The 68,097-nt window shown below is 33.5% G+C and overlaps 11 protein-coding genes, 3 non-coding genes and 1 pseudogene across 18 annotated transcripts; 8 read left to right on the top strand and 7 right to left on the bottom strand.

The window, feature by feature from the left end:
• Positions 1–8,202: 8,202 nt before the first annotated feature.
• LOC105434444 (BTB/POZ domain-containing protein At3g22104) lies at positions 8,203–11,285 on the bottom strand. 4 transcript variants are annotated; one of them, XM_011660416.2, is made up of 4 exons: positions 10,858–11,285; positions 10,165–10,246; positions 9,142–10,053; positions 8,203–8,960 (listed from the first exon to the last, which is right to left on the bottom strand). In XM_011660416.2, exons 3-4 carry the CDS (start codon positions 10,039–10,041, stop codon positions 8,499–8,501), a joined length of 1,362 nt encoding a protein of 453 aa, XP_011658718.1. In that variant the 5' UTR covers positions 10,042–10,053; positions 10,165–10,246; positions 10,858–11,285; the 3' UTR covers positions 8,203–8,498. The 4 variants fall into 4 exon arrangements, with proteins under 4 accessions (XP_011658718.1, XP_031745157.1, XP_011658719.1 ...); XM_031889297.1 differs by lacking the exon at positions 10,858–11,285 and adding an exon at positions 10,693–10,813; XM_011660417.2 differs by lacking the exon at positions 10,858–11,285 and adding an exon at positions 10,353–10,796.
• Positions 11,286–12,251: 966 nt separating this feature from the next.
• On the top strand, positions 12,252–12,333 carry TRNAS-CGA. Its single transcript has one exon. It is a non-coding gene; the product is annotated as a tRNA-Ser (tRNA).
• Positions 12,334–14,415: 2,082 nt separating this feature from the next.
• LOC101221071 (scarecrow-like protein 32) lies at positions 14,416–16,766 on the bottom strand. Its single transcript, XM_004144528.3, has 2 exons — positions 16,280–16,766; positions 14,416–15,541 (listed from the first exon to the last, which is right to left on the bottom strand). The coding sequence occupies exons 1-2, from the start codon at positions 16,675–16,677 to the stop codon at positions 14,638–14,640; spliced, it is 1,302 nt and encodes a 433-aa protein (XP_004144576.1). The 5' UTR covers positions 16,678–16,766; the 3' UTR covers positions 14,416–14,637.
• Positions 16,767–22,877: 6,111 nt separating this feature from the next.
• LOC116405215 lies at positions 22,878–24,119 on the top strand. The gene is made up of 2 exons (XM_031889141.1): positions 22,878–23,198; positions 23,688–24,119. The coding sequence occupies exons 1-2, from the start codon at positions 22,903–22,905 to the stop codon at positions 23,743–23,745; spliced, it is 354 nt and encodes a 117-aa protein (XP_031745001.1). The 5' UTR covers positions 22,878–22,902; the 3' UTR covers positions 23,746–24,119.
• An 887-nt stretch (positions 24,120–25,006) lies between these two features.
• On the top strand, positions 25,007–38,933 carry LOC101221310 (histone-lysine N-methyltransferase ATXR3). The gene is made up of 20 exons (XM_011660415.2): positions 25,007–25,294; positions 25,593–27,921; positions 28,027–28,083; positions 29,367–30,491; positions 30,849–31,219; positions 31,302–31,856; positions 31,944–32,044; positions 32,425–33,475; positions 33,592–33,663; positions 34,071–34,181; positions 34,303–34,403; positions 35,739–35,838; positions 35,918–36,013; positions 36,231–36,398; positions 36,475–36,600; positions 36,827–36,880; positions 37,212–37,459; positions 37,552–37,660; positions 37,749–38,051; positions 38,366–38,933. The coding sequence occupies exons 2-20, from the start codon at positions 25,707–25,709 to the stop codon at positions 38,540–38,542; spliced, it is 7,140 nt and encodes a 2,379-aa protein (XP_011658717.1). The 5' UTR covers positions 25,007–25,294; positions 25,593–25,706; the 3' UTR covers positions 38,543–38,933.
• A 2,323-nt stretch (positions 38,934–41,256) lies between these two features.
• On the top strand, positions 41,257–42,813 carry LOC105436078 (transcription factor bHLH117). The gene has a single exon (XM_011660414.2). It carries the CDS (start codon positions 41,461–41,463, stop codon positions 42,397–42,399), a length of 939 nt encoding a protein of 312 aa, XP_011658716.1. The 5' UTR covers positions 41,257–41,460; the 3' UTR covers positions 42,400–42,813.
• A 759-nt stretch (positions 42,814–43,572) lies between these two features.
• Positions 43,573–45,118, bottom strand: LOC101221546 (STOREKEEPER protein). Its single transcript, XM_011660413.2, has one exon. It carries the CDS (start codon positions 45,054–45,056, stop codon positions 43,824–43,826), a length of 1,233 nt encoding a protein of 410 aa, XP_011658715.1. The 5' UTR covers positions 45,057–45,118; the 3' UTR covers positions 43,573–43,823.
• A 186-nt stretch (positions 45,119–45,304) lies between these two features.
• Positions 45,305–45,377, top strand: TRNAA-AGC. Its single transcript has one exon. It is a non-coding gene; the product is annotated as a tRNA-Ala (tRNA).
• Positions 45,378–45,468: 91 nt separating this feature from the next.
• TRNAA-AGC lies at positions 45,469–45,541 on the top strand. The gene has a single exon. It is a non-coding gene; the product is annotated as a tRNA-Ala (tRNA).
• Positions 45,542–46,949: 1,408 nt separating this feature from the next.
• Positions 46,950–48,900, top strand: LOC101221774 (annotated as a pseudogene).
• A 29-nt stretch (positions 48,901–48,929) lies between these two features.
• On the bottom strand, positions 48,930–52,410 carry LOC101222005 (beta-amylase). 2 transcript variants are annotated; one of them, XM_011660410.2, is made up of 8 exons: positions 51,668–52,410; positions 51,284–51,358; positions 50,798–51,196; positions 50,372–50,536; positions 50,037–50,300; positions 49,704–49,913; positions 49,360–49,599; positions 48,930–49,255 (listed from the first exon to the last, which is right to left on the bottom strand). In XM_011660410.2, the coding sequence occupies exons 1-8, from the start codon at positions 51,869–51,871 to the stop codon at positions 49,061–49,063; spliced, it is 1,752 nt and encodes a 583-aa protein (XP_011658712.1). In that variant the 5' UTR covers positions 51,872–52,410; the 3' UTR covers positions 48,930–49,060. The 2 variants fall into 2 exon arrangements, with proteins under 2 accessions (XP_011658712.1, XP_011658713.1); XM_011660411.2 differs by having other exon boundaries at positions 51,284–51,386; positions 51,668–51,810.
• A 621-nt stretch (positions 52,411–53,031) lies between these two features.
• On the top strand, positions 53,032–53,613 carry LOC105436230 (proline-rich receptor-like protein kinase PERK9). The gene has a single exon (XM_011661403.1). The coding sequence runs from the start codon at positions 53,032–53,034 to the stop codon at positions 53,611–53,613; it is 582 nt and encodes a 193-aa protein (XP_011659705.1).
• Positions 53,614–55,703: 2,090 nt separating this feature from the next.
• Positions 55,704–56,652, bottom strand: LOC101222246 (cysteine-rich repeat secretory protein 38). Its single transcript, XM_004144532.3, has one exon. It carries the CDS (start codon positions 56,595–56,597, stop codon positions 55,845–55,847), a length of 753 nt encoding a protein of 250 aa, XP_004144580.2. The 5' UTR covers positions 56,598–56,652; the 3' UTR covers positions 55,704–55,844.
• Positions 56,653–59,060: 2,408 nt separating this feature from the next.
• LOC101222483 (cysteine-rich repeat secretory protein 38) lies at positions 59,061–60,174 on the bottom strand. Its single transcript, XM_004144533.3, has one exon. It carries the CDS (start codon positions 59,989–59,991, stop codon positions 59,221–59,223), a length of 771 nt encoding a protein of 256 aa, XP_004144581.1. The 5' UTR covers positions 59,992–60,174; the 3' UTR covers positions 59,061–59,220.
• Positions 60,175–63,173: 2,999 nt separating this feature from the next.
• On the bottom strand, positions 63,174–64,207 carry LOC101218470 (cysteine-rich repeat secretory protein 38). Its single transcript, XM_004144436.3, has one exon. It carries the CDS (start codon positions 64,121–64,123, stop codon positions 63,356–63,358), a length of 768 nt encoding a protein of 255 aa, XP_004144484.1. The 5' UTR covers positions 64,124–64,207; the 3' UTR covers positions 63,174–63,355.
• Between the last annotated feature and the right edge of the window lie 3,890 nt (positions 64,208–68,097).

Below are 68,097 nucleotides of genomic sequence, written 5' to 3'. Positions count from 1 at the left end.
AACCTAAGAAATTGTTTGGGAGATGAAAATTGTAAAGTAAAAGGAGAAAATTGGATAGAAAAACTGAGAAGATATTATATATATTAGTGTAGTTGGGTACAGCTGGGAGAGGAAAGAAAGGGAGGGAGTTCCCAAAAGCATAAACATAAAGATGGGGGGAGGGGAGGTTACCGAAAATGAGGAGGTGGGGAGATGGTGTCTTCTTGTATATTTGTCTTTTGTTTTTACGTAGATGCATTAGTCTATGGGGGTATGTGCTACTGCCACCTAAACTATCTTAGCTGGAAATGGAATGGTACTATCTTCTTGTACCTTCCCTTCCCTTACCTTATCTCCACTCTCTTTTTTTTAATCAAATAACATCTTTCACATTTATACCCTAAATTAAACTGCAATGTTATTCCCAATTCTGTAAATGCATGAGACGAAAAAGAAAATTTGCATTTTAAATGCATAGTTGTAAAATAGAGGTTGTTGGATTCATTTTTTTTTTCGATAAGTGCAATAATAAACCGTGAAAAAAGTATTGAAAAAGACTCAACCTACACTACTTCAGAACACATCTTGTACACTTATGGAATCTACAAAAAATACTCTATTTTGTAATTAGATTTATTATATCAAATAATTTAACGTAAACCCGAGAACCTTTTAAGAATAAAATAACAATTAATTTATGAATATAATAGTTGTAATAGGTAAGATATAGAGATTTGAGTAGGAATAATGTTGAAAATTCAGTCATCCTCATGTTGTTGATCTCAAACAAGGGAAAATTAAAATATTAGTATTTTAGATTTGTATAGGCGAATATGAAACAAAATAAAAGTAAGGAATATGAAGGAGAGGGTTGAGTATGGGGGTATGAATCTTATCATATGGTATTTAGAAGAAGAAAAAAGGAAGAAAAGAAAAGAAAAGTTTGAAGATTTATATTTAATATAATGTACACAATATTTGAAGGAATCATTTTTAGAAGAGTGACTTTACAACTGTTGCTGACCCCAACATAATGTGAAATAACTTTAATCATGCAAGCTGTAGATGCAAAAAATAAAAAGAAAAAAGAAAAGAAAAAAGAAAAGAGAAAAATCACTATTCATTCCATGACCCACAAAAAGAAGACACAATGCTCCACCTACAACATCTCTCATGGTGACAGACAAATGGGAGGTTGGCACGTGGAATAGGAACCCTTGTTTTGGCCTTGGGGGTTTAGAGTATAGGGTACAGCCCTAAAGTTTTAGGTAATCGTAGGGAGTAACCAATCGAAATTCAAATTTTATGGTGAGAGAGCCAACGACTAGTGAGTAGAGAGTGAGTGAGTGAGTGAGTGAGGAGTAACCTTTGCCTTTATTTGGACAGCCTGGCATTTTGATTGCACTGACGTGTCATGGACTACGAAATACATTTATTGCATTGTACGATTCTTTTGGAAATAAAAGTAATAACATCCATGAAATTACACACAAAATATCTTTCTCATCATAAGTTTTAGATCTACTTCATTTTTAATGTGTTACAATTTAACCACCTTTCTTATCATATTTATAAATTATTGTACATTACAATGATTTGATGTAAATATTTTAGCTTTTAAAAAAATGGCAAACATCATAATAAAATAATATATATATAAATATGAATCTAAAATAATGAAAATGTAGAGCTTTTGCAACAATAACAAAAAAATTATATGATAATAGATCATATGTTACAACATTTTCTAAATTTGTAAAAGTAACAAATTTAAAAATGATAACTATTCGATAGCGCTTTGATAACTTATTATTACCATATGATATCACTGATTTTGCTATATTTGCACTATGCAAAAAATTGGTATCATGAGCTGTTTTTATTTTCTAAATATTTTGCTCATTTGATACAATTTCTCTAGTAAATATTGAAAGAAATTTAAGATTTGAAATAGGGTTTAGGGTAATCAATCAAAAGTATAAACCTAGCAATAAATGATTGTTATAGTTTCGTCCCAAACGAGCCCTTTGATGTTTTAGTTTAATTTAAGTTGGGATTTCTTTTTCTTTTTACATTTATTTAGTTTTGTTTGCATTTGATCTATAGTTGAAGATTTTTACGTTTAGATAGTTTTTTTCTACTATTAAATACTCATTCTAAGTTCATATTGTTGATTTTATATAAACTAATTTATAATAGTTAAATTTATTATTTTACTAATTTTTTTATTAATATAACATAAGATCCCTAATAGTTATCTTTTAAGCTAACTTTTTTTAAATGAATATAGTTCAATTACCATGAAATATGTAATATAAATTCATATCTCAAATTTTCCACCCACTACATCGAATTAATATATTTTTAATCTGACAACATAAAATTAAATTTGAGGTAATTACTAAAATATTCATCACACTTTTATTATTTAAAAAGTTTAGGTTTTGAACTAAATTGAATTGGATAGGAAAAAAACATTAATTTTGTGAATTCTTTTAGTTCAATAAAATGTGAAATTGAAGTTGTAAATGTAACATTTTTATATATTGTGAATTTGTTATTAAATTAATATATAATATGAGGGTTAATGTCAATTTATTGACCTCTAATAATATCATATAAATCATTCATAAATTTTAAAAGAAACCTTTAGTAAATTTCGTCAAACTCTTTCTATGTAAATAGTTTCAATTTAAAAATGGACGAAATTATTAAATTTAAATTTTATGTATAATAAATTCATAATTTTTAAAATAAAAACAAATTTATAATCTTAAATATTTAAATATCAAATAAATACAAATCTCAAACTTTATAATATTAGTTGAGAATTGGTTCAAAGCGTGGAAAATTGGGAGGCATGACTCTTTATTTGAGCCTCTTTTTTCTTTATTCCATCAATTCTTGATTTGTTTTTTCACGTCAAGCATTAAGTGAATTTTTAAATGATGCATAAAGCATAGAACGTAAATTATCCAGCATCTAACATCTAACATCGATCAAGATCGATTGAATATATTGCATAAAGTATATCTAATATTTAGTATAGACGGTAGGAGTATGACATGAAACGAAAAGTTGGAAAATATCTGAAGGTTAAGCTAAGAGGAGAATAGAAAAAAAGGACAATGTGACAGAAAAGTTGGTAAAGCTAATAAGGTATAAGTAAAAACAGGCTTTTAGGTTCTGAGCATTTCCCCCTTTGCTTAATAAATCATAAATGTCAATAAACAATTACGCATCACTTTTTTTCTTATAATTTTAATTTATTATTCTTTTTTTCCAAACATGATTTGAATTATTTGTCTTTGTCGTCCTTTCTTGCTTTTAGGTACCCTTTACATTATTTATTATTGTTTTTCTTTAACATATCTATCATTATATTATTCATTACTTATGTTATCTAAACTCTACATTATTGGATTATGTGCAGTTCTTTTTTATAATCGAATGAATGAATGTCTTCAAATTTTAGCAATCTCAAGCTTCCCAAAAATCTAATCAGATTTCGAATTTTGAGGTCATTTTAAACATATTTCTTTAGGCTTTTGTGCTTTTTTTGAGATTGTGAAATTAGTGCTTCTAACCTTACACTCCTACGCTTCAAGCTTGATCAATAAAAATATATTATAGAAGATAGGACATTGAGTTGGCGTGTGTGGACTGCTTTAAAATATAGGCCATGAATGTTTATCTATGATAAATGATAGTTGTTCGTTACTGTTTAACGTTATAGATAAATATTTCAACAATATTGTCATTGAAATAATTACTTATAGGTGTATTCAAATTTTGGATATAATTTTAGATTTGTTTTTTTCCTTCTCTTTGAATGACCTTAGTTTCAGTAGAAAGGAAAGACATAAAATCGAGAAAATAGGTTTAAACTCTGATGCGAATTATGTATGATACTGAGGCAAGTGAGAAAAGAAAAAGGTAAAGAAAACTTGGGAGGAAGAACGGTAAATTAACTAAATGGTAGAAGAATTGAATTTTTAACCATGTTTATTTTTGTGGATTAAAAAATTTAGATTAAAGATAGCATTTTAATCTTTAGTTATAGGTTGGTTCAAACCACCCATCAAAGTCATCGATCGTCATTAGCGGTAAGATATTCTCAAAGTCAAATATTTATATATATGGGAAGTCATGGTAATAGGTTGTGATATGGTAATACACACATTGTTCACTATTCATTAAATGTAACTCTAATTATTTCTTTTACTTCGGTGTCTCAAATATTTGGATTCGGAGTAAGGATACTATTAATAAGGTGATTTCTTCTCCATTTTTAAGCTTGTAGTCCAGCAATAGCTTCATCTATCTTGTTCGAGAAGATCATTTAATTCTTTGGAATTGATTAATTTCAACTATCTAATTTTTTCGGTTCGAAAAACGTATTGTTCGTACATCTTAAAATGCCCGATTTTAGTTATGGTAGTTTCAATAAATTTTAAAATTAAACTTTTAATAAAATTGGCTAAATACTTATCATAGATTTAATGAAAAAAAAATACAATAAGCATATATATATATATATATATATATATATATATATATATGTTCAAACAAAATTTAGTAAATTTTTTTTTTGTTGAGAAAATACAATAGATTTGAATAACTGCCAAAATAAAATTAATTAGTCGAGGTAGTATAAATGAACAAAAAAAAAAAGTGAAAAAGAGAGAGCAGTGTGAGGTGAAAGAGGACAGAATGGGGAGGGGGATGGTGGCGTAAAGCAGGAGCGAGTAAGTACAGGCATGGGCACGGAGAAGGGATGATGACTTACAATGGTTAATGATGATGGCACCTCTCAAAGTCAGTGGACATCTCTTTCAGGAGCTTATCCGCTCGCCTCACCTCTGCCTATTTATTGTTTATTGCCCTGACTTCAGACCAAATTAACGCCCATTAATGGATATTATGTTCCCTTCCCATAGACACTCTTCTGGATTTCTCTGCACTGCATCAAAACACAATTCCAAAGTTTTTTCACGTGAAATATTGTCTTACATTTATCTACCAACTGCAGCTTAGGAAGAAAGAATCTCTACATACACAGCACCACAGTATCTAAATCCTTTTCTTTACCCTTTAAATTTCAAAAGCTTTGATTCTGTCATTGGATATATAATAAAGATCTACCATCAATTACCTGCTATAGCTCTACTGTGGTTTTAGAAATTGGTTGTTACAGTTATTGAGAGTCAAATAAGTTCAAGGCTCCACATCAAAATACTTTTCTTTCTCTCACTAAAGATTTGGAGATGTAATTATTAAAATACTTTTTCCCTAAGTGGTATTAATATTAATATGAAATGGATTCATATGAATTGATAATATGAGATTGATTGATGTGAACCGATAAAGGACTTCGTACTAAGATCCATATTTTTAGTCAATGGTTTTTATTGTCTCTATTTTTACTCTTTTACACATGGTTGGGTAAGGGCACTTTAGCCCAAAGGAAGATTTCAAAGACCACACAAGTCTTCCCGTTTTCATTTTTTTATTGTAAAGGAACTTTATGTTCAACTGCTACATATAAAATGACTCGTTCTATATTAAGCTACACCAAGTATCCCTGTGATATTGCCAGGCTTAATAGAAGTATTGTCATTCACTAAATTTAAAATAAAACAGACATTTACATAGAAAAACAAAGTTGGTGTTCAAATCAATGTACTCCTTAAAATCCCTCCATGACATGCATCGTCTAATCTTTGAAAGAATTATAATTTAATTCAATCGATAGCTTTGGATGATACTATTTTTTTGCTCAAGAAAATTCTGTTCACAACGTCAACTGGTAAAGCATAAGCTGGATCAATGGCTTTCGGTCCTGGATATTCAAGAAGTGAAAGGCCTGCATCAATAAAAGTAAACATCAGGAGCACGAATCATATGTCTTTAGTTAAGATATTAAGTTATTAACGTAAGTTAGTTGTATATGACGGTAATAACCAGCTATTCCAAAGCATGTGTGATAGACATCAACAGCGTCATCCCGTCTGCCTGAAATACCACCATTTTCTGTGTCCTGAAACTGTCAATAGTTATGTTATGTCATGGAAGTTACCTTCGTTAAAAGCAATATAATTAACCCCTTATACATAAATCCAATCTAGATAAAGAAGATTTGGCTTGACAACCTGAGAATCTAAGATGAATTTAATGAGTCTTTCCTTATTAATCCAGTGACCTCTGTCAATCATGATCAAGCTCGAAAGAACCCACCGTGAGTGGCAAAACGGAAGCAACATAATGAAGTCGGTGAGTGGGAGAGTATGCATAACTTCCAAGCAAAGAATTGGTTAGATATGTAATAGAAGTTCAAACCCACATTCAGGAAGTTTCTCGGGTCGACTGCTAGGACCTCCACATTTGACTTGCCGCTCACATAACCACTAGCCAAGGAGATCCTTGTCAATATGGTGTAGAGAACCCATTATAGCAAGGGCACCAACACAACAGAAAACTGAAGTCACAGCAGAACTTAAAATCAATTTTTAAGGTAATGTACACAATATTTGAAGGTATGTCGAAAATACTTTGTCCAGAACGAGATCCTCCGGCAGGAGTGCATCCAAATCCACCATCCATATTTTTTGCAGCTAACATGTAGTTGACAGCCTTTTCTACATTAATTTTCTCCAGTTGATGTAATAATGATAGACGAGATATTGCAATATAAGAAAACCTGCGAGATAAACATTTTCAGCTTCTAAATTTTTTTCAGGCCTGTAGGATCGATCACATGAAGCATGAAAATCCAAAATAATAATAGAAACAAACAAACAAATGAGTAGACTACCTTGAATCTACTTCACCCCAAACGTCTCTTGAGAAGGAACCGTCTTCATTTTGCAAACCAACAATATCTACCACAAGATTAAGTCTGACATAAATTTTATATATAGTTAACACTCGACTTAATTACCAACTTTCACTAGCAGGTGCATATGAAATCTCTAAAAGTAGACGACATATAGAGGATGTCTGAAATATTTAGAAATAAGTAGTTGGGTAGAGGTAATCAATTGTTCATTTTATGGAATCGGTGTATATGTTCAGTGTTGTGCAATTAGTCTTGCACATCATACACATCAAACTGTTCGATCTTCTGGTTTATTTTTTCGTTCATGCAAAGCTGTTACAGAGTCAAGTTATTAAAATTTCCTTTTTATGCATGTTTGAGGATATAATGTGAACGGTGGATCGTTTATAACAAAAGCAGAGAAGTGACCTGATATATGCAGGTGATTTTTCTGGCAACATTGATCATGGTCCACACATACTTTACAGTTTACATCCAGTAGATGAAAGTGAACTCGATAAACAGAATGATCACAAAAACGTTACTATAATTTAATTGAATATTTCTGTATTTCTCATCTTTGCATGAATGTTACAAGTATAATTATACACAAAGAGAATAACTAACCAAGGCCAATATATCCTAAATTAAAACATGATTCTAAGCCCCAAAATTCCATACCAACATACATAAATTACGGTAACAGTTACAAACAATCAAGTACCTGGAAACTAAATGCAATTAATCCACAAAAAGGAACTTAAAATCAAATGTTCTCACCTAAGGAAACATTTAATCCACAAAAGGAATCTAAAAAACTAGAAATTAAAACATGGAAGACAAAAGAACACATATAAAGAAATCGAATAACTGGAAACAACTGAAATTCCAGAATCGAACCTGGCTTGATTGTGAGCTCCAGCCGAGAGGGACAAGATTGGCTTGAAAATGGGAGAATGAGCTAGAAGAAGAAGATCCAGAAATCAAAGGGAAATTTAGGTAAGAGAAGAGAATTGAAGAAGCATGGAAAGTCAGACATAATTTGTAATATTGATCTCGTTCATGCTGATCACCATAAGCAAGCAAGGGAGCTGGAATATCCAAATCCCTTCTCTTAATTTAGCAGACAACGTTTAGTGCTATCCATTTCAATAGTTCCATAGTTTACAAAAATTTACGTTTTAATTTATCAGGTAAAAAAGGAGAATGAGATTAAGTGTAACCTAATTTGCACCTACTCATTACTCATAACTATCGTTAAAACATTGAATGATGTGTTCTTAAAATTAACATATAATAATATACGTAGAGTTGGTTTTTTGCGATATTCGAATATGACAGGTGACATCTCATCAAAGGAAGAGATGGAAAAAGTAAATAAATTGCAAAGGTCCAAGATTCAAGAATGAAGCAAAGAGGTGAATATTATTTTCATGCATTGTATTGTAGCTTTTGTCAAGTTGCAACTTTCAACGTAAAGTAGCCTCTGAATGAGAATGACTTCGAAAAAGACTCAACCTTCAACTTTCAATCTCTTTCACACCATAACTTTCCAGCAATAATTCACAAGAATAATTTAGTTTTTTGGTTAAAGGCTTCTTCATCATGATCACGATCATCATCTTCTTCCTTTTTCTAACTCTACAACCAGCAAGAAGAAGAGAAAATGGATTTTTACTATATACATTGATACAAAATCTCCTTATGAACATAGCTTAGGCAAAGATTTCACTTGACAATAACTTGAAGCCACTCTAGACTTCAAAATCTTTCTCATTTGGTTCTGCATTTTTCTACATAGTTTCTCCAATTCCAACACTCTCCATTGCATCCCTTCCAAATGAACTTTGAATTTCTCATTATCAGCAGGGAGATTGAATTTTCCATGATACAGCACAATTTGTTCTGAGGACTTGTCTTCTTTTTCATCTGAGTTTATGCCTTCTGTAAGATTGTGAGGCCAACTTATCAGAGATTTTGAGTAGTTTATGTTTTGAAGTAAGTTTTCGGCTTCAGGTTGCTGACTTTCTGGGCTCGGCGGAGTAGATTTCGCTGGGAATTTTGGGTTCTTAGATAAATGAATGCGAACTTCATAGGAGAGCTTTTTGTGGTTCAGTGCACAACATAATTTCTCCTTTTCCTCTTCTGACGTTCCTACATGCATCTACAAAAAACCAAATTTAACAACTTAACAACTGTAGTTCTAGGATTGTTGGTGTTAATCATACTAAAAACACAGACAAACATGAGCTAAAGAACATTAAACAGCGCATGTATTGCCAAACAGATGAAAAGATAAAAAAGTCAATTAAAATGGGAACTTTTTGAAGGGATCAAGTAACTACCTCAAAGTACAGGTCTATGGCATAGTACATTTCATCATAGGACTTCCTGGCTGAGTCTGGAATGACTTTTGCAAGTGCGAGGAACTTTGATGACTTAAGACACGGATCTGGTGCTACCTCTGCCATGTATGAATCCATCAAGTTAGCAGCTTTAGCTAATTGTGATGGAGATGCTTGATTGATTCCTCCTGATAAAAATGCCTTGAAGAGTCTGAGAACAAGGTTCACATCATACAAGTAGTTTGCTCCATATGGAGAAGGCACAAGCAAATTGTCTAGTGTAGCATGACCCAACTTTGAACCAATCATGGCCTCCAGCCTATTCTTGCTGCCTTTATTTATGTTCAAGCCTAAGGAAACCCGTAGAATGTCAAACAAAGCCTTCAGAGATACCACGTTTTCGTCGAGAGTGTCAAGCATATCAATGACAGATTCTATTACTTTCATCTTTACATCTGAAGTTGCATTGTAAAACTTAGATTTCTGGAAATGAATGAGGAATTTGCTTAAAAGAACTTGGTCGAACTCGTGCGAGACCATGGATTGTACAAACATTTCAAGACATTCAGTGCTAAAGAACAATAGATCCTCAAACCACCAAGTCGTGGAAGCATAATTTGTCTTTAAGCTTTCAGTGCTTTTGCTGTCACAAGATGACCGAAATCTGGAACTATTAACTGATGAAGCAGATGAACTCGCTCCATCAGCTAAACTGATCTTTTGGCTAAGCAAATCTATGCATTTCTTGAGCATAATTGATGAGTTTTTTAATGAAGGTGATTCTTGACATTGCTTCAAAGCAATCAACATCTCTGACCACGTCCAATACTTGATATCCTCAAAAGATTTTTTGGTCTGTACAAGATCAACGAATCGAGAAGCCAAGTCGGTTTTTTCCATAATTTCTGCAACCTGATGCAAGAAATACAAGCTTGATCGAATCAATTACTTCAAAGTTGTGACTATAGAAAAAACTTTAGATGAGCTGAATTCTTCTCCTCTGAGAAAATCATGGCAGATTACCTTTCAACAGCCTGTTTCACCTCTTAAACTGGCAATGGTATCCAAACTAGCTCAATCAGCCTGGATATGAAGCATTAATTGCCTACAAGCCATGTAACAAACAAGTTCAGAACCGATCAATGAAAAAGAAAGAAAGTACACTGTCTTTAAGTTATCTAAAGAACAGCTAAAGCATATAAGCAAACAACCATTACACTGTTCTTCCACGGAAGATATGGAAATCATAAGAGAACCAACTTTCATAAGTAAGATATCCAAAAAAAAAACCCCACCCAAAAGGGCAAAAAGTTCTTCTCTAATGTAATTTTATTACAAACATAGAATGAAATAAATAAACAAGGCATTAAACAATGAACACAATAAATTGAGACAAACAAAAAAGTGGAGTTAGAATTGTGAAATATCCAGCAAAGCAGAAAGAGAAGTGTGAAGAGTCGTTGTAAGCAATAAATTGCAAGCAAATAGCAATATCAAATTACCAAAAAAACATGTCCCCTAATCATTTAAGTAAAGAAAGACAGTGAATACCCTATAATATTCATCAGAAGGCAATGACTAGTATGAACTAAAACAAAAGAACAGTGCTTAGTTAATTCAATTCCAAAACTAAAAAATTAAAAAAAAAAAAAAAAAATTAAATAAAAGAAATAATAGTTAGTAAACAAGAGAAAATAAATGGTCACGAGAAGTAACCTGAAGTAGAAGAACAAAGAAAAGTGGGCATGACCCACATCAATACTGACCAAAAGGGGGAAGTAAAAAAGTCAATAGGGGAAGAAGAGCAAAAATAAAGAGAAACCCAGATGGGGTTTGTAAAAATTGGATCAAGAAAAGTGGGAATAGCGAGGATTTTGATTTGGGAGTGAAGGGGCAAAAGGGTTTGAAGAGGGAATGAAATTGATTGATGATGATAAGGGCAAAAATGTTGTCTTTGATAGCCATTAGCCACAGACAAATTGGCAGTGGCAGGCAAAGCAACAAGAACAAGAAGAATATTTTTGTTTTGTTAGAGAGACAGAAGAACAGGGTACGATCAAAAGGAGTCTCGATGAGCGATGGCAAAGGCGAAAGAGGGGACAGAAAGGAGGGATTAGAACCATCGTTTTGCTAGATGACACGAACCTCAATCTGACATTCCTGCAAAAGTTAAAAAATTATTCTTCATCATGTTTGTATTATTACAATTTAAACATTTGTTTTCCTCTTCCACTCATTCTGTAGTTCGCAACAATTATTCTTGATGGAGGTTGTGTTAATTACTGTTAAAATCAGTATAACAAAAATGTACTCATCAACAAAAATTAGTTCAAATCTTTGTTGCCGAAATATGAGCAAATGAGATGCTTCGTTGGTGAATTCCTTTCTAGAGCAACAACCTACTGCTCATTGTTTGGCATGTCATCCTACAAAAACTATTAACCCTTAATGATTTAATTAAACTAATTTTTGAAGCATTCCTATTTTTATTTAAACCAATTTGTATTCGTATTTTCAAAAACCAAGTCAATATTTTAAAATAAGAAGAAAAAAAACTAGGTTTTGTTTTTAGAATTCAACTAGAAAATTTTTGATAGAGAGCTTGAGAAGGAAATGAACACATATTTCATATTTTCAATTTTTAGGAATTGATATGTTATTAAGTGTGTTACTTATTTTCATCTATATTCGATGACTACATGCAACTCATTTGTCACGTAACAAAAAAATGCAAGTTTTATTTAGCTATTACTTGAGTATCCATGTACTAATCATGTTTTTGAATTTCCCTCTTCTTCCTTCCATGGTGGGAGACGGAATTTGTATACAATTCTTTCTTCTTCTTCGAACGAGCTTAACCCAACAAAATTGTTACTAAACAAAGTTTAAAATGCTTGGATTGAAGTGCACCTGTCAACTGTCACAAGTGATTGACTAAACTATTTGTTTGGGAATTTAATCTTTAAATCATCAAAAAAAAATCTTACACTAAGCTATTTGTTTGAATTAAAATTTGTATGAGTAGAAGTACTTTGTTAAATTTTAAGAAAGAAATTACATAAAATGTTGTATATGTTTTATAATTTGTGTCATTAATTTGCTTTCAAAGGGTCGATATGTCCGAGTGGTTAAGGAGACAGACTCGAAATCTGTTGGGCTTTGCCTGCGCAGGTTCGAATCCTGCTGTCGACGCTTTTTCCATTTATTTTTTCTTCTCTTTTTTATTTTGTAGGTCCAATGACATTTTTAATATGAAAACATGGTGTTGTTAAAAGTAAATGAAGAATGTGACAGTAGGAGTTGAAGATACATGTTACAAGATTGACTTAAGTTGGTTTGCTATATTTATATAAGAATTTTGGAGTGAGGAGAGGGTGAGGCACTGTGGCCGTATACAAAAGTTGGGCTGCATTGCCGGTCATAATTTTGTATTGTCCCCATCAGATTTTCTTTTTATAGGTTAGATTTATTCATAATCACCCCTAAACAATAGTACAACAAATATAGAAAGAAAAAGCAAAGTGAAGGGGAAGGGAGAATCTAGGAGGTCCACTAGGAATAAAACAGTATATAGTCAGTAGTAAATATACCTTAGCTTGTTTTATTGGATCTCATCATCCCTGACATTCCTTTTTTCTGAATCCTAGAAAACGTCGCCACCCCACGACGGCAACTTTTCATATCCTCCGTCGGCGTCGCCCACACAAAATCCCAGACCACACTTGCTTCTTTCCCAATTTTGAATTTTAAATTCCACTACTACGTATATAAGAGATATTCTGATTTCTGTTTTTCTTTTGTTTCAATATCAGTTCTTGTCTTTTTTAGACTTACTGCTGCCAATTTTACTGAGTTTCTATTTGGTGTTGTGGGATTTCCAGTTTTCATTTAATTTCTCTATTTACATGTTTTCTGTTTTCTTTTTTAAATATTTAATTAAATTCTATAAATAATAACAAGTTAAACTTTTAAATTTTGAATTGGTGTGATGAAAGTAGTGTTTACAAACTTGATTTTAAATAGTTTGATTAGTACTTTTTCCTAATGAGTTAATACTTGTTTTGTTATATAAATATACAAAGGGTGGGACTCTAACTTTAACACTAATTGGCTGTGCATTGGCTAGGATTGATAATCTATATTTAATAACCCTCTTGTAGGGAAAAAAAACCTATTAGTTTTTGGGGTTTTGTTTAAAGAATAATAAAATAAACAAAATATTTCTACATCGTGGCAAAAAATAGCTAAAGAAAATAATTTGTCAATCACTATGCTGTTTTTTATAATTCCTTTTAGTTTTTTAGCTTAAAAGAATTCAAGACTCAACATTATGCCAATGTTTTCAAAAACAAGTCATGGGTTTGAAAATCTCAAAAAATAATTTTTGTTTTTAGACCTTCACTGCAAATTCAAAAAAAAAAAGAACTGTTTAAAAAAGTTCGTAGAAGCATATTCATGAATGACCCAATAAAAAGATCATAATTATGTATTTTAGCCTTAATTTTACATCATAAAAAAAAAAGGAGTATTCAAAACTTAGAAAGTATATATATGAATCCTTCAAGCTTATTTTATAAGTTTGAGGTTATTTATTGCGTGTGGTCAAAAGGCAAAAAACGAAAATCTAGAAAGATATGGTAATATGGCCTTTTTATATGAATCATAGCAATCATAGCAACCTCGAGGGTAGGCAATGGATCAGTACGTAGTGTTGATCAAACATTACAAGTTATCTGCCTAGATGGGAAAAGCTAATCCCAAACCAAGTTACATAATTAACATCACTTGTTAAAATATTACATTGAAGTTTAATTTTCTTATCCTCCAAAGCTGATCTATGTGCAACAAATGAAATAAAATGTATGTACTAGTGCATTTTGCCTATGTCAAATATCAAGAACGGTCTTCTATATATATATATATTGCAAATGTTAAAGTGACAGTCATGGATTCACCCCTCTTAAATCACCAACTCATCCACTAATGATTTATTAGGAAAAGTTAGCAGAACATAAGGGTTTAGGGAGGGAATATTTGAAACCAGACAGAAAACATGGTATGGTGTGCTTTTAAGGCTACAAAGCAGCTGCTGATTAGGGTTTAAAGTCAAAATAAAAACTTGTGGATTCAACCTGAAGCTAAGAAATACAAAAAAAACAAATATATTGTCATGTGACATTAAATGTAATTAGAATAACATAAATAGTAAGTGCAACCCTACATGCTACGCCAAAGTTAAATATTTAGTTTAAATCGAAAATATGAAAAGAATTATTAAGAGAAATTAACTGCTACAATGTGATTAATTAACGATATTAAACTATTGAACTTGTTAATTCGCATTTGTTTGAATGGATATCCAAACTAGGAACCTGTACTAAAAAGTTGTAGTAGTTGTTTTAAGACAGAAAACACACTGTGCTCCTAAAGATTGCCTCTAAAAGATTAATGGACGACCACTAGAACCAAAATCCAACTGTCAACATAAAAATAAATTCAAGCTACAACAATTTCATCATCAGTACTAACCCAAGCTGTAACAAATACTGAACTATGGCCTTTCCACGTCAGCACCAATGCATCTTCTTCTCTCTTCATCCCCCATCCGCTAGCCTGCTCTGCCAGCAAGGCTTTCACCTCATCTCCCACGTCATCACAAAACGGTTGGTTTAAGTACCCACTATATCTCATTCTCTCCGAAACCTTCACACAGCTTTCCAATCTCTCCACCCTTTGCTTCCCTTCAAACCCAATGATATTCTCAATCCGTTGCCCGACGTCTGCCTCGTACTCGAGCCTTTGCGTGCTATCTTTCGACAAGAAAGTTTCGAGCGCGTCGAACGGTATCCAAAAGTAATTAAAACATGTTGTAATTCTCGAGGCGAGACTCGAGTCAGTCATGTCGAAATCTTCATCGACCACGACCATGATTCGTGGGTTGAGACGTTTCGTGGCGTTAATGAAGTCGTTTTTGTCGTCGTCGGAGACGTATCGTAGCCAGTGTTGGCAATTTATGACCAAGGCCTCGTCATGTTGGAGATTTAAAATTGAAGGATCGAATAATGAAATAATATTACTGTTATTATGGTTATAAGGAAAGAGATTGAATTGAAACGGGATGTTTTTGGAGTTGGCAAATTTGGTTAAACAAAGACCAATTTGGTGAGTGGGGATATTGAGTAAAGGGGGAACTTGTGGCCTAAAAGAAGGGACAGTGATACGAAGGGAAGGAGGGCCTTGTGGTCTTTTGGATAAGGCATCAATGAGAGTTGGCCATTGCATACAGTGAGAAATGCTGAAATCTAATATATGAACTTTTTGGTACCTTTCAATTGCTTTGTATATTGCAATGTTTGCTGCACAAAACCCGAATCGATGCCATGGAATCACATCTACGTATCTGTGTTTAAAGAAAGAGAATTAATATTATTTTTTTAGAATTAAAGTACGTATAAAGTACTTATCACATGGATTATAAGCTTTAAGCCAATAGCCAAAGCTTTAGATATTTGAATCTACTCATAGTTGTGTCTAGAAAAGGAAATAAGAAAAGCTTTTGAATTTAGTGATAGTTTAGTATGACACCAAGAAGTGTATGGGAGAGATTCTCTATATTACGACAAAAAGTTTCTATAATATCATTTCATCTTGAATTAATATTTGAAGTGATTTTGTTGAGCTCTGATATCCTCCAGCAAGGGAGAATATAGTCTATAGAAAGGCTATGAGTTAAGCCAGCATATGAATAATAATAGTTATGCAATCAAGTGATCTTAGGGTATTCTTTTCTTAGGAAAAAAATGGCAAAACTTCAAGCATTTTAAGCTAATTCAATCTTTGAAGCGGGGAATTTTGAACAAAACAGGTATGGTGCTTGTTCTAATACTTTCTTATATATATATATATATATATATATATATCATTATTCTGTCTCTTTATTTAATTTTTTTAAGTGCTTATTTTCTCACAACTTATTGGTGAGTTTCAAACATTTTTTTTATAAATTTTTAAGTCTTCCAAACAGTGGGAGAGTATGAAAAACATGAATAGACCAAATAAATAAATAAAATTGCAAACTATTCAATTATACCATATATAACTTGTCAGCTTAACTTTGTAGGTCACATATGATTCTCACCTGGCAAGGTCAGTGACGGACATCAACCTTGTCTCAACACGAATACTACTTCCATTAAAACTCATCGGAGTCGGAGTCGGAGACGGAGACGGACAAACCCTAGAGGCCCTAGAAACCAAAGCCCTCAAAAACCAAGAAGTGAGGCGTTGGTTAGGGTCCCCAACCGGTGAAGCAACGTTATTAAGAACCCACATAACTTGCTGAGCCAAAGTCACATCATGGCTCTCAAGAGCACTGCCACAATGAACCAAAAGCTTCTCAATACAACCACCGTCTAAGCTCCCAAGGCACCCCTTTAACGCACCATAAACTGAAGTACTATTATCAGCCCTATTCAAAATCGTTGAATTATTATGCACTGAAATTGAACTCGTTTTCCCCCTCAATTCTGCTCTCATTTTTTCAATGAACAACAAAATAAATGACAATTATTCTTTCACTTTATAATTGTACATCTCAGATTTTAGAGAGAGAAGTGTGGGTTTAATGTTTGCTGTTACATTTATATATATACATTGAGATCATTTTGGTTTTGTTTATATATATAAAAACCATTATCCATATAATTTATTCTCAACTATAATGGCTTCCACATGTATAAAACGATAAACATGTTGATAACATATAGTAAAGTGAGAGTTTATCATAACAATTTACCGCTGATTTATCAAACATATCAACTATTATACTATGTTTTTTTTCATGTTTAACACTAAAATTTATCAAAAGCAAAAAACAAAAACTAATATTTAGTTAGGGGAGGGGAAGTTCATGACTATTAATAATCACTTTGAAATAGGATAATAATAGCATGGCCAACCTTTTTTGTTGAATAAAATGGTAAAGAGTAGGTTAAGAAGCTGTCTTAGCCGGCCATTCTTTTGTCTAATTTTTGCTTAAGGAATGTATTTAGACAAAGAAATATGCATTTTTTAATTAATCTAATTTTGTTTTATATATATTATTTTATGGCTACTTTTTCATGCCCAATCTATTCCACATACGTAAATACACGTAAGATAAATTAAATTTGGTTACCCTTTGGATTATTATTGTGGCCCATGTGACTCCACAACACAAGACAAATATCAAGACAATTTAGCCTTATTTCATTACTCACTCCCTTACTTTCACTCTCTTGGATTCTAGAGTTTGTATAAATGATTCATTTTTCTCTTCATACAACTTACTTGAAACTTCCATCCATTTTATAAAAAAATTGTTTAATTCACATATATATTTATCTAGAACACGGTATGATACGATTGTATAGGTTTTGTGTTTCCATGTGTACGAAGGCCGAGCTAATAACTTTTCTAAAGTAGTTGTAGTCATATGTTTAGATCTATATATAAATAGACTAACTATTTATATATTATTTCATGTCTAATTATTTAAAGTGACAAATTAATACGATATGATCTATTCAATATTTTTAATATAAGACGTATTTTCTATCCATGCATATACTTTTTTAATAAAGTTTTTAATTTGGCTTTCTAAACTTCACACTTTTAGATTTGTTTGATTCGGTCTTTAAACTCTTGAATTTATTCGATTTTACTTAAAAATTATTTTAGTAAAATTGTGTGACTATGCATGAGTAAAAGAATTGAATGCAAGATACGTTTGGATGAATCAATCAATTCTGTGTTAACCTTTTTTGTCCTTTTATGTATTTTGTTTTTGTTCCTTAATTATAAGTTTTTAAGTTGGTTCAGCTATATTCTTTTAATGTATAAGTTTTAAATCCTTTCCTATGATTGTGTAGCTACAAATTAATATAAGATGTTGAATAATACGTATGATTTGTTTATATATATGTAGGTGTGTACATATATTATGCAAATATCTAACTTTTCAAAATGGAAGAAAAAGCAGAAGAACATGTATTATTATGGAAAATTGTTCGTTAGTTTTGTCATTTAATGACTGAATTTAACCTAAAAAATTAAGAGTATGGAGCTAATAATTGACATTGTAATATTCACACACCATATACTTAATTTGAGCATCTCTTTAAATTATTCTAAATCAGAATGATCTATTTAGCAATTTTGTCTCTACTTAATATATAATATTGTTGGGATGACAAAGACAGACTCGTAGTACCATTTTTCACATCATTAAAATGTCTATATTTTTTTTCTTCAAAACTATATAAATCCATATAAGAATATAGATAAGAAAATTTGAAATATTATTAAATACTAATTTTTGAAAAGCAAAAAAATAATAAATAATAAAATTTGAGAAGGTGTTGTTCATTTGTCTTTTATCAAGAAAAATCCTATAGAATTTTCTATTTTGAAAACTTGGCTCAATAATAATTATAATAGCAAAAATACATATTGTGTTAGTATTGCTTAAAGATCTTACAAACTATAAGAATTTGATTTTTGAAAATTGTATCACGCGTTGTTCTGTGGGTTTATAAGTTTTGTTGTTTATTTTTAGGAATGTTTTTAAGAACCCAAACCAAAATTTGAAACTAAAAAGAGCATAGTTTATGAAAAATTATTTTAAGAAAATAAATGCAGATTTTTAAAATAATTGTGAGAAAGAACTTGTTGTTAATGACAAAATTTAGCAAAATTCTAAACTTATTATCCATATACACTAATATTTTATTTGACATATTTAGAACCCAATTTTATTATTGAAAATTTGAAGAAAAAAATATATAATTAAGTGTATTAAATTTTGTTTTCCATAGATTTTTCTATAGAATGTAAAGATATTGTTTTTTTTCTTTCAAAAAAACTCATTTATTATGTTTTGAAAATATGTAAATAACAAAAAAAAATGAAACTATTTACAAAATATAACCAATATTAAGTATGACTCTCCAAATTTAAATATTTTACTAATTTATAAATGTTCTTTTAAAAATAGTATTTTTTAAAAAATAGAAAAAAAGTAGACAAATTCATTTGTGTAAATATTTGGTTTTTTTTTTTTTTTTTTTTTGACAATTTCTCCTTTAAAAATGGTTTGTTGATTTGATTTGATTTATCTAGTATTAATATTTAATGATAGAAGTTGAGTCGGACGTTACAAGTTGAAGGTTTATTAAACACGGTAATTTAATTTAATAACGGTCCGTTATAAAATTATAATACAAACAAAAGTAAAGTTCGGTAACATTAAATTTTAAATATTGTGGCTACCATTCCATCTCTACCATTCATGTCTCTACACAATTTTTTATTTTGTTTTTCTCTTATACAATATGCATATATATATATATATATATATATATATATATATATATATATGTATGTATGAATACGAAAATCGATCAAGTATAACATTAAAATAATAAAATACAATAAATAGAGAATTTAGGAAAATCTCAAAAAATTTCACTTCCTCCTACTTTCATTAAATTGAATGTTTCTTTACAAATTCACCAAAGCCCTCAATTTATAAGAAAAATGACGAGTATGTGATGGATTAGTTGGCCACTAACAGATAATATCTTCAAAACACATGTCAAGAGTGTTGGATGATTAAAGAAGTAAACATGTGGTGTCACTAAGCTTGTTTAGATATTGGCATCTACTTATAATACTCAATAAATTTTAAGATTAAGAAGTGAAAATATATATATATATATTTCGTTGACTAAGTTTAGTATTTTATATCTCAATATGATTAAATATACATAATAATAATGTTCTTTTTTTAAAATATAACAAATAGACATAAATTTTACACTGTACAAAACAATTTTGAAAACAGAAAAAGTTTACAAGCTCACAATGTAAAATATAAAAATTATCTCAGTCAACACGCGTGTGATACATGATAACGTAGGTTTTCATACACAATCTCAGACATATTATGCCTCATGATGAAATAATTATAGCCTTAATTCATTCAATCACGATGATACAATGCATCAAAATGAAAGATAAAAGTGTAAATCTACATAATCATGTATGTCATTTTAAACGATGATTTTCAAATTTAAACAATCATGATACACGATATCGGGTCTTAGTGACACTAACAGAATGTAATAATTATACATTTATTTTATTCAATTCGCGCATACATTGTTCCAAAATGTCTCAAGATGGAAGACCTATGTCTTTAGTAACTCGATATTAAGCTTTAATTGCATTGAGATACCCCACAATTAATAAATCACAAAGACATATATAAAAAAATAATTGCACTGCCATTAGTTTTTCTTTTTTTTCTTTTATTATACACACCATAAATATTTTAGGTTTTTGTTACCTTCAAGAAATTACTCTAATAATAACCCATATTTATCCACTCAATTGAATTTTCTAAATACAAACTAAACAGCTTCGTGTTTAAAATGAATGTTTTCGCAATCCACTTGTCATGGAAGTGGTGAGCAGTTTCAATCGGTTTATGCCGCATAATTGGGCTACAGCCCAATTTCTTCCGTATTGGGGTGAAGTAAGAGGCCCAATTCAGAGTCCTACTTTGGCCCACTGTCCGCTACTAGGACCTTTAAAAGAAAAATAGTACCGTTGAATGAAATATTTGGGTATGTTTTGTAGATAGTTTCATTCCTTTATCTATCCCTAACAACCTTCCATACTTAACAAATTTGTTTAATTTTTTCTTAAGGTCTTTCAATACAACTTAGGATGGAGTTCTAAACTTATATTGATAATGCTTAATTTTATCTATACATAGTATAATTATGCATTTTCAAAACTTAAAAACCTAGATGTAATGAAAACAAAAGAAAAAAGTTATTTTCATAACATATGTTTTCTTATACCATTTGAAAAACAGTTTTTAGAAGAATAACATTCATTGTGGTCCAACACATTTATTTGAAAACAATGCAATTAAAGATATTAAATATACTCAAAATTTCTTACCAAACAACCCAAAACTTTCCATATATTTGTTTCGCACTTGTTGTAGTCCAAAGTTATATAGCAAAGTATAATCCATTGGAATAGTAACTAGTGTTTTCATCTACTAGACAATAGAAATGTTTAAAATGCGGTGACAAAACTAAGTGTTTTGATCTAAAATTTTATCTTATATGTTGAAGAGCGTGTCATTTAAAAATGTGTCAAAACTTGTCATTCGTCGACATTTTTAGACAAAACTCGTAAATTTAAGAGTATCAATTACATCGTTAAATTGACTAGAGTCGTTGATGCATTTATTTAAATTCAAAAGTAGGTAGGATGAATTAGGAAGTGTGTAGGTGAAATATGAGTAGTCTGTTTATTTACTCTTTGTATTATTTGTTAGCATAAGAGGAAGTAGAAACAAGAAAACAGTACATTCTGTTTTCCAAAAAGGAGAAAGTTGCATTTGAAGGTAAGACAGAGAAAGAAGAAAGTTGGGTAAGAAGACAGTTCTTAATATTGGTTTTGGCATCGCCCACAATGTTTCTCATTTCTATGGGCCTAATTCCCAAAACTAAAGGGCAGTCATACCCACAGGTTTAGCTTTTATTCCCCAATTCATTGGGCATCTCTCCAGTTCTATTTCATTTTAGACAGTTACTCATTTATACTCGTAAACTTTTGAATTTGAAATTGTATCTATTTAAATTCTTGATTTCGAAGTTGTATTAATTTAAACTTTAGACTCTCATACATGCATTTAAACATTTAACTTTCATACATGTATCAATTTAAATCATCAACTTTCACGAGTGTATTAAAGTAAAAGATAACGCAAGGGTTTAAATTAATATATTTTTAACGTCAAGAGTTTAGGAATGAGACATTAATGAAACTATATCATATTTCAATAAGAGAGGTTACGAAGACGTGAAATTAATGTTAAGGTTAACAAATATTTAAAAGAATTAAAAGTTAATACCTATACTCGTGTGCACTTTCGTTTTCAGTTACATGATCTTGATAACTCTAAAATTAAGCGTGCTTAGTTCGAAACAATTCTATATCATAAAGCATGCTGAAATGACCTGTGGTTTGTGTAGACGACTTTAAAAGTTTAAATTGATACAATTATTATACAACAAAATTTTCAAAATATTTAAGTTTTATACTTAAAAGGTGTCTTTAGATTTGGAAACTTTGTAATTTTAGACATGGTTGAATAATTATTAAACTTTTAAAATTAAGTCTATATATAATCACTTTTTTTTATATCTATTATTTGGCAATGTTTTAAAAATTCAAAACAGAATTTGAAAACTTTTTGTTCTCATTTTCTAAATTTAGTTAAGCATTTAACTAGTGCGATTAGAAAAATAAAAAAATAAAGAGAAATATGTTTAGTTTTAAAAAAATTCGAGATGTTATCAGCGACAATGATTATACCCTCTTAATTTTTTATAAGAATATAATTTTTAATAAACATGAAAATAAATTTAAAATAATTAAAGTAGGGGAGCGATCATATTATAGTGGAATTTGTCAAATATGTAATATAAAGTGTTATAAGCTATTTTTTAAAAAAAAATTGTTTGTGGCAATTTCCCATAAAAGTAATTAGTTGAATTCACTAATTGATTTTAAATTTTACTTAATTATTATAATTCATCAAGTAATTGTAATTTGACTATAAATAAGGCACGAACTCTGTTGTCTTCTTCAAGAAATTTACTTCCTTTCTATTCCGCTACCGTTTTCCTTTTAGCCATTATGTCATCGTTTATTTCAAAATTCGGCTCTTGTTGGCGGTCAGCAGCGGTGGCGCCGCACGACGCAGTGACAGACGAGGTGAAGGCGGAGCAGGGCGTCACGAGCCCGAGGAGTTCGAAGTCGGAATCAGCAGCGCATTGGCGACCGGCGTTGGCTGCTATTGTGGAGGATAGTAATGGAGCTGAGTGGCGGTGTAAGAAATCCAGCAAAAGGAAGGCGGAGAAGAAGACGTCCGGTCACCAAGGCAGTTTTACGACTAAGTCGTATGGTTATTACGATGGCAGAGATAATTACTGGTAATTACACTAATTGATTTGTTTCGTATTTAATTCTCGTTTTAAATTATGATTTTAAAAGCTTCATTACACCTTTTTGAAGTTAATTGGTGTATGTTTAGAATACATTGACATGACATTTTAAAAAAGTCTTGAGTTTTTCATTGAATGACCAAATTGATATATTAATTTGAAATTAAATAGAATTGTCGTCGTTTAAAAAAGTTGTATTTATATATATATATGTAAAAGTAAAAAATGAAAATGGGATGCTTTCTCCTTATAATATAAAAAATCCATTCACGTGGGCATAAAAAATTTGTTAGATGTCTTTGGTCATGATATATGATATATTCTGATGTTCGGAATCTCTGAATATCATAACATTTTAGATTTTTACAAAACAAACATGATAATTAAGATACCTCAAGAGAATCTTAGATGTTTGTAAAGCAAATGGTCCCGACTAGTAAAACTTAAACTTGGTTGGTTTCCTTTGTTAATTTGCAGGACGAACACAATGGCGATGGCTATGCCGGCGTTTTCACCGGTGCCTTCCATGTTTTGAAGGTAAGAAAATATTATCACATAGTTGGAGCATTGTCGTAGGAGAATGGCATTTCACGTACTCCCACCGTCGTACGATTTCAAATTCCGAATAAAAGTCGACTCGTGTGTTAGAAACATATTAATATGAATATCAGTTTCATGTGCTACAGATAACCAATTATACATATATATGCAGATAGACAGGCCCATCTATCCACCTTGTGAATGTGAAAGGAATTTATGACTATATGTATATTAAATATGTGATGAGTTTTCTCGTATGAATTTTGGCTAAGTTCATGAAAATGTTACATCTCCGTACACTTTTTTTAGTGCAATTGGATCTGTATAATACTAAATATATGCAATTGGAATTTAATTTGTTATCTTCAATGTAAGTTTGTTATTTTATTAAAGATGACTGATAATGGTTAAACAAATAAAATGATAACACTTCCTAAATTTTATCAAACATAATGGTTTCCTAAAAAACTAAAAATAAAAACAAAAAATGAAATTGTTATGAAACGGGTCCTAAAACATCTCATATTATCAATACTAATAATATATTGATTTCATTTTGAATACTTGGTCTATTGAAATAGGGTCAGGTGCCTTTTATCTCCTGAACTATTTATTTGCAAACAAGAAAGTACATAGAAACCATAGGATTCAAACTTGCGAAATAACATTCTTGGTTTTGTCCATAACCATAATTTACCTCATTCCGGATTCGAATTCCAAACACCCAATATTTGTATAGTTGGGCCACATCGGCTCAGAAAAAGAAGATGGGCCCATATTATTAGGCTCAATCCAGTTGAATTTAGGGTCAGAATGGACCCGAATGGGCCGAATTTCACAGCCCAATTCGAAATCACGACGACTTCGTGAATCCCTCCTTTTTCAACCCCCGAAAAAACTTGAGCGCCAAAACCATAAGACATTTACCAAAATACCCCCCGATTCCTTTATCTCCTCGCCTCCTCTCATCTGGGAAATGACGGCGTATTTACGAAGGTAAATATCGTGTCAACCGCTTTACCCTTCCAAGGGTATTTCAGTAAATTCGTAGCAATAAAATTAAAGAAAGTTCATCAATTCCTTTTTAACATTAAATTACCACGTTGATTAGAATATTAATAAGAAAATGAAAAATTTGAGATCGATAGTTTACATAAAAATTTAATGAGATGTGAAAATCCGAATGAGCCCAACTTGGCAGTCAAAATAAACCTATGTCTTTTTCGTAATTTCACTCATTTACTTCCTTGACCCCCTTAAATTCACAAAAGGGCAACGATCGGAATTGTTTGAAGGAAAAAAAAAAAAAAAGAAAAAAGAAAAAAAAAAAAGGAACAAGAAAGCTTCGTCTCTCAGACCAACATAGAACGCAACCAAAGAGCGACTCATAGATATAGCGCTTAAAGGGAAAAAAAGATTGGAATTTTTTTTTCACAAGTTTCAAAAGAAGGAGGGAGATTTTTCAGAGAGATTGATTTCAGAACTTGTAATTAATTCAGTTCTTGATCCGTACATCGTTAACTCAGTCTCTCGCGCGCTCTACGGTCTGTCGCAGCTACGATTTTTTGTTTTTTTTTTTTCTCCTTTCTGGATCTATTCAGTCTTCGTTCAATTTTGTTTTCTTGGAAATTTTTGCTTCCGTTGATTTTCGTTGGGTTTTCTCTTTTTACATTTACGGAATTCGATTGATAGGTTTTGGTATTAAGAGCCGGGGTTGTTCGTCATGGGGGGATGATTACTTGTTTCGTGAATTTTGCGAGTTTTTTGTTTTATTTGGTTTATTAAACCCTACATTGTTTGGGCTTGACTTTGGTTTTGGGTTTTCTCTTTTGGAAAAAACAGGGTTTGAATTGGAGGAAGATTCGGGGATTTGAAGATATCGCAGTATGAGCATCGAGAGCCCTGGCGAAAGGGAGAGTTAGGGTTTTGAGTTTGAGTGACAGAGGTGAGATTTCCATGGGCGATGGAGGCGTCGCATGCATACCTTTGCAACAACAACAGCAGCATATTATGGAGACGTTTCCAATTCCTTCAGAGAAAATGCTTTGTGCAGGAAAGAATAATGGGTTCAATTCAAAGTCTACAGTCAAATTCAGTGAGGCAGAACGGAAGCAGAAGATGAAGTTGAAGAAAGAAGAGGTCGTAGCGAAGGATGTTGAATTGGGAAGAACAGAATCAGGATTGGATAAGCCAGGTAAGAGTAGCAGAGAAGTTGGGCATGCTGAAAATGGTGTTGATAGTGCAGAGAAAGATGAAGTTGAAGAGGGTGAATTTGGTACGTTGAAGTGGTCGAGAGTAGAAGTAGAAAATGGAGAGTTTGTGCCTGAGAAGTCAAGAAGAAGTGGGATTGAAAACAGTGAAAAATGGAGGAAAGCTGAGATTGACAAAGGAGAGAATGTGCGGGGAAAGTGGCGGAGAGGGGATATAGAGAAAGGGGAGATAGTTCCAGAGAAGAGTAGAAAAGGCGAGGTTGATAATAGATCACGGAGGTTGGCAAAGGATGAAATTGAGAGAGGAGAGTTCATTCCAGATAGATGGGAAAAGGGTGACATTCTGAAGGATGACTTTCGTTATTCAAGAACACGCAGATACGAGCCTGAGAAAGACAGAGCGTGGAAAAATGTGCGTGAGCCAACACCACCTCTTGTTAAGTACTCAACCGATGATACCAGAAGGAAAGAACTCAATCGAAGTGGGAATCAGCACGGCAAAACTACACCCAGATGGGAGACTGGCCAAGACAGAGGTTCGAGGTATGGTTCAAAGCTTATGAACGACGAAGTTACCCATAGGAACGACTACAACGACGGTAAGAACTTTGGAAAAGATTATTCTTCTTGCAACCGTTTGAAGCGCTATAGTCTGGAGTCAGATAATTTTGAGCGCAAACATTATGGTGATTATGGGGATTATGCTGGTTCGAAAAGCAGGAGACTTTCAGAGGATAGCAGCAGAACTGCGCACTCCGACCATTATTCAATCCGCCCTATGGAAAGGTCTTGTAAAAATTCTTCTTCTTCTTCTCGGATATCTTCTTCTGATAAGTTCTCTACAAGACATTACGAATCTTCTTCTACATCTTCTCGGGAAGCTTACAGCAGACATGTGCATAGTCCTGGTCATTCTGATCGCTCACCTCGTGAAAAAGGTAGGTATCATGATCACAGGGACCGCAGCCCTGGTCATCGGGATAGATCACCGTTTATTGGTGAAAGATCACCATATGGTCGTGATAAATCACCGTACGACCGGAGTCGTCACTATGACCATCGTTATCGTAGTCCTCTTACAGAGCGGTCCCCGCAAGATCGAGCTCGATGTCATAGTCGTAGAGATCGAACACCAAACTATTTAGACAGATCACCTCTTGACCGGAGTAGGACCAGTAACCACAGAGAAACAAGCCGAAGAAGCAAAGGTGAAAAGCATAACAATGGAAGCAGAGCCCGGGAAGATAAAACTACACCAAAGGACCCTGATGGAAGAGAATCAGTTGCAAAAGAATCCTATGATGAGATCAATGAGCAGAATACCAATGGATCCATTGAGACTGTTGGTGACTGCAGGTCTTATGAAGGGGAGGAGAAGTCTCAGAGTCCAAACCAAACTTCTATAGAACTGTCTCATGTGGATGGAGTTCCTGAAGAGCTGCCTTCTATGGAGGAGGATATGGATATTTGTGATACCCCGCCACATGCTCCCCTGGTTACTGATACATCAACAGGCAAATGGTTTTATCTCGATTATTATGGTTTGGAGCGTGGCCCTACTAGACTGTATGATCTGAAGGCACTCGTGGAAGAAGGTTCTTTAATGTCGGATCACTTTATTAAGCACTTGGATAGTGATAGATGGGTGACGGTTGAGAATGCTGTTTCTCCTTTGGTCACCATAAATTTTCCATCCATTGTACCAGACTCTGTAACTCAGTTGGTGAGCCCTCCTGAAGCAACCGGCAATGTATTGGTAGATATCACAGATACTGGAAAATTAGACATTCAGGGTGGTCATTTTGAACCTAACCAAATTCCAAGTGGTGGATCAATTTTACCTTCTGATGAAGGTGTGGAGGCGTCTGAGCCATTAGGAGATCTTCACATTGATGAAAGGATTGGCGCTTTGTTAGAGGATATTACTGTTATTCCTGGGAAAGAACTTGAAACAATTGCAGGTATTTGTTTTAACCTTTTCCACTTTCTAAAAAGTCTGGCAAAATCCGTCCTTGCCTCATTCATGGGGATTTCTTGACATTTCCCCTCTATTTGTTTTATTGCAGAAGTTTTGCAGATGACTTTGGATGGTGAGCAATGGGAAAGATTGGCCATCTCCGAAGGTACAAGTTATTCTTCGATATATATATATATTGGGATAAAAAACAATTTAATTTGGATTCTTCTACAATTTTCAATTATTATTTTTTTTCGGGATATTAAATTTAATAAATGGTTAGTAAAAGAATTGTGTGGAAAGCATAAGACATCCTCCAAAATCCTAACCTAGGAGCCAAATGCCAAGTCAGAGAGCAAATATGCTCTCCAATTGTCATTAATAAAAAGAAGTGTGTAACTATAAGCATAGAAAAAAGGCTTGCATTCATCATCTTATGGCATCTTGATGAATGAACTCTATCCGGCTTCTCTAATCAAATATCCTAGCGTGTAACCGACAGCAAGGAAGATAATTTCTGGGCTTTAACCTTTGCCTACAAAACAGCATCCTAGCGTTGTATAAGAAAATACTTGTTGAGTTTTACTTGACCTGATCTTGTACCTTTAGAGCGAGAAAAGTTAAGAGGGATACAAAAGAAGTAGAGAGACGAAAACTAGAGAGTAATATTTTAAAGACAAAAAAATTGGGAGTGGACTGAGTATACAAAGATATTAGGAGAGAAAAACCATGGAAGAATTAAGTTAGAATAGAGATAATAAAAACTTTAGAGAGAAGTTAGAATTTAGAAAGCGAGTAGGAAAAAGTGGAGTTAAATGATTGAGAATGATAGGAAAAAGAATAGTTAAAATTTCACATAATCTTAGGACACGATAAGATAAATAGGAGGCTTTAAATATATATCACTTTAAAATCACTTATAGCGGATCACCTAAAGCGATTCTGGACACATATCTACCATTGCTAAATATTACCATTTTTAAGATAAAAGTGATCTCGTCATTTTGATCACTCTCAAACATGCCCTAAATTGCAAGAGCAAATCGGCAAGAGGAATACTCAGGTGCCTCTTAGATTTTACTTTTGTTTTTTCACACCAACCACAACAGAGAACATTAAATATTTAAAAAAGAAAGAAAGAAGAGATTATCACGTGGCAAAATGTTTTGGACGACTAAGTTGGGCTGCAGAACATGGGTTGCACCTTGGATGCATAGAATTATTCTTTAATTGATAATAAAAAAACTGTGCCTTCTCTACTGCATTTTCACACACCACAGATTTATGTGGTGAAGAAGGGGTTTTTTCTTCTATTTATTTATCTATTTAAAACAAATTTCCCTTCTTTTCTCCCTTTTAAGCAAAAATAATTTGTCATTTAGATACTTTGTCTCAATTTTGGGTGAAATGCAGCTCCTTCCATTATTAATCTTGATCTGATCTTCACAGGTTTCTCAGATCATGTTGGTGAACAGCTTGATCAAAGTACTGATGATGTTGTGGAATTTAGTGACTTTGTAACATCTGTGGATTCTGGTTCCCAAAAGAATGTGTCATCTGACAAAGACTTTGCCGTTGATGATGGTGACTGGACTTCTGGACCATGGTCTTGCAAGGGTGGTGATTGGAGGAGAAATGATGAATCTGCCCAAGAAAGAAATGGTAGAAAGAAGCTTGTTCTGAATGATGGTTTTCCACTATGTCAGATGTCCAAATCAGGTTATGAGGATCCTAGATGGCATCAGAAGGATGAATTGTATTATCCTTCTCAAAGTAAACGACTTGATCTGCCTCCTTGGGCATTTACCTGTCTTGATGATAGGTCAACATTAACAATTAGGGGAACTAAGGGAACCATGCTACCCGTTATCAGGATAAATGCTTGTGTGGTAAAGGATCATGGTTCATTTGTCTCTGAGCCTCGCATGAAGGTCAGGGGTAAGGGGCATTCAAGGTCTAGACTATTCTCTTCAAATACCGATGGAAAGAGATCAGCTGATGGTGATTCTTTGTCAAAGATTGCTAGAGATGTAAGTTCGGAGAGGTCTTTGAAGGCTACTGCTTTTGTTAGCATCCCTAAAGATCGTCTTTGCTCATATGATGACTTGCAGTTGCATTTTGGTGATTGGTATTACCTTGATGGTGCTGGACATGAATGTGGGCCTTCATCATTTTCAGAGCTACAGTTATTGGTAGATCACGGTATCATTCAAAAGAACAGTAGTGTTTTCAGGAAATTTGATAGGGTATGGGTTCCAGTAACATCTTTTGCAGAATGTTCTGAATCGACAAGAAGGATTCAGAGGGAGAAAATTCCATTATTAGGTGAAACAACAAAAAATCCAGTTTCAGTATCTGGGGATAATTCCTTTGGTGGACTTGCCACAACCTCAAACATGTTTCATGAACTACATCCTCAGTTTGTAGGATATACACGTGGAAAGTTACATGAATTAGTTATGAAATTTTACAAGAGCCGGGAGTTCGCTGCAGCAATAAATGATGTCTTAGATCCATGGATAAATGCAAAACAACCAAAGAAGGAGATGGAGAAGACCATGCACTGGAAATCAGGTATCGTTGAAGTCATTTTGAGTTTTAATGTATCTTTGTCTTTTCATTTTGAGGATGCTGTTGGTCTTTCTACTCTCATCCTCTATGAGCATTTGCTCAATGGAAGGGGTAGGGTTGTCAATAACCAATAAGTTGTATTCATTTGTTATTATGAGTCTTGTGATTATTATTTCTTTCAATTTTTTATTATTGGTCCATCCATCTGTTTCCTTTGTCTTATCGCTTTAATCTTAGGCATTTTGTTGTACCACGTACAATGGCTTTAATATTCCTCTTGAGTGCTTTTCTCAATTATTTCGTGAGTTCTGTTAATTTTTCTGATTTTGCATTGGGGTGGCTGGATGTTGGGAACAACAGATGGTAGTGCACGTGCTGCTAAAAGAGCCAGGGTGCTGGTCGATGAAAGTGACGACGATTATGAAGTGGATGAGGATTTGCTGCATCACCGTCAAAAGGATGAAATTGCATTTGAAGATTTGTGTGGTGATGCTACTTTCCCTGGAGAAGAGAGTACAAGTTTGGAGGTTGAGTCCTGGGGTTTCCTTGATGGCCATATTCTGGCACGAATTTTTCATTTTCTGCAGTCTGACCTAAAATCCTTATCATTTGCTTCTGTAACTTGTAAGCATTGGAGAGCTGCTGTTAGGTTTTACAAGGATATCTCCAAACAGGTTGACTTATCATCTTTGGGTCCAAACTGTACTAATTCCACATTCATGAATGTCATGGTAAGCTATATTTCAAAGGCTTGTGTTACATGTGGTCATATATTTATCTCAGTTTAACCTTTTTGTATATCTGTTATTGCAGAGTACTTACAATGAAGAAAAGGTCAATTTTATAGTTCTAGTTGGCTGCACCAACATTACCCCGGTTGTACTCGAAGAGATTCTTGGGATGTTTCCTCAGTTAGCCTCTATAGATGTTCGAGGCTGCAGTCAGTTCAATGATTTGCCTTCTAAGTACCCAAATATAAATTGGGTGAAAAGAAGTTTAAATGCCACAAAAAACAATGAAGAAACACACTCTAAAATGAGGAGCCTGAAGCATTTAACTGACAAATCTTATTCTCTTTCTAAAATTAAGGGCCTCAGTTCTAACGTGGATGATTTTGGTGAGCTGAAGCAGTATTTTGAGAGTGTGGATAAGAGAGAGTCAGCAAATCAGTTATTCCGCAGAAGCTTATACAAGCGTTCAAAAGTATTTGATGCTAGAAAGTCCTCATCAATTGTCTCTAGAGATGCCCGCATGAGACAATGGTCTATTAAGAAATCAGAAGTTGGATATAAGAGGATGGTGGAATTTCTTGCTTCCAGTCTGAAGGAGATCATGAGGGACAATACATTTGAATTTTTTGTGCCCAAGGTACTTTTTTGTATATTTTACTATTTTAGCATACCAGAGGCCCTTTTAGTTTTGAAATTTATCACTGTTTCTGATCTCTATATGCAGGTTGCTGAAATTCAGGATAGAATTAGGAACGGTTATTACATTAAGCGGGGGCTTGGTTCTGTCAAGGAAGACATCAGTCGAATGTGTAGGGATGCAATTAAGTATGTTTTGAATACCTTTTGACATTTCCCCATTTTATGACTGGTTTACATGGCATTGGTCTAGTTTAAGTCTCTTGTTAATAATTGTAATCCCTCTCGAAAGGTTAACATGGATTAGGAGGAAAGCGCATGTGTTTTGTACAACTGTAAATTGATGAAATGGTGAACTGAGTTCTATTTTGGTGTGCTTTTGTGAAAAGATTTATTTTAAACTTGGAAAATAACAGGTTGTTATTATTGCTGGATTTTTAAAAGTAAGACAATTAATTATTTACTTTTCACGGTTGTAAGAAATTAAAATACGTTTTCTGAAAAGCTATCGATTGAAATGATTACTATTTCTAAAGGCAGATGTCATTCCTTAAATCATTCTCTTGCAGAGCGAAGAGCCGGGGTGATGGAGATATGAATCACATCATTACGCTATTCATTCAACTTGCCACCCGTTTGGAGAAGAAATCAAAGGTACATTTGGAGAAGGATGAAGTGAGCTCTTGGGAAGATGACTCTTCTTTAAGGCTTGGTTCTTCTGCTGCTTCAAAGTACAAAAGGCGGCTTGGTAAAGTAGGTACCGAAAGGAAATACACAAACAGGAGCAATGGCTCCATCTTTGGCAATGGCGCTTTAGACCATGGAGAGTATGCATCCGATCGAGAAATCAGGAGGCGCTTATCCAGATTGAATAAGAAGCCAATTGGATCTGAGAGTGAAACATCTGATGAGTTTGATAGATCTTCTGGAGATGGCAAGAGTGGCAGTGAGAACAGTGCCTCTGATACGGAAAGTGATTTGGAGTTTTCATCAGGTCGAATTGAAACAAGAGGAGATAAATGCTTTATTCTTGATGAGGCATTTGATTCTACTATGGATGATCGTGAATGGGGTGCTCGCATGACAAAAGCAAGCCTTGTTCCTCCTGTCACAAGGAAGTATGAGTTGATTGATGAATATGTTGTCATAGCTGATGAGGAGGAAGTTCGACGCAAAATGCGGGTATCTTTACCAGATGACTATGTTGAGAAATTAAATGCTCAGAAGAATGGTGCTGAGGAGTTGGATATGGAACTTCCTGAAGTCAAGGACTACAAGCCTCGAAAGAAAATTGGGGATGAGGTTTTAGAGCAGGAAGTTTATGGAATTGACCCTTACACACACAATCTTTTGCTTGACTCAGTGCCTGAAGAATTGGATTGGTCTCTTATGGATAAGCATATGTTTATTGAAGATGTGCTGCTTCGCACTTTGAATAAACAGGCCATACATTTTACTGGCACAGGAAACACTCCCATGAAATATCCTTTACTGCCCGTTATTGAAGAAATTGAGAAGGTTGCTGCAGCAGAATGTGATATCCGAATAATGAGGCTGTGCCAAGGTATTTTGAAGGCCATTCATAGTCGACCTGAAGACAAATATGTTGCTTATAGGAAGGTATGCAAGCACCATCCTTCGACTTGCTCTTTTCAACCTTTTCCTCATCTTCCATGACTTGGCAATTTTTCTGATGTCACTTTTTGTTCTTTGTTTGTCTACTAATTGTGTATTAGGGGCTGGGTGTTGTATGCAACAAACAGGAAGGTTTTGGAGAAGATGACTTCGTTGTTGAATTTTTGGGAGAGGTATGGCTGCATTTCTTAGGATTTTGGATTGAGATTATTTTGATAATAAATATGATTTAATGTAAATTGAAAGGTTGTTGGGAGTTTATTTTTTTAGGGTTTATGATAATGATAAAGAGACATTATTTCTTCTCTAGTTATCTTTTCAGATAGTGGATTTACAGGCTATCAAACTTAAAATGTTTATACGTTTTAATTTATATTTAATGTTTTTATGTATAGACTGGGTTGGATTTAGTTAAGTTGCCAAATAGTAATCCTGTGTTCTTAATATCTCATTTTTGGCACTTCTATTTTCTGCTGTGAAGGGCAGTTTTCTCAATTTTCTGTTCTTGCCTGGTTTTTTTAGAACAAAATTTACATATATGTGCTAGTATTTACATGTTTATCATCTTTCTCTTGTTTAGGTTTATCCTGTATGGAAATGGTACGAGAAACAGGATGGAATTAGGTCATTACAGAAAAATGACAAGGACCCAGCTCCCGAATTTTATAACATCTATTTAGAAAGGCCAAAGGTGCTTCTACTTAACTCAGTTGTATTTATATAGTTATATTATATGTTTGTTCTGCTATCTATGGTTTCTAATTCTTTATTCGACATACTTCATTGATTTCTAAATGTCCTCTCTCGGGCAGGGTGATGGGGATGGTTATGATTTAGTGGTCGTTGATGCCATGCACAAAGCAAACTATGCAAGCCGCATTTGTCATTCATGCCGACCTAATTGTGAAGCAAAGTAAGTTCTCTTAAAAATGTAGGCTTTTTCTCTCTCATTAGCAGTTCATAGTTTAGAGGGTTATTCTACGAAGCATTATGGTTGCACGTTTCAGCTTTTCATATTTACGTTTGAAAATTGAAACAGATGAATGAAAGGGCAGGTAAAAACTCCCAAAACAGTTTTTCAATACGAAATCAAGGAAGAAAGACTATAATATGAAAAAGGGTATTCCAATACTTATCATGGAAAAAAAATGAAATCCATAAAACTAATAGAGGTAGGGAATGAGTCCTTGAAAGTTTGTGCATTCCTTTCAGCCTCAAGGAAACTAGAGGAAAGCACTATTGATGGTAGGCCACAAAACCTTCTTGACACCTTGAAAGGGATATCCTTCATAAATGAAGGTCAAGATATCATAAATGCTACTAGGCGTTGATAAGGACCAACAAAAAAGACCCTTGTCTAGAGGCAAATCAAATGAGTAGTGCACAAAATAGTATACTGGGTGTTCTGAGCTAGAAGAACACCACACCAAGAAAGTGAAAGATAAATATGAGGTATCCTTATTTTGAAGTCAATCCGCCATATGAATAGCTCCAAGACTAAACTAAGCTTCCAAAGAAAGATTCAGCACTTCACATGTACAAACTTTGTTATCATCATGTTTGTGTACCTAATCTTCTGCCGATCTCCATCATTATTCTATTGTCCATCACCTAAGGAAGAATTCTAGTGGGTTCCTCTTTTGGAGTTCTTCCACTTTAATAGGTAATTTATATTCCACTGTTTAGATAGTGTTTGTTTCTTACATTAGGAATAGGTAAAAACTATGACCATGAATTGAAATTGAGAGTTGAACTTAGAATGACTTGCATGTTCGTTTAGACTTTAGCCTCTACACTGAACCAGAACACAGTGATGGTTCTATGGAACACTCACTAGATGGACTTTTAGAGGATTGACTTGGGAAAAGTCTAAACTTTAGAAGTTGAGGAATGCGATGAAGATAGGGGAGTAAAAGGTGTAGAACTCAAGTCCAGAGCCCCATCCCTTGTAAAAATTCTTCTTCAAAGGAGTACCTAAAGAGTACCCCTGGTAATAATAATCTTAACTTCTAACCATAAGCATCTTCACCTTAACTTCTCTCTACTTCCAGAAAATTCTTGTAGTGATAGTTGTAGCATATATGTGTTTTTGTTATTTTTTTCTATATTAGTATGAGATTTGAGGTATCTATTATCTTCCCTATACTGAAGATCCGATCTTGTGTTGTTGCTTTGTGATAGTTACGATAATACCCCATATTTGCTTTTACAAATCATAAATAATTCAACAATTTTTTTCAAAATGCAGAGTTACTGCTGTAGATGGTCATTACCAGATTGGAATTTATACCTTACGCAAAATACAGTATGGCGAGGAAATCACATTTGATTATAATTCTGTTACGGAGGTATGTTTTATTGCAATGCTTTTCTGATTAAGTTATCTAGGTTTGGTGTTTCCTTTAATACTATTTTTTACTTCATCAGAGTAAGGAAGAATACGAAGCATCAGTCTGTTTATGTGGCAGCCATGTTTGCCGAGGTAGCTACTTGAATTTGACCGGTGATGGGGCCTTTCTTAAGGTAATATTTGGAGGGAACTTTTTTTTGAAAAAGACATGGCGCACCTCCTTGGTTTCAGTTTATGTTTGTTTTCATGTACTAAGAGATTTTTGGTTTTCGTACTCCCCCATTTTACCGATATATTGGTTATTGCGGTTGTTCCGTCTATTTGTTCAATGGCTTGTTCTTCTGTGTGGCCCTAGTACTAGTTAACCAGGACACATTGTCTTTCCACCAGGTACTGGAGGAATGGCATGGAGTTCTGGATTGTCATCAGCTGATGCTAGAAGCCTGCGAATTAAATTCTGTGTCAGAAGACGATTATCTTGACTTGGGTAGGGCTGGATTAGGCAGTTGTTTACTCGGGGGTTTGCCTGATTGGTTGGTGGCTTATTCAGCTCGCGTGGTAAGTGCCTTGGTGCTTATGGCATGTACGTGTGCATGATATTTAGATTTTCTCAACCCTTGGAGTTTGGTTTCAGGTGAGGTTCATTAATTTTGAAAGAACAAAGCTTCCCCAAGAGATTCTGGCTCACAATTTGGAAGAGAAAAGGAAATACTTTTCAGATATCTGTCTTGATGTTGAGAAGAGTGATGCCGAAGTTCAGGTAAAGTGAATATGCCATTCATATACTTTAATATTCTAGCTACTTAGGCAACAAATGTAGTAGGGTCAAATGGTCATCCTGTGAGTTCAATCAAGGCATGTGGAGGATGGCTTGAACACTCATGGAGGATATGTATATCTAGCACAAATATTTGTGTGCATATGTTTTTTGTTAAATTGATCAGTTTTGTTTTCCAAAAATATAATTTCTTTTATGGCTTTGACAGGCAGAGGGTGTTTACAACCAAAGGCTACAAAATTTGGCCGTTACTCTCGACAAGGTGAATACCTTCACTTCTCTCTTCTCATCTTTTTTTGTCTTGTTTATCTAGTAAATTTTACTGGGTTGGTTTAATCAGGAATATTGTTGTTTCACGTTTCACATTTTCTTCCTGTTTGTCGGGAGCATTGCTTATAAGTTTGTTTTTGTATGTGATATTTAGTATAAGAGAAGGTTTTTATGAATGCCAAGGAGTTAAACAAGGCTCTAGAGTAGATGCTCTTTCTCCTTGCAATTAGAACAGAGCAGCCTTTTCCTTTCCTTTTATTTTAAGATGTAGAAACTTTATATTTATCCATCTTATATAGTAATATTTTTACTGCTGTGTGAAGGTGAGATATGTGATGAGATGCATTTTTGGCGACCCAAAGAATGCCCCACCTCCGTTGAAGAGGCTCAGTCCTGAAGAATCTGTATCTTATATATGGAATGGAGAGGGATCACTTGTTGAGGAGCTGCTTCTCAGCATGGTTCCACATGTTGAAGAAGACCTGATCAGTGATCTCAAATTGAAGATTCGTGCCCACGATCCATTATGCTCTGATGACATTCAAAAGGAACTTCAACAATCTCTATTGTGGTGAATAGCTTTGTACACCCCTGCTTCAAAGTCTCGAAGTAATATCTGTCTATTGGATATTTATTTGAATTCATTTCATTTCTTCTGTGTAGGTTGAGAGATGAAGTTCGTAACATTCCTTGTACATACAAATCCCGTAATGATGCTGCTGCAGATTTGATTCATATTTATGCTTATACTAAGAATTTTTTTAGAATACAGGTATCAACTTATATAATCTCGACAGCTTTCAGTTTCAATTATGCCTGTTTGAGCACGATATTAAGGCTATGTGTCCTTTTACTTGTAGGAATACAAAGCTGTAACTTCCCCACCAGTTTACATTAGTTCACTTGACTTGGGTCCCAAGTATGTGGATAAGTTAGGGACAGGTTTTCAAGAGTACTGCAAGACATATGGTCCGAATTATTGCTTAGGGCAACTAATTTTTTGGCACAACCAGCAAAATATCGATCCAGATTGTAGCCTGGCTTTGGCCAGCAGAGGTTGCTTGTCTTTGCCAGAGATAAGCTCCTTCTATGCCCGAGTTCAGAAGCCTTCTCGGCAGCGTGTATATGGCCCAAAGACTGTCAAGTTTATGCTGTCAAGGATGGTGAGTCTGTCTCCGTTTTTAAATTAATACATTGGTTGGTATTAATTCTCTTTTTTTCATTTTGCAAACACTAAATAAAAATATATGAAAAATATAGCGGTAATATGATAAGAATGGTAACATGTAATCTAGCCTTTTGAGAGTCTCTCCCAAATTCCTCAACCCCTCTTCCACTTTTTATAATCAAAAGCCCTTAAAAACTTACACAAACTAATAATTCTCTCTAACCAGGACTCAAAATATCTCCTCTATTACCTTCTATTGTTTCAGACTAGTTCTGCTTAACGATTCTGATACAATTTTGATTCCTCCAGGAGAAGCAGCCACAGAGGCCGTGGCCCAAGGATCGGATATGGTCATTCAAGAACTCCCCAAAAGTGATTGGCAGCCCAATGCTGGATGTGGTCTTGAGCAACTCACCCTTAGAGAAGGATTTGGTACATTGGCTAAAGCACAGAACGCCCATATTTCAAGCCATGTGGGATCGGTAAACTTTTGTAGGAGTAGATAGGAACATTAGCCAATCCCTCCTCTGTATATTGTTTTGGAATGATTTCTCCATTTTTAGTTCACCAATGCCCTAAATAGTTGGAGGTGGTAAGTTCATCATTCCAGGGCATCATTACTAGCGTAGCTTCTTCCTTCCCATTCTTGTGTACAGTGTTTTTCTTATTCCTTATATCTTCTTTTATTTTGTAATTCATATTTGGTCAGCAAATCATTATTATTCCTCTAATTGGAGAAAATGGAAGCAGAAGAAATAGTTGAAAGCTTTACCTAACCTTTTCTTCTCTTGTATTCGTTGTGTAAAAAAATGCAACTCCCTTATATGTATTTTTCCCTCTAATTTTGTTAAAATAGGTAGTGTGATTGAGTTATTTATATGTTTTCCACCTTTTCCATTGTCTCCTGTTCTGTTGAGGACCTTTTCACTGTTTATGATTGATGATCCGTCCCTTGCAAACATATGAGATCTAATTTTTCCTTCAGAAGCACCGTTGCAATTTTATAACTTGACGGTTTGGAAAAGTTATGTTGTCATGTCTATTGCTGCTTTAGTGCGATATGACAAATGTTGATAGTTATCATGTTGTGTTCCTTGTTTTTCACTACTCAAAGTGCAATATTCAATTTCATAGTGTTGAGAAAACTCATCAAATTATAATAAATTTCATCATTGTTTGATAAATTTGTTATAATAAACATTAGTGTGGTTTAATGTAAGTAAAATGTTGATTTCATGTATTTATGAGAGATGAGTCATCAATAATAAAAAAGTACATGGTGTACATGTTTGTGTACATATTAACTTAGTTCTATATAGTTTTATAGAACTGTTCAATAATAATTTGCTTCCATGTTGAAATAATTTTGACATTCTAAGGTAATAACTCTCTCTTAATTTTCTTATTTGTTTAATTGTTTTTACAGTTAAAATATCATTTAAAAGAATAATTTTTACTCGTGAGTTTTATAAATTTATATAAATTATGATGTAAATATGTTGAGTACAATTTTTTTTCTGCCTATCACAAATCAATTTCTATGTTGTAGAAATTAATCATGAAGATTCTAAAAACACGTAGTTCAATCAATTAAAGTTTGAAAACAACTTTCTATGGGACAAAATTTCGATCTATTCTTTCATTGTATAAATATTTGATTAGGGTGATTGAGTCAGCATTTGAGTTCATGTTTAGAAAGACTAAACAAAACGTAGATATCATTGCATAATATGGAATTCGGTTTAAACTTCAAAACTACAGTTCTTTTTAAATTCCAATAATAATAATAATAATAAATAATAAATACAAATATACACGCCTTTGCTTTGCCAACCATTACATGACGCGTGGCACGTGCAGAACCATTCCAACGTTTCCCTTTCAACCGTATCCGTCTTTCAAAGTTACTGCTTGCAAAACTACACCATTGCCCTTCCAAAAGGCTCGATACGATCCTTCCTTTGAGGTGAAATCCGTCATTTCGTTAAACTTTCGGGGCTTGGCTAACATTTGTGCTGATCCACTGCAACCGTAAAGATTCCACCACGTGCTAAGCACACGCCCTAATCCACCAAAGTTTAATTAGGAAAAGAATTTAGTCCTTAATTAGTTGTTTTTATAAATTAGTTAATTCATGAACACTATTTTGTTTATCAACGTTAAACAAAATTATTTTTAAAATATGACTAAGATTTTAATTGTTTAAAGCAAACTAAAATTATAACAAGATACCTAAATAGGTAAATGTGAAATAAATAATAATAAAATCATTATCAAACGGAGTTTAGTTCGTTAATGAGTTTTTATTTCAATGTTAATTTACTCAACAATATGAATCTATATATACATTTCTAGTGAGTTTTACCTGAATTGATAGTTAGTATATTTAAAACCTACAAATTTAAACAAGGATTTAGCTCTAATGTATATGTATATTTCAAAGATAATAAATTAAATGCATCAGACGGAGAAATTGAATCTTTGGCCATGACGATGATTATGATAATATAAGCACTATACTAGTTTGTAGTATTTAGATTATACATGTTCATTAAATGAGTATAAAAAGTATTTTCTTCTAAGTACTTTTGAAATGAAATATTTTTGGTTGGAGTTATGTTATAATTTGAAGTAACAAAATTGCTCTAAGGCTAGCTCTAACTTTTCTCTACATTGTATGACATTTCAAAGGGAGGAAAAAGTGACAAAAATGGTAGACATAAGATAAAACATAATTTTGGTAGGCATAAGATAAAACATATAATTCCTTTGAAGAATTGAGAATCAAACCTCTAACGTTAAAGTTAATTATTCAAATGTTAGTTAAATTATTCTCATTTTAGCATATTTAATGTGAAACACAAGTCATTATATAAACCCAAATCATTACTGCAAGCAATATCTTTTTTCATAGGTTTATTTTGAGAACGTAGAATGCTACTAGACTCACACACACATATGGGTGGAAAAGAAGGTATTGATATTAGTTGAAAAGTTAAAGTTATAAAATGGATATTTTCTAAAGTTAAAATAAATAAAGTTATTAATATTTGGAATGAAATTGGTTTGCTCTTTGGTCTCCCGATCCGATTATTTGAAACGAGGGAAGATAAAGGACAAATAAATCGTCCGACAAAAAAGCGTACCGGAAGAAGCTGTACAGTCCCTCCCCCGCCACCTACACCTGTCGGTTACCTCCTCCTTGTACGGCACCAATCATCATCATCATTCCCTCTTCCCTCTGTTTCCTTTTTGTCTTCTTCTTCCTCCACCATTTTACCCAACAAAATAACCATTACGCATTACGTTAAACTTTGCCCACTCTTTCTCTCTTATATATACACATTCAACAACACACTATACACAATCCCTTCTTCTCTTCTTCTCTCGTTTTGTCTCTGCTGATGGAGACTTCTCCCGGCGACGATGCTTCCTCCTCTGTTTGGGATGATGATGCTTGCTTCAACGCCATGTTTTCCGACGTCAGTTTTCAGTCATTTCTCGCTGCTGGTAACCACTCTCAGTTCGGAGGAGGCTACATTGCGGATGCTCTTACTTTCCCCAACCCTACTACGTCGTTCTATCCTCAACCAACCACTAACTTCGCCGCTGAATGCACCGACTCTTCCGACGGTCCTTTCTTCAAGTTGCCTAAATCCGAGCCGATGGATGTGTATGAAGATACGGAGACTAAAGAACCCGCGTTTGTTCTTCATGATTCGACGTCGTTTCCTCACTTGCCGGATCTCCGTTCATTAGAGCAATGCTCGTCGTCGTTAAACAAGCGTGCTCGAGTCGATTCTATGTCGAATCCGTTGCAAATGATGGAGCCAATGGTGCGAGGTTGTGAGGGTTTCCAGAGCTTTTTTGTGCCGTACCAGTACAAAATTTCGTCGGATTTAATAACTGCTTCTGCTACTGCGTCTCCTACTGTTCAAATCCCTCGCAGCACATTTGCTCGGCAGCGTCGTCAAAAATTAAGCGACAAGACGCGCTGTTTGCAGAAACTACTGCCGTGGGACAAAAAGATGGATATCGCTACAATGCTTGAAGAAGCGTGTAAATACGTTAAGTTCCTTCAGGCGCAACTCCTTGCTCTTCAATCCATGCCCTGTGAATCCGCTATTTCTTCTTATAATTCGAGTAATAATTACATTACCGGTGTGTTTGGTGGATTGGAGAGGCTGAACCGAAACCAACTGTTGCAAGTTTTGGTTAACTCGCCGGTGGCTCAGACAATGCTTTGTTCACAGAGTTGTTGCGTTTTTTCAGCGGAACAGTTGGGGCTTATCCAGAAGATAGCAGAGAAAAGAGTTCTACCGACATTCCATCCCAAACCCTAGTTTCCGATCAAGTTTGACGTTCTACAAGGCGGCGCTTCGGTATTTCAAGTTTATATCTCTTTATGTGTTTAGATTTTAGGTTATTACAAAGCATATGTTAGGACTTAGAGTTAGAATATCCATTCCTCTTCTCTTCTCTTTTGGTTTGTGTAGTCAGAATTTGGAATGTTGGGAAATACTTTTTTGGTGAAAGTACAGTAGAACAGCTACCTAAACGTTTTAGTGATCAAGACAATGAGGTGCAAAAGTTTCATTAATGAATGCAATTCCTTTTCAGGAGCACTCCATTTTCTGCCTACCATTAATTTCTTTTCCATTCTGAGTGAGTTTTGAAAACTTGCAGTGAGAACCAACTGTTCTTGGTGCCCAGAATTTTGTTGAAAGTGACATTCAAACTCGGTGTTTGTTGCCCAAGTAACAAGAACTTGCAAAGATTATAAATTATGAAAAGCAGCATATCTTCTTAATCAGCATTTGAAACTTGAAATTTTTTGAATCATTGTTCTTATTGAAACCTAGATATTTCAATGCATATTTATGTTGGAACTTTTGAAACGAAAGATATGAAGAAGCTAACATCTATATTGGAAAATAACAATTTGCATTTTTTGTTTAACTTGTCTTTAGGTCTCCATCAAGAGTGAATTGATAATGATTCTGAACAGTACTGATCTTTTGAGAGTCCCATGAGTACTTCCTTAGTTCATTCATCAACCATCCATAAAGTAAATTAAATGATAATGAAAAAGTAATCATCACTCATTATTTATCTATGAACTGGAAATTAAATCAGGTCTCTATGCTAATGGTGGATTCTATAAAGGGGTTGGAGGTTAATTAAAAATTGTACAAAAGAAAACAGAAGGCAGAGCAAAAGTGTATCCTATACAAACATTCATGGGATCTGATAGTTCAAAGTTCATAAGTCTCTTTAAACTATCTGTAATGCATCAGCAAAATCTTTTTGCAGAGACATACTAAACCATTTGTAAAGTATATTAAATAAAGAAATCATTCTAGATAAATGAAAAATATACCTAAAATACATTATGAATATAATATAATCTTTGGATACTTCAAATTTCCATTCTAATGCTACAATTTACCAATGAGCAAAAATACATGGAATCAGAACAAACCAGACAGGAAAAGCTGAAGAAACAAAGAGCAATGTGTAATAACACTAAAAAGGAATATCGTCTATTATATATTATAATTCAGAAAAATACAGAAGGAACCATTTCTAGCTAACCCCTCTTTTAAGAGTGTACAAGTTTCTTTGCATATTGTGGACAAATACACTCCAAAATGTTCATAGTTAAAAGAATTCCAGACCCAAAAAGGAAAAGAAGAAAAAAAAAAAAGAAAAAAAGAAAAAGAAAAAGACTTCCCCATGAAACTAGAAGTTACCTTGATTAGTTAGCTTATGTAGATCTCTTTGCCTTCCTCATTGAATCCATTATTAGTTTACATTGTTCCCTAACTAAATCAACCTTCTTCATATACAATTCCATTTCACTTTCTCCTAATTTCCTCCATTTATCATCCAATTCCTTTGCTTTTTCACTCCCAATTAATGGCATTCTTTCTCTAACAAAGCGCAGTACCACTTCTGAACGAAACTTATCGTTCTCCATCAGGAAAGAAGCTTTCAGCCATGGATATTCAGATAGAAACTCCTCTGGTAAAATCTTACTCTCAACATTATTATTGTTAACAATCTCTTTAAGCTTCCTTGCTTCCACATCCACTCTTGGCGAACTTATAGACACTGAATTGCTAGCTTTCACACTCTGTTTCCTTGGCTTTTTCTTTGCTTCATTGCCCCATATTTTTTTCGAAAGTACAAAGGACTTGTGCTCATGTTGTTTCAAAAATACAGGATCATCCCCATTCCTACCTTTCTCTGAGTTGTTCTTATACTTCTTCTTCAACCTCCTCACTTTATCAATCAGTTGATTCTTTGACACATCAACACTTAGATTTTCCTTTATGAAATCAAGAAATTGGTTCATATCAGTATAAGGATCAGACCCTTTTGCTAATTCAAAATCAATCATGCCCTGTAATATGGAAATCTCATCATCTTCACTCCAAAGCCTGTTAATGCCAGAGCCAGAGACCTTTTTCACTTCTTCAATATCTTCGCCATTCATTATTCTCTTGATCCTCTTATTCGGATCATTCCCTTGAAAGTGATTCTCAATAGGACGCTTCGAACCTGAACAAACAGGATTCGCAGTAGTAGCACAATCTATGCTCGATTTGTGAGAACTCTTCTTAGGTTTAGAAGAATCAATAGCCAATTTTCGAAGAATAGGTTTGATGGTGAAAGCAGAAGCACTTGGGGATGATTGGGTTTTTTCAGAATCGGAATCTGAGACAAACCCAGAATCCTTCTCGAGAGAATTTTCATGTTTGGAGATGATAGGAGAACGGATTTCTTGTTCATGCTCGTGTTCTTCTTCTTGTTCTTGTTCTTCTTCTTCATCGTCATCTTCTTCTTCCTCCTGGTTGTGTTCTTCGTTTTCATCCTCAGAGTTGTTCATTAGATTATCGATTTCTGGATCTTCATGAGTCTCGTAATCGGATTCTTCTTCTGCATCTGAAAAGGCATGAGCGGACGGTAGATCTTCGACGAGCCGCTTCGGTGCCATAGGAATCGAATTGAAGAAAGGAAAAAGGAAAAGGTAGGTTTGGTTTTTGGGAAGAGCCAGCGAGAGAATTTTAATTTATAGTATTGGAGTAGGGTTTTTGACCCATTGGAGAGTATTCTGACGTGGGTGTTTCCTATTGGCTGGACGTCTTTAATTCCTAAAAGGAAAAAGAATACGTGGCAACCAAAAATGTAACGTAAATATTTGCATGTATTTATTTATGTAAATTAGGATTCCGTATCCATAGCGGGGATGTAGCTCAGATGGTAGAGCGCTCGCTTAGCATGCGAGAGGTACGGGGATCGATACCCCGCATCTCCATTATTTCTTTTTTCATTTTAAAAGTATTATACGAAATTTTGTAATTTGAATTTAAAGTAAGATTAAAAGATAGGTTTTCCATTATCCAAATGGGGATGTAGCTCTGATGGTAGAGTGCTCGCTTAGCATGTGAGAGGTACGGGGATCGATACCCCGCATCTCCATTTTTATTTTTATGGTTTGTTTAACAAGTTTTTTATTTTTTTAACTTATCTCTGTATAAAAAAATAGTTATACGTATGAATATTTTAAATAAGTTTATGGTAGAGGCTTTTAAAGTCGAAAAATAAGATTATTTAGTTGTTGTATATTCATTTTTAGACACTTAAAATTTGTATTAGAGGGTATTTTAGGAATATCAATAACCTCATGCAGTTTATTTGCCAATAAGATTAATTGATCCTAGCTCATGGTACAAATCTTTTAAATAAAACATATACCTAACAAATATATTAAAGATTTATTATATATATACATTTGGAATCAAACTAAATCAAAACAAATATCATATCTACAAATGATATCTAATTTTGATTTTTAAATTCAAAAAATAGAAGAAATATCAGTTGAAATCTGACACTTAAATCGTTATAATTTCATTTAAGGACTAATTTAAAAAATACACTATCTTCAAAAAAATCGATTACTTTATCCATATCGAGTTGTCTATGAATGATAGGAGTCTATGATAAATTATGTAGTAAATATTGCTATATCATTGATAAACTATAAATAATCTATCAAACCTATCACTTTTGCAAATTTCTTAATACCTATTTTAAAAATTGCTATCAATTAATTTTTTTTGGCAATTTCCCCATTTTTATCTTAAAATTTTTTGGAAAATAGAAAAGTTGAAAAACTCATTACACTTCCTAGAACAAAACTCGTTAAAGACATAATTTTATTATATTTGATTTCTCTATTTTGTCAAATATTCTATTTTCAACTATTTTTCTTTATCCCTGTATATCTACCATAATATACCACTTTGGTAACTTTTAACGGTAAATTTTTAATAAAAAATTATAAAAACAATAATATACTTACACTTTTGTTATATAAAAAATAGGGAAAAAAAAGCAAGAGAAAAGAGGGAAAATTTTAGATATGACATTAATAGGTAAATGTGTAAAATTTTGAAGACTCACTTGAACTTATTTGGAAAGATGAAAAAAAACATATATCGACCTTACGATTTGTCGAGTCAAGTATCCAAAAGAAGAATATTTGCCGACATATCTAACATCTATCCCTCTAACTTGTCAAGTAGGTATATAATTGTCATCACCAATGCAAAATCCACTCTAAATGCAAATGATACACGATATTTCGAACACTCACAATGAATTAAACGTCGAAATATCACCTCGACAAACTTTCTTCTCTACTAGTCAACTTGGTGTGCTAGTGATTCTTACAACAACATATTTAACCATTGTGAACATAGCTTATTGGTTAATAGTTACATACAAAAAGACACACATGTCAAAGAGACTTTTTAAATTTAAAATCATTTTGTAAATACAATAATCAATTCATAGTTCATAATGTAAAAGGTTCTTTCCATGATTGCCATTGCCAAAGCTACTCTTAGACCATTCATACTTCATAAAACAAACAAACATTCTCACATGTGGGAATCTTCAAAACAATACCTATCTCAGCTCCAAGCTTGCTGCATTTTACATTGCTTGAGGTCGCAATGCACAAGCCCAAGTGATATTCAATGGGGTTGCTTTGAAAAATTATTTCCTGTGGAATTTTATAATTAGAGGTTATGCTTCTGAAGGTACTAATGCTTATAAGGCCCTTGCTATGTATCGTAAAATGCTAGCATTTGGATTCAATGCTGACAATTATACATCCTCTTTTGTACTAAAGGCGTGTGGTAATCTGGGTCTTTGTGGAATGGGAATGGAAATTCATTGTCGGGTGGAGGTTTGTGGGTGGGACTCAGATATTTATGTGAACAATTCTCTTGTAGCAGTGTATTTGAAATTTGGGAATGTGGATGTTGCAAGGAAGGTGTTTGATAAAATGCCTGTGAGGGATTTAACTTCTTGGAATACTATGATTTCAGGTTACGTGAGGAATAATAACGCCAGGGAAGCTTTAACGATTTTTTATCTAATGGGAAAGTCTGGGTAGAAAGCAGATGGGACGACTTTGCTATTTTACTTTGGATGGCTTCTTGATGAACTCACTGATTGATATGTACTCAAATTGCAGTTGCTAGGCAATTATTCGAGGAGTTAAAAATTAAAGATACTGTATCGTGGAATTCAATAATTTCCTGCTACCAACGTAGTGGAGATGCTTTTGAAAGTTTAAGACTTTTCTGTCAAATGCTAATTGAAGACACAGCAACTTCAGATGAGATAACTATCGTGGCTGTCCTTGGTGCTTGTGAAAAGATTACAGCCTTGCAATTTGGGAAGTCAGTTCATTCGTATTTAACTAAAATAGGGCTTTTCTTATATTCCTTTTTAGGAACTGCCCTTATAGACATGTATGGTAAATGTGGAGAATTATCTTGCTCTCGCCATGTATTTTGTGAGATGACTCAGAAGAATGTGGTTGCTTGGAGTGCTATGATTGCATCTTATGGAATTCATGGGCGGGGAAAAGAGGCTGTATCCATTTTCAATGAAATGGCGGCAAATGGCATTAGTCCAGATGAGGGTGTTCTCACTTCTGTTCTCTATCGGCATGTAGCCATTCGGATTTGGTTGATGAGGGAATTTTTTCTTCAATGAAATGACCATTAAGTACAATATCAAACCGAGATCTGCTCATTACTTATGTTTGGTGGATCTTGTTGGCAAAGCAGGCCTACTGAATGAAGCATACGAACTGGTAAAGCACATGGAGGTGGAACCTTCTGCTGATATATGGGCTGCATTCCTTTACTTGCAGGCTTCATCGAAATGTTGAGTTGGCAGAAATTTCAGCTCAAAATATTTTCAGAACAAATCCATCAAGGGCTAGTAGCTACATTTGTCTTTCAAATATTTATGCTGCTACCAAACAATGGACTGCTGTGGAAAAGGTGAGAGCTACAATGAGGAAACGTGGATTGAAAAAACCAGAGGGCTACAGCTTAATTGAGCTTGATAGCCAGGTTTATATGTTCTTTGTTGGAGACAAGTCACACCAACAGACAAAAGATATATATGACAAACTAAAGGATATAAGTTGGTGACTCGAGGAGGAAGGGTACAAGCCGATACTAGTCCAGTGTTTATATGATGCATAGTGAGAGATTGGCAATTGTTTTTGCTCTTCTAAATACCCCTCCAGGGACCAAAATTAGGATAACTAAGAATCTTCGAGTATGTGCAGATTGCCAAATGGTAACAAAATTAATGTCAAAACTCATGGATCGAGAAATAGCATGATAAACATAGGTTTCACCATTTTAAAGGTGGAATTTGTTCTTGTGGTGATTTTTGGTAATTATTACTGCATAACTTTGTTTCATATCAAATTTATTCAATAACAAGAGATATGATATTTCTTATATACGAACTTCCATTTTATAGAGATGCATTTGTTCCTGTGGTAATTTTCGGTAATTATTTAACTTCATTTCATATCGATTTTATACAATAGCAGGAGGAACTCAGGAACATTGTTTCTTAAACATGGATTCTATAGTAACGTTTGGTGTATCTCTTATTTCACTTAAATATGTATAGTATTCTATTAAAGAAATCTACAAAAGGACCACCAATTGGAGTATCGGTTTCCTTATCCCATGAGAATGGCTCCAATGGTTCAGTTGCTTCTAAAAGTGCCTCCATTGAAATTTTTTCTTTTGACTGATTGAGTGGGACAACATAGCAGTTATAGTCCTCTGGATTGGGGCAGTATCCCTATAGAACACAAAAGACAAGCCAGCTGAGTGCAAAGGCAGAAAGGAGGAATTTGATTAACCTTTATTCAGTCCTCGCTTTTCGTAAATAATGTAATTCATTACCTGATCAGCATGCATCTTCATCACAAAGCTCTTGAATATATTGAAATTTCTTTTCTGCAGGAGTTTGTTACAAAGTCGAAGGTATGTCACTCCAAACATCTTATGCTTTGGTTGACCCTCTTTGTTGATTCCGGTTGGTCTAGCATTCAAAAGAATTTGATTGTAAGCTGCATTGTCATACCTTGGTAGTGCATTCTCTCCTGCTACTGGAATGCCTTCTCTCCAGCCCCCACTTAAAACCTGTTTGTGATGATTAATACTTGGTCACAAATTCAATCATTCCTAGAATTCGTGATTTTAATCTGCCTAATAACACACACACGATGAATTTGGTTCTACTTTACCTGCTGAACCAGTTCCTCAGGTCCACTTTTGGCTTTTGAAATATGCTCATAATTTCTCATCTCTAGACATGTAAAATTCAAAATTGCATGGTGTCTTGATAGCATCCGTGCTATAGGTCGGTATCCATCTCTAGTTTTCAAATTATAGTATCCTGATGTAAGCTCAGCTGCATGGTTTTCTGTTTGATACCACCAGTGGATCCCTGCTACCTGTTTTTATGAGGAAGTACAATAACTTTTACTGACATGACTTCAGAAGAAAGACAATAACTTATGCTTTTAGATGTTTCTATAATTATAAAGATGTAGAAATATATTTTCTTGGGGACATACTTTGGCTGCTAATTTAAGTTTACAACCAAGGAAAACTTGGTTTGCTTCTTCAAGGATCTGATCACCATGGTTCAATAACTTGTTGGAATACCATGTCAAGAAAAACCTTCCTTCGTCAGATTGATAAGTGCCATTTGATCTGAAGAACTCTGTAGATTCAGGGGCGTCATTGTATGTTCCAGCATTATCTGGAAGCTTCCATTCAGGGTGTCCCGCTGTTACTGCAGCCCCTTTGAATTCCATTTTGAGATATTTGTCATAGCACTGTAATATTTGAAAAATGAAGTTAAAACCAGAACAGGGTGTCCTTTAAAATGTTCTAAAACTTGCCTTACCTGGAATTCTCCAATACCAGGAAATTCCCATCCCTGATTTTGTACATATGAAGGATACCTCAACTCCCCGGCGGGGCCGAGTCCCACTTCAATGTCTATTATAAGACCATTGTCTAAAAAATCCACCATATTTTCTCTGAAACTCTTCATGTAATCCCTGTATAACTGTGTAGTTCCGTAATTTGAAATTATTATAAGGAATGAGGTGCAATATAAAGGATCAACATTTGTAATCTAATTTTAATGTTCTTCCATTTTCAGAATTTTCTTCTGAACATTTACATCAGGGATCAAAGGGTACCCATCAATGGAAACATTTCAGTGTGAGGAGTAATTGATTTACTGTGACTGATTTGAAATTTTTGGCGACTGATTATTTGTTTGAATTCGTTTATCTGTCAGGCAGTTTCAAGGTGCTGAGCTGACCTCTACAGCAGTTCGCCCATGAAAGAGAGGTTGGTTATCAACTCCAAGAGTGAGGTACTCCTTGTTCCTGGTCCCTGATCGGTTCGTGTAGAAGATATCAGGATTTAATTCTCCAATTTTGAGAATCCAACTGGGGAGTGGAATGTTAACAGAATCTCCCACATTCCCTCCACATTGGTGGAATGACATAATAGCTTGAAGTTTCAAGCCACATTCTTGAATTATCTTAAATAAGCTCCTATATGCAGTCCAATCATACTGATTTGGCCCTTTGGATTCTACAATACCCCACCAAACATCAATCATTACCCCATCCACGTCTGCTGCTTGTAGTTGTTTGAGTTGTTTCTTTATCCCATCTCTATCTTCCAGTTCGTTATCAGTTGTAACAACTCCCAACTGGTGTTAAAAAAATAAGAAGAATGATAAACTGAACTTGTTTGACTCTGATGAACGCGAGTATACAAGATTCTGTATGCAACTTACTGGGAGCATCACATAAACTGGCACATAGTTTTGTATCAACTTTTTATCGTAGTCAGGACTGCTGCTTGTTGATACCTTCATGAAAGAAAATTTTCATGGAAGACTGCAAAGTGGATAAAAGTGCATAAAGCAATTAAATGACATGAGTCCCAAACTAGAATATATAAATAAAGTATCGAGTTGATGAGAGAGAATATAGGCTTCCCCCCCCCAAAAAAAAAAAAAGAAAAGAAAAACAAGGCATTTGTTGATCCTTGATGTTTCTGCATACTACGTAAAGATTAAATCAAGGTTGATGGCCTCTTCAAGCTTTTGAAAGGCCACCTATGCCACTGGTTCAGGATATCTGATAGAAGAAAGATGTACATCCCTGAACATAGTTACCTCTTGTTCAATCGTAGTCGTCTCATATGCTGGAGTCCGAAGATTGATTCTTGGTGCTATAGACCAACATGGGAGAGACCAGTTGGGTTTTAGATTCTTTACTTGCAATTTACATTTAACTTCACCTTGAACATGTGCTATTCTCTTTATTATTCCACTATGCACTTGGCACACAAAACTTGCCATGATTGTATCTGAAGCCATTTCCTTCTATTGTTTATGAGCATTAGAGCAGATAGGAAGTGAGCGAACATGAATTCACACATAAGGTAAGGATAACGAATGAGCTAGTGAAACACAATCCATACACGTTCTTCTCTAATTCAAGAAAGAAGATATCTTGTAGTTTCTTCATGTCCAAGTCCATGATTGGTAAAAGATGAGGAAGATGGGTCATTTGATGCTTTATTGGTTGTATTCTTGCTGAGACTTGCACGAGTCAGAAAGGTTTTTGTGAATAGTGACAGTTTGGAAGAATTCAAAATATTGACAAATTAAAATTATGATGGTTTAGTTTTCAACATTATTTACAAACATTCAATCTGCGTAGGCTTCTTTTAAAGAGGGGAAATGTGATGCATAGTTCAGCTATTTCTCAGAGCCACAGTTGGTTAACCCCTATCTCAAAGAGGGATGACTTGGCAGACATGCTTCGTTGGCTCGATTCTTGATGTCGATTCAACAGGTATGTGATAACAAACAAAATCCCTTTTCATTTTTATTTTTTAACCTCAAAAGTGAACGGATTTTTCTCGAAGTCCAATCCTACAGGCTTTTACCATATGTCATTAGTGCCCCACTTCAACCCATGGGCATGGTGTATTGCTGACCGCCATTGCCCACCAATCCCTTGAGGTAAAAAATTAGATTTTTTCTCTTTCTTTTTCAGTCATGTGGAATTTGAAGATTTGAATCTTTGAGCTATTATTATTTATCTAAGCCAGTTCACTTCACTTTGGTTACATAAAAACCATGCTTAAGAGCTATTATCACTAGTTAAGAGAGAGTTAAATCTTTTTTTAACCTTAGCAACCTTCCGTTCACCCACTATCACTCTCTTGATCGATGTAAGGACAGTAAAAAGTGAAAATCTTACCTGTCATTCACTCAGCAAAAAAAGTAAAAAGGGTAAAAGAATGGTGACGGTTTTATTGGTCTTCACGTGGATCCGATCCCATTTCAAGTTACAACTCAGTGAGTAGCCCAGTCCAGTTCCCTACTCTCTATCTCTCTCATCTTGCTCGTCTTCTCCAACCGCCATGAGAAAAAGACGAAAGAGAAACAAAGCCCAAATCTTTTTCTTGTGAAGCGAAGAACTGTGTCTATTTTTTGGAATCTGAAATTTGGAAGTCTGGAAATAAAAAATGTGTTACGTGGGTAAAGCAACTAAGATCTTCATCTTCATTGTAACTGTTTTGGTGGTTCTTGGTCTAGTTCTTGGCTTCGGATTTATGCGCCACGGCCTCCAAAAATCCCACAAGTGCTCCGGCAACTCCTGTTTTTCTCCTCCGGCCGTCTTTTCCAACCCCAATTCCGCCACTCCCGGCGCCTCCCCCATCTCCGCCTCCAATCAGCCACAGAACCCACCCAACCCATCGTATTCTAATCCAAACCCACCACCCCAAAATTCGATTCCTGCTTTTCCGCCTCCGTCTGACGCTACTTCAGCTTCCCCACCTCCACCTGACGCTACTCCGGCTTCCCCACCTCCACCTGACGTTATTCCAACTTCTCCACCTCCGCCTGACACTATTCCGATTTCCCCACCTCCACCTGATACCATCCAAAATCCCTTACCGCCGCCGCCGCCGGCATCTCAATCTCCATCTCCTCCAGAAACCCAAGCTGCTTCGCCGTTAACTCCGCCCAGTACGACACTGGTGAGTCCGGGACCAATGCATGCTAAGCTGCAGTCCTCGATTCGTAAGACCAACAAGAAGTTCTGAGATCCATTTTTTCATTGATTTAGCTCATTTATATCTTTCAGAAAAGAAAAAAAATCTGTCTTGAATTCTTAGATGGGTTTGTAGATTATGAGGGTGAAATGTGAGTTGTGTTAGATTCGATGTGTCGATCCTATTTTCAGGTGTTTGCTGCTTTTTGATTGATTTTCAGTTCCATTTTACTGAAATTTCGCACAAAAGCAGAGGAATCAACAGCGATTCTCTTTTTTTATCTTTTCTTTATTTAGTGTATCAATTTCACAGTTCATCTTTGACCATTGTCGTCTACAGTGTCTACACTTCTCCCAATGACATTGATCGCTGTAATTTATTTGACTGAATTTCTCTAATTTTTTCATCAGATTCTCAGCTTAAGAAACCTATAATGTCGGAAGTGTGTCGATCATTTACTTTGGTTTTGAAGTCGATCTGTAATTATCACCAGTTTCTACAATACTGGTTTACAATTAATCGCTTGGAACATGATGCATTATTATCATGATAAACTGAGCCAGTCAGATCCCCACTTATTATTAAACTCAGAACAAAACTAGAATTGTTGTGTATCAGTGTCTTGTTTGTATATTATTGTTGAAAATTTCTTTTAGAATATCATATCGCAAAGGCAAAACCATTACATGGGTGTGTCCCATATGACCTTTTCCTAAAGATTGGATTAAGATAGATGGATATTTTAGAATCTGTTTGAAATGATTTTAGTGGTTAGAAATAGTATTTTTAAGCAGACATAATGGTTAATTTGGTGGTACAGTTGGGAATCTGATTTGTGGGGGAGTGAAAGCAAAGGGTGGTCTCTCTGAAATGTCTGAGAACTGAACCATTTTCAGTGGTGTCTCCGAGGAAAACGAAGCTTTATTTTTAGCTTCTATACACAGACAAAGTACAGATTTTAGCAGAGTCCCATGTTCAATTTTGCAGATTTTTTCGCAGCAACAACCTCACTTGCTCACTTGTCTTCAAGCCACAAGCTTTTAATTATGATGGCATCGTGGGTCGGATTGAAACCTATGGATAAAAGCCACTGATATTCGGTTGAGGCCTCCTCAACTTTGTTATTAATTTCTGCGGCCATAAAATTAAGTCCAAACTTCAAAAGTTTGTCTTAACCACGTGATAATAGAGTGGCCACAACAAAGAAGTTTTGAAGGTTTATAGATTATAGAGTATATGCCCTAAGAACAAAAGGACAAGAGTTAAATTTGGAGGGTATGTGGCGTGGTGTTCTGCCAACTGTAAACATTAAATTAAGGTTTAGAATTTCTAAACTGCTGCGGTGTTATAATTCATGTCATGCACGAGGATCAGTAACTGTTCACCTGCATCTGGCTGGCCTTCTGCAGCCGACGACGGCCACTGTTTTGATTAGTTTTTGACGGTTGAATTTGAGGAGAGTCATGTGGGAATCGGAGAGTAAATCTAAAAGAGACAGCTAGAAGGCTTAAAATAGCAAAAGAATTGGTAGGTAATAGATTATTAGATATAACAAAATTCACAAAAATGTAGATTTAGCTCAATATTGTTGTACTAAAAGTCCTACCCGTTCTAATTGATATTGGACCCTTTGTGACTAAGCCTTAAGTTAAGGCCCACTTTTTATGGGCTGAAGCCCACTAAGATTATTCCTAATGAAGTTGTGAATGTCTATTTTCTTTTCTTTTCCTTCTGTTTAAATAAGAGTTTACAAGTGTAAAACATTGTCTATAAATACTAAAAATAGTGAATCTAAACGGGTCTTAAGTTCTGTTTGAAGTAGCCAGTATGTCGAATACTTTTCTAGACAGTTTATTAGAACCTACCATGATAGTAGATAACTAAACATATATTCTACATCAAGTAAACTCATATATCCTGTCATGCTCTCTCAAATTTATCATCTTACTTATAATTTATTTATTCTACAATATGTCCTATCTGGTACTTTTCTTTCTTCCAAAATACATATTACAAGCAAGGTCTTGTAGAAATGTCATATCAGCCTAGGGAGATTCATGTTTGAACTCCTGTCATTTTCTCTCTAATATTCATTTTTCACCCACAACGTGAGTAGAGTGATGAAGTATTTACGCAATTAATTTACCATAACTCATCGGCTTAAGCTTTTAGATCGACGAGATAATAGATTTTTATATATTTTTGTAAATAAACATTCGTGATGAAGTTATTAACTCAAGACAGAAATCATAGTACTCAACTACAATTAAGTTCTTGATTTTTTAGGCAGTAAAGAAGGGGTAAGTTTCATATCTAAAGTTACAACTCCCACCAACCACTCTTCCACCAACTTTAGCTCCATTTGCACAGCAATACGGAAGCTCAGCAATAGCATCGTCAAGACATTTCTTGCAATCTGCAGTCCAAAGATCTCTTGTACACTGAACTAATCCATACAACTTCCTGGAGCTCCCAATCTCCAAGTCTCCAATGGCATACAAATTCCTTGATGTTTTAGCCGTTTCAGACAACCCATTAAGTAAGTTCTTAACTTGCTCCTTAAACGATGTCGGATCATCAGCCTCACGAACATTCACTAAATAGAACCTAAACCCTCCATTTTGATTCTTCCCAAAGAATTTTGCATTGGAGTATTTCAAAAGGCATGAATCATACCATATGGCTGCCCCTTTCTTGTAAGGGCATCGCTGTTGGATATCCTGTCCTGCCGACGTGACGCAGGTTTTGCAATCATTGGGCGAGATGTCGCCCCGACATAGAGCCAAGCCATTGACTTGGTTTTGTGAATCTTTGCCTCCAGTGGAGCTGAGGCCGAAGCCAGACGGTGGGGCGCTATTGGTCAATCTGTCAACGGCTTGTTTTAAGTTGGAAGCATAGAGGCTGTTCATTGTGTAGTTGTCTGAGCTTGAACATGTATGGTAGAGATACGAAGCATTGACTGTGGTTATGATATTGCCTAAGGCTGAGAGAAAGATCAAGAGGAGAATTGGAAGAAATGGTTTCGATTGTCTCATGGTCTGAAATGAAAGATTATTTTATTTTGAGAGTTGATATTCATTTCTTGTTAGAGTATCTAATTTATATAGAAGGGGAGTTGTCATAGGATATACTTAAGACTAAAATGCCTGTTCATATTTGATTGATGTAAGATAAGATTTAAATTTTATTCATATCCTTATTTAATGTAAGAGTGTACTTCATATATAACTTTAAAGTGATTTTAGATGTTTCTTTTTTTAATAATAAATCTGTACGGTTTTGTGACAAATAAAAACCAGTCTTAGAATAAACATGGTTGGATATTGATTGGGTATAGAGTTTTACATCTGTAGAATTCTGTTTATGAAAACGTAACTAAACAAGGAAACAATGAAGGTGAAGGTGATCCCTTTTCTTTTCAGTTTGAGGGTTTTAATCTTAGACTTGAGAGATAGTGTTTGGAGTCATAATCCTTAAGAGGGTTACTCTTGTAAGAATTTTTCCTCTAGGATTCTATTAGACCTTTTTCTTATTTGCCAGTCAGTATTTAATATTTTTGTCCATGATTAAGAGAGTCAGGTTTTGTTCTTAGCAAGTCTTCTTTGGTCGTGCGAACATGATGGAAAGGTTTCCTTTATGTTGGGTGGGCTATAATATTCTTGTTCTATTCTTTGTCAGGTGATAATAAGAGTCTCAATTCAACCTCTGAAAGTGTTAGTTTGAGAGTTATGTGTGAAATTGTTTCTTTAAGGAGTTTGATTTTGTGTTATCTCACCAAAGGGATGTCCGTTTAATGATTGGATAGCTTCCTCTCTCCACCTTTATCAAAGGGAAAGGTTACTATTTGTGTTTAGTGGGGCTGTGCATTTTTATGTGGGATCTTTAGGAATAGAGGAAGAAACTCTTCTTCTACTGGAGTCTTTGTAGACTTCACTTTTTATATGCATTCTATATCTTTAATATGGAGCTAGCTCATAAGTCGTATGTTTCTAATTATTTTTGTATTTACGTAAGAAATTGTAGATTTTGATCTCCACTAGATAAAGAGTTGAACACATTGAATGCAATCTCTACTTACATTAAACAATTCAACTGGGCATACTTTTCCTAACCACTCTTGTGTGTTTTGAAAAATATCTAGAAGATCGATGTACTACTAATGTATTAAATTTTGGTAGTGTCTTCACAATGTTATACCACTTCCCTCCAATAGGATTTTCCAATTATATTTTGATCTAAAATAAATTTAAAAAAACATTGTTTTACTACAAAATATTTATAAATATCAAAATCTATCATCATACTAGATCATAATATTTTGTAAAATATTTTGATTAATTTGAAAATAGGCATAGGAATGTGGTGCAGTGGTGGATAAGCCCCACTTGATGAGGATAATTTAGGGCATATTAAGTTGGATTAATGGAGAATGCACTTCGTCTTACTTATGTTAATCCTTTCCAATTAATGGGTTTAATTAATATGGCGCACTTCATTTACTTATGTTACTTTTTTTCTTTTTCTAAATTTAATAAAGTTGGATGGTGCACTTTATTTTATACATATCCTAATTAATTTACATTTAATTTGTATACAAATGTTTTAAAATGAAATTATTAGAGAGTTTGGTTGAGGCTCTTTCATTTATGTATTTAATTAATTTTAGTACAACTGGATAGTGCATTTCATCACTCTCTATATTAACTTTCGAAGGGATTTATAAAGTACTCATATGATGTTAGTACTCTATTTTATTAACTCTGTCACATACCCATACCCTCAAACTTTGAAATGGATAGTATAAATGGGTGTTTTTTGAAATTTTAATGTATAGGTTTTTTAATAAATGTGTTATCAAATTTTATTTTGACTTAAAACAACTAGCTAAGTTTGTAAACAATTTTTGTTTTAAAAAAAATTGAATAAATTTAAGATTACGTTAGATTTTGTTCAAATTTATGATAATTGCCTAAGAAGTTTAGAAGCTTAATATATGGTGACAACTTATCTAGAATTTAATACCTCGTGAATTTTCTTGATATCCAAATATCGCAGAATTAGATACACATCTGGTAAGATTAGTTAAAGTATATGTAAGTTGACTCTAACATTCATATAAATGGAAAAGTTACATTTTTAGTTCAGAGGTTTTGATGAATATATACGTTTGGTCTCTGAGTTTAAAAAATTGATTTTTTTAGTCTCTAAGTTTATATAAGAATAGACTCATTTGATTCTCGAGTTTTCAAAATGTAAGCTTTTTAGTGTTTGAGTTTTTAAAAATAAGAATTTGTTACACATTTCTTGATAAATTTGACCAAAAAAAAGAAAAAAGAAAAACAGAGGCTTGAAAGATTCATGGATTGAAATAATAATAGTAATAAATTAAAGTATTAGATTGGGTTCGATTTATTATTTAATAAGAGTTATTTGGATCCAGAAAATGAACTATTGGAACAATTGAATTGGTTATAAAAAGTGTTTAAATTCAACTCAACTCACGAACACTCATAATATATATATTATTTTCACTCGTAAAGATCAAAGTTACATACATCAAATTATAATCTAAACAAGTTCTTTTTTTAAGAAAGAAAATTACGACACACATAGTACACATATTATTACAAATTTAGATGACAAATTAAACCAACATAATTATTTTTGAGCATCAACAATAGGGTAAAGTTCATATCTAAAGTTACAACTCCCACCAACAACTCTTCCACCAATTTTATCATTACAACAATTTGGAAGTTCACCAATTGCAATTTGAAGACACTTCTTGCAAGCATTACTTGATAAATCTCTACTACATTGAACCAATCCATACAACTTCTCCATACCCTTTGTCCTCATCTCAACTTCACCAATCACATATAAATTCTTTGTACCTTCAACTTTTTCAGACAAACTAATCAACAGTCTCTTCACTTGTTTATTAAACACCTCAGGCTCATCATCTCTTTCTTGTAAGTTCCACATGTAAAATTTATTCCTATTATCAATCTTCCCAAAGAATTTTGTGTTGGAATATTTCAAGAGACAAAAATCATACCATATGGCAGCTCCTTTTCTATTAGGGCACCTCTCTTGGATCTCTTGACTTGCTGTCGCGACGCAGTTCTTGCAATCTGCAGACGAGACGTCACCACGGCATAGAGCCAAACCGTTAACTTGGTTTTGTAAATCATCGTCTTTTCTGACCGAGCTTAGGCCAAAGCCGGAGGGAGGAGAATTGGAGATCAGTTGATCCAAAGCTTGGTTCAAGTTAGAAGCATAGGGGCTATTGGATGTGTAATTGTCAAAACTTGAACATATATGAAACAGAAATGAACTATCAGTGATAATATCATCACCAAAGGCTAAAGGAGAAATGAGAAAAAAGCATTGAAGAGTAATGAAGGTGGTTGATTTTGATAGCTTCATGGGTTTGATCAAAGAAGGAATAATAACTAATGAGGATAGATTTTGGTAGGTTTGGGTTTGGTTATTCAAAGTATCAAAAGATATATACTCTTCTATTTTTCTCTCTATGATAAATATTGATTTTTTAGATACATAAGAAAATTGGTTAATATCATTCACAATGGAAGAAGGTAGTGAAGGATTATTATTCATACACTCTTATTATATGGTCTCTTTGGGCCTAGTTAGACGACTTTTGTTCTTCCATAGATAATATTCCAAATTTTAAATTATAAATATGTAAGGTACATATACAATTTGGATAAGTTAGTTTCTTTTGTTAAAAAAGATTTACATCATCTTGCCTAGTTAATTATATATTAAAGATTAACATATTAAAAGTGTGTTGGGCTTTTGGAGTTTGAAAGTTGGTTTAGGGAAGTCGAGTCCCACCGCCGTAAGTATGACTTATCAACTTTTTATGTTGAGAAATTAGAGTTCACAACCTTAATTATGTTTTAAGTTTACATTGGTCTTCTTTTTTATCTAGCTAATTGTGTATTTATTGGTTGATCAATTTTATTTTATTAGTAACATTAGATGATATTTTTACATAATTGCAAATGAATCAAAATCTATCGGTGGTAGATCTTATCATTGATAGACTTTTACTAGTGATATGATCTATCATCAATAAACTTCTATTAGTGATATATTGTTTATCACGATAGATTTCGAGAACTTAATCTAAATTTTTGTAATATTTGTAATTACTTTTAACTTGATTGCTATATTTATAACGATTTTTTTTTAGTACAAAGAATATGGAAGATTTAAATTCTCAATATGAAAATAGTGGACTTGAATGGGGTGATGAGACCCTTCCCTTCGGACGGAGTGAAAAGAAAGTGAAATATTCTTTCGATCATTCTTTGAGCGAGCTATAGAAGGCGCAATGCAATTATAAGGGATCCAGATGAGGAGCAAAGATCATTGATAAGGAAGATTAGAAGCAAAAGTTCGGTTCTTCATCCTGCTTAGATTTTCGGTGAATCTTTGCTACGTGGGAACTAGAACCGCGGAAGAAAAACAAGGGTCTATATGAACTATCCGTCCGAAGGCGCAAAGAATATTGCGGAGTAAATAGTGGTCCTCCGGACTACAGGTTACACATATGTCACTCTTTCGTGTACTGACTTTTCCAACCTCAAATCTTTGTTCAAATATCACAAATATGACAAAAAAAAAAAAAAAAAACCAAAATTTAGCTTGATTCGAATGTTTTTTCCTACTTCAAAATACAATATCATGGCCATGGACCATGGTTGTGCTGACTGCTGACTCCAACAAGGCTTGATAGAATGTGGAGTCAACATTATTCTAGAAGAGAATTGAAGAAAAAATATCACTGCATGCCCACTATCTTTTTCGACGACAAAAAAAATTTGTTTGATGTTTAATTATGATCACTACACTATAGATAGCACTTATTAACCATTAAAGTCAAAAGTATTTCTTCAAACTATATAGTTATTAGTGAAGGATTGGATAGTATATGTCATATCCAATAATAATGACTAATACCACCATTGATATCAGTTATAGTCTGGTCTTGTGAAGTTATTCCTTTGATTAATGGTGAGTTCACTGATCTTTCTGAGGTGTCTTTTTTCACTGAGAAGATTAAATCCATGGAGGCTGGGTTGGGGTCTCTCCCCTTCATCCACGTGAAACATTCGTTGTCACAACTTCCTTCTTCCCTCCTCTTCTTTAGTTTGTTTGGCTCTAAAAAATGTATGCCCTGATTAACTTCATACAAATTTATTGTTTTTTTTTTCTATTTCATTTGTTTTCAAAATTATAAATTTAGTTCTTTGAGCATGGGTCTGAGTTTAAATTTCATTCTACATCAATTTCAAATTATTTAGATGTACTGATTCTTTTCCTTTAAAAAAACATAAATTTAGCATGAGTATATATATTAGACATATAGATATATAAGAGCTAATCAAAGTTTTGAAAGGACCTATTAGACACTTTTTTATAAAGTTACTGATATCAAATAGATTACAACTTTAAAAGTTAATTTATAGAATAAATTTGTGAATATACCGTCTTAGAAACAACGTGCAGCAATGATGAAAACTAGTTGCAAACATATTGACGCACCTTAGTGTTAGAATAAATTTGATCTATAAACAAATTTGAATGCATTCTAAGCTGACCTTTAAATGATGTTCAATGTCTCATTCATTTGAAGTATGTTTAGGAATGGCTTCTTCACTATTGCTACCACTTCATGTTTTAAAAATAATATATACATCTCATTGTCCTCTCACTCTGTTCTGTATATAATGTCCAAAGGTGGATGGATGTTCATTCTAGGATATTTATTTTGTTAGTTAAATATATTATTAGGTCTCTTATTTAAATTTCTAAATCAATAGTCCTCGTGGTAATTGACATGATCTTTTCTTTAAAGATATAATGTTTGATCTTTCATTTTCACACCATTGTTGTACTAAAAGAAGTTTTTTTAATTAAGAAATGATTGTATAAATGACTCATTTTAAAAGGTCATAAGATGGCAAATGACCTAAACTTTTTTTTAAAATATAAAGTCTTGTGGTTGACTGAAGTTACGGTATTGCCTTTCTTATTCCTTATTTTCTCCCTCACATGCACGTCTTTTTCCCTCTGTTTTTTCTTCCACTGTGTCTACTTCTCCAACACCACGAGTCCACACAAGCAACTTCAATGTCGTAACTCTGGTCAAGAGTGATATTGATTGAGAGAGGGAGTGAGAGAAAGCAAGAGAAGGGAAGAGTAAGAGAATGTGTAAGAGAGGGAGTGGAAGAAAGTGAGAGAGAGGGTGCAAAAAATCAAGCCCATGAGTGATTTTGAAGATGGGTGAGACTAGCGAGATTTGAGTGAGAGTGACACTTAGTTTGAGCAAGAGCGACAACGATTTTGAGTGAGATGAGCGAGAGCGAGATTGCTTTTACATGTGTGCGTGAATGTATTTGGTATTTTCACTCGAATTTGAGGTTAGCAAAGGGTCATTCAACATTTGTTTTTTCAAAAAAATCGAGTCATTTGAACATTTAATTTTTTTTTTTTAAGTATTCATCCGATGGAGACTACTAAACTAACAAAAAAAACAAAGTAACTAACAATTTTACATCATTAAATGTATGAGAGAGTACAAAAAAGAACTCAGTTTTATATAACAATCAAACTTGAACCATCATTTGATTAATTTTATTGGAACATAAAATATACACAATGAAACTAAAATGAAGAACTCTTGAAAGAAAAGTACACAACAACCAAAATGAACTTGAAATTGCAACGTCATATGTAAACCGAAGCTTTTTTTTTTCTTTTACCTTTGGGCATCAACAATGGGATAAATTTCATATCTAAAATTACAGCTAGCCCCAACAACTCTTCCACCAATTCGAGCATCACAGCAACTCGAAAGTGCCCCAATAGCATCACTAAGACACTTCTTGCAAGCCGCACCCGACAAGTCTCTTGAACATTGAACCAACCCATATAATTTCTTCTTAAGTACCTCAATTTCCCTTTCCCCAATCACATAAAACTTTGGTATATTATTGGGCAGTTCAACTTTTTTAGCCAAATCCGTCAACAAACTCTTAACTTCTTCGTTAAACACCGTCGTTACATTATCATCCACACTTTGCACATTTATCAAAGAGAATTTGTTCCTGTTATCAATCTTCCCAAAGAATTGAGTGTTGGAGTATTTCAATAGACAATAATCATACCATATGATAGCTCCTTTACTCAACGGGCAACGAACTTGTATCTCTTGACTTCCCGTGGCAACACAGTTCCTACAATCAGCAACCGACACATCACCACGGCAAAGGGCTACGCCATTGACTTGGGTCTGTAAATCTTTGCCAATGGAAACTTGGGCAAAGCCAGAAGGAGGGGCATTTGAGGTCAACTGGTAAAAGGCTTGGTTCAAATTGGAAGCATAAGTGGAATTGGCTGTGTAATTGTCAAAACTTGTACAAATATGGTTCAGAAATGCACTGTCTGTTACGATATCTTCACTAAAGACTAAGGAGGGGAAGAGAAGAAAGAGGCAGAAAATTATGGTTGATTTTGAATGCTTCATGGATTAGGGAGAGGAGGAAAATGATATGCTTTTTTTTCTTCTAAGGTTTTGTTTTGTTGTTTATTTCATTTCCCAAAAGGGTCCTGTATGTATATATATATAAGTGATTATCGACTTTTATTTTCGGTGCAATAATTGGAGGTGGAAGTTCTTCTCTTGGATTTTTCGTAGAGCTAGACTTTGTGGATATTATAAGAAAAGGTTATGTTTGAAAAGTTTGGTCAACTATAAATTTTAATGAGTGTTTGAATTTTAATCTTTATAACATCATGGCCAACATTTACTAATTAAACTAAATGAAAAATAAACTTAACTAGAATTTAAATTTTATCATAAAAATTATGTCATAAACCTTTCATTTGTATTAGTATGTTTTCAAGTTTTCAACTTATCTAGATTTAAGAGGTTCAAATCCATTGCCCTGTTTGTATTTTGTTCTAACAAAATTAGTATATAATAATAATAATAATAATTTTATTTTTACAAAAAGATAAAAAAAAAAAATTATTTACACATTTTAAAAAGGACAAAAATTATAGAAGTGTAAATTCTTTTTTTTTTGTCAATTTTAATATTTATAATAAATTTCCTAATAATAATTATTATTGGTAGTACAATAAAGTGTTGTAGCCGTCAAATAATGAGCGGATATTATTGACTTCATTCATAGACTCAGCAAAACGATTATATAATAGGAATAGTTAGCAAATTTAATCATTCAAAATAATTGAGTATATAATAACTATTTAAAAAATTTATAAATATAATAAAATTTCAAATTCTATAAATGATAGAAGTTTATTACTATGTTGTAAATATTGGTCTATCAGTGATAAATCATACTAGTCTATCAGCGATAGTTTTGCTATATTTATAGTTTTTTTTAAAATATTGTCACATTCTTAATTGTTATTTTTAAAATTGCCATCAACTATCATTTTTCTATATAATATAGTTCTCTAATTGATGTCATTCTCATGAATAATACAAGGTTTCTTCCATACTTTTCTTTTGGTTTTTCTTTTAACATATTTAATTTATAGAATTAAAACTCGGTTTTTGTAAAAATAGCAAAAAATATTTATAATAATAAGACTCATGACACTACATTTTTAAATTACAAAAATAACAAATTTAAAAGTTGATAACACTATGATTACCATATGACTGATAGTCCAATGATTATCATTTAATATCATTAATTTTTGTCATACTTACGATATAAAAAATAAGTAGAATACATTTTTTTTCTAAATGTTTGACGCAAATTTAGCTTTTCGGAAAAATTGATTGTATAATATTAATATCTAATTTTGTAGGTTCACTATTTTAAGGAAGATTAGAAAAATAATTAGGAAATTTCATTTTTAATTTTGAAGTTTTGAAAAATACGTGACTCCATCCCTAAATTTAAAATTGTACTTTTTTTCTTTAATAGTACTTTTGAACTTTTTCCATCTTGTTCTAATTCTATCTGCAGTTTTCTTAATTAAACTAATTAAACTTCTCTCTCTTTTATTATCTTAAAGTAAACACATCAAAAGTAGCATAGGAGGAAAAGTGTTGTCTAATTTTGAGCATCAAACAATAGGGTAAATTTCATATCTATAGTTACAGCTCCCACCAATCATTCTTGGCATCATTAAGGCGGCATTTCTTGGAAGCAGCAGGAGACAAATCTGATCTTGTGCATATATTGGACCAAATCCATACAATTTTTTTGACCCTTCAATCTCCTTTTCTCTCCAACCACATACAACTTTGGTGTAACTTCAACTTGTTCAACCAACCTAGTAATTAAGCAAGTTCCTGACTTGTTCATTAAAACACTGTTGGGTCTTCAGCTTCTTGAACATTCCACGTGCATAACCCAAACCCATTATCAATCTTCCCAAAGAATTTGATATTGGAGTATTCTAGCAAGCAAAAGTCGTACAATATTATTGATCCTGTTCCTTTCTTATTAGGGTATTATTGTTGTTCAATCTCATTGCTCGCCTTTTCCATGCAGGTCTTTGCATGCAGTCTGTGGGCGAGACGTCTCCACGGCATAGAGCCAACGCGTTTACTTGGTTTTTTAAAATGGTTGATTTTGTATTTGTCAAATATTGTTTCAAAAGGAAAGAAAAATTATTAAGGAAATTCTGAGTTTTTCGTTTTGGCTTCCTATAGATTTCAAGTACGCCATTTAAAATAATTATCTATCCTTTTCGTGTTTTTTAACACCGTTTTCCAGAGGGCATTGACAAGGAAGAGGGAAGAGAAAAATAAATCAATTACTAACTATCACACCTATCCATAAATTAAAAACAATTGAATTTGTGCCTTTTTGTTAGTTTATTTACTTCTTTTTTCAATTAATTTAGAATTTTCTAGCAAACAAGTAAATGATATTGATTTGAATTTTTATATTTATGAAAGATGTATATTAGCACATTTTAAGAATTTAAAGTGGGAGAAGGAAATTATATATTTTTGTTACATTTTTATTTCTAATTTTTATCCAATCTTTTTCAAATTTAAATTTCAGCTAAAGATTTTTTTAAAAAAATCTAACATTAAGGATTTTTATGGCATCGCAAATATGTAACATATAAACTCAATTTCAATTAAGTATATTCAGTGAAAAGAAATTATTTTCACATTAAAATTTGTCTCAAGGTTTTTCTGTCACATCCAATGTGTATTTCATAGTTAGTGCAAATTAAGTTTTAAAAAATACCATTTCTAGACACAGTGTCTTCAATTACTTTATATCATCATGGCCAACATTTACTAATTAAACTAAATGAAAAATAAATTTAACCAAAATTAAAATTTTATCATAAAACGTTAGCCATAAACCTTTCTTACTATGTTTTTCAAGTTTTGAATTAGTATATAATTAAATACAAACAAAAACTTAATTCTGAGTAACATAAAAATTAAAATCCTTTGTTCTATTTGTATTTTGTATTAATATAATAATAAATCATAGTTATTGGTTGCACAATAAGCGTTCCAACGGTCAAATAATTAATGAGCCGATAATGTTGACCTTCGGTCATTGACTCATTGGTGTTTACAATTTTATATAATTAAAAACAGGGTATAGTTTTCTAATTGATCTCATTTTTATGAATAATATGAAATTTCTTCTCTACTTTTCTATAGTTCTTTACTGGAATAAATTTTTTAATTCGAAAGAAATTGATAAATTATTTACTATTCATACAAAAAATTTCAACAGAAAAGTAGCAATACAAAAGAACTTGTAAAATATCTAAAATGCTCAATCCAAAGATAAAAAATATGTGACGCCAATCCAATTATTGTGATATTGGGTTTTATATTCTAAAACTCATAAATAATAATTGTAATTCGTTTACTGTTATTAATAAAGTGTTATTATGATGTATGGAAAGTGTTGTTGATTATATTTTTTGTTTTGTTCTAATAATCTAAGTTCAATAAACTAACATCCTAAGTTGTTTAATGAGTCTTGAACTATATGTTGAGACATATATAGGGATCAATGTTCAAGATACAGTTTAAAATGTTTATAGTATAGAGATAAGGTAATTGTAACTTTATTTTAGTAACACTATGAATACGACCGACTTTGTATTTGATACAAATGCAAAGATCCAACGTGTTTGTGTAGGTGACGTACGAGTGGGGTCAACCTATGCCATGAGTTTACATAAGATCATACCACGAATTAGTAATCAACACGTTAACCAATTAGGTAACTTAGTTCTTAACCGTAAGTGTATTGTTACAAACTTCTGTTCGTGAGAGATTATCCTATGATTTGTATGGGTGAGAGTGACCAAATTTTCGACTAAATCAAGGATTCCATAAACCTTACCTCTTTTACTTAGAGAATAGGAAAGACTTTAAGTGGTGGTGTTAACTTGGGATTGACATTTTGTATAAATTAGATACCACAACCAAGGTAAGCTTCAATGTAATTCTTTAATTTTTATGTGCTT

Source organism: Cucumis sativus, chromosome 7, assembly GCF_000004075.3.
Source record: "Cucumis sativus cultivar 9930 chromosome 7, Cucumber_9930_V3, whole genome shotgun sequence".
In the NCBI taxonomy this organism is placed as follows: Eukaryota; Viridiplantae; Streptophyta; class Magnoliopsida; order Cucurbitales; family Cucurbitaceae; genus Cucumis; species Cucumis sativus.
Note: the sequence above shows the minus strand (reverse complement) of the source record. Positions and strands in the feature narration are given on the sequence as shown.

Bases quoted from the DNA above. Each gene is read 5' to 3' on its own strand.
- LOC105434444 (XM_011660416.2), bottom strand. From the start codon at position 10,041: ATGGAAAAAACCGACTTGGCTTCTCGATTCGTTGATCTTGTACAGACC. The intron at 8,961-9,141 runs GTAGTTACTTGA...GGTTTTTTGTAG, and splicing joins CCATAGACCTGTACTTTGAG to ATGCATGTAGGAACGTCAGA.
- LOC101221071 (XM_004144528.3), bottom strand. From the start codon at position 16,677: ATGAGAGCAGAATTGAGGGGGAAAACGAGTTCAATTTCAGTGCATAAT. The intron at 15,542-16,279 runs GTGAGAATCATA...CTTTAAACACAG, and splicing joins TCCGTCACTGACCTTGCCAG to ATACGTAGATGTGATTCCAT.
- LOC116405215 (XM_031889141.1), top strand. From the start codon at position 22,903: ATGTCATCGTTTATTTCAAAATTCGGCTCTTGTTGGCGGTCAGCAGCG. The intron at 23,199-23,687 runs GTAATTACACTA...GTTAATTTGCAG, and splicing joins GATGGCAGAGATAATTACTG to GACGAACACAATGGCGATGG.
- LOC101221310 (XM_011660415.2), top strand. From the start codon at position 25,707: ATGGGCGATGGAGGCGTCGCATGCATACCTTTGCAACAACAACAGCAG. The intron at 36,399-36,474 runs GTAAGTGCCTTG...GTTTGGTTTCAG, and splicing joins TGGCTTATTCAGCTCGCGTG to GTGAGGTTCATTAATTTTGA. The intron at 37,460-37,551 runs GTGAATAGCTTT...TCTTCTGTGTAG, and splicing joins CTTCAACAATCTCTATTGTG to GTTGAGAGATGAAGTTCGTA.
- LOC105436078 (XM_011660414.2), top strand. From the start codon at position 41,461: ATGGAGACTTCTCCCGGCGACGATGCTTCCTCCTCTGTTTGGGATGAT.
- LOC101221546 (XM_011660413.2), bottom strand. From the start codon at position 45,056: ATGGCACCGAAGCGGCTCGTCGAAGATCTACCGTCCGCTCATGCCTTT.
- LOC101222005 (XM_011660410.2), bottom strand. From the start codon at position 51,871: ATGGCTTCAGATACAATCATGGCAAGTTTTGTGTGCCAAGTGCATAGT. The intron at 49,914-50,036 runs GTATGTCCCCAA...TCATAAAAACAG, and splicing joins AACTTAAATTAGCAGCCAAA to GTAGCAGGGATCCACTGGTG. The intron at 49,600-49,703 runs GTAAAGTAGAAC...CATCACAAACAG, and splicing joins CTGAGGAACTGGTTCAGCAG to GTTTTAAGTGGGGGCTGGAG.
- LOC105436230 (XM_011661403.1), top strand. From the start codon at position 53,032: ATGTGTTACGTGGGTAAAGCAACTAAGATCTTCATCTTCATTGTAACT.
- LOC101222246 (XM_004144532.3), bottom strand. From the start codon at position 56,597: ATGAGACAATCGAAACCATTTCTTCCAATTCTCCTCTTGATCTTTCTC.
- LOC101222483 (XM_004144533.3), bottom strand. From the start codon at position 59,991: ATGAAGCTATCAAAATCAACCACCTTCATTACTCTTCAATGCTTTTTT.
- LOC101218470 (XM_004144436.3), bottom strand. From the start codon at position 64,123: ATGAAGCATTCAAAATCAACCATAATTTTCTGCCTCTTTCTTCTCTTC.